Source organism: Talpa occidentalis, unplaced genomic scaffold (genome assembly GCF_014898055.3).
Source record: "Talpa occidentalis isolate TD23 unplaced genomic scaffold, MPIMG_talOcc4v2.1 talOcc4.9, whole genome shotgun sequence".
Lineage (NCBI taxonomy): Eukaryota > Metazoa > Chordata > Mammalia > Eulipotyphla > Talpidae > Talpa > Talpa occidentalis.
The window spans coordinates 117,588,977-117,657,819 of record NW_023605305.1 but is presented as its reverse complement, the minus strand read 5'-3'; the positions used below and the strand labels follow the sequence as shown (position 1 = coordinate 117,657,819).

Sequence of the window (68,843 nt, the reverse complement as noted above, 5' to 3'; positions counted from 1 at the left end):
GGGGAGCAGCGCGAGGACTCTGGGTCTGCGCCGCCCGGAGGGGCCCCCGGGGCCGGGCCCGGCCCTCGCGGCGCTGTCTGCTGCGGGCGTCGCCCACCTGCTCGCCAGGCCCTGCGGACGCCGGGTGCCTCTGGCCCTGTCCCCGCGGGCCGGGGACCCTCCCTGCTGGCCAGCGCAGTCCGAGTGGCCCGACGGCTGTTGACCAGAGGGGCCCGCCCCTGAGGCCCCGGGGGAGGCGGCCGCCACGGGGGCCACGGTGAGTCTTGTCTCCCCTGCGGGCGGCCAGCCCTGTGGCGGCCGTCGAGGCCCGCCGTGGCCGTCCCCGGCGCTGTGCTTCGCGAGGCTGCGGGCGTCGTGTCGCGGTCGCCTTTGGCTTTGGCTTTTGCCCTGTTAGGCTTTTCACTGCCGGGGCTGTCCCTTCCCCCGGCCCCGCCTCGTTGCCGTTCTCGGGTCCTCGGGCCCTGGCTGCGCTCAGCAGTGTTTCAGGGGTCTGGAGGGGCAGGTTTTTCTTCTCTGGTACGATTTAGTCCAAGTTTTTTTTTTTTTTTTATTGTGGAGGTCAAGGGCCGTGTCCCTGATCTGCGTGGGTGACCTCAGCACAGAAGCACGACGGGGACTTGAGCGTGACTTCCGCGCGGGGGTCAGGCCATCTGCCCACGTGGCGCTCGTCTTTCCCTCTGGTTTGGGGGTCAGTGTCCTTTTCCCGTCCGGCCGCCGTGCTGGTGACCGGGCCCCGCCGAAGGCAGCGTCAGGCTCACCCTGGTGTGCGTCGACACGGAGCCCACGGCCAGTCCAGGGCGCACACCGTCGCCCGCGACACTGGCCGGCCTGTCTGTCCCGGGGAGCAGCCCCCACCTCAGGCCGTCCCCTCTGCGTGCACCCCCCCATGTGCTCCTTCCCCACTTTATCATTTAATTATTTTCTAACTGTGGACCCAGCACCGCAGAGGAGGATCAGCCTCTGCCCCCTGTGGGGTCTGCCCCGTGTCCGCTGGGGCCCGGCAGCACAGCCACGCTGCGTGGCCTCTTGTCCTCTATGCAGTGAGCCACGGGGACGTGGCATCCAGTGGGCTGGCAGGGCGCTGGACACCACGCCTTCCTCTGGTCTCGCCCTGCGGGGGCTGGAGCTGGCCCTCAGTGGGCTGCTGTCTCACCGAGGAAGGTGAACGGGAGCAGGGGCAGCGGCCACTCCACAGGCCAGGCCACCCACCCAGGGCAGTGGAAACGCAGCTGCCCTCCCTGGGCCGGGGCAGCAGTGACTGGAGTGGTGGGGTGTCGGCCCCTGGCTTAGTTGAAAGCTCTTACAAATGTGAGAGTGGGCGCTGCCAACATCTTGGGCAAGAGTTTCATGGAATCTACAGAACTGACCCTGCCCTGGTGTGCCAGTCACGCCCCCGAGGCTGTGTGCTCACGTGTGCAGTGTGAGGGGCCCGTCGCAAGGACAGTCACGGGGACAGGCTCAAGGTCAGAATCTGGCACGAGCGTGAGTGACCGCAGGTCCAGAGGGCGGAAGCCGTGAGGGGCTCTGCCAAGTGCGGCCAGTCGCAGCCCCCCCACCCACGCACCGCCTGGGGTAGCGTGGACGCAGGGCCGTGAGGCCAGGCCTCGGGTGTGTTTCTGCACTTGCTGGCGTTTCCCGTGGGGGAGTCCCGCAGGCAGGGGTGCTAGCCTGGACCATAGGCGAATGAAGGGAGAGGAAACCGGCGCGCGTGGCTCAGGCGTGCGCCTGAATTTAAGTGTCAATGCTTGAACTCAAATGTCTGCCCCTGGCCTCCGGGTGTGGCCCCAGGGGAGGAGCAGCGGGCTGTGAGTTACCCTCCGGGGCTCCAGGCCGGCTTTTCCATCCCCTCGCCCCTCGGGAGTGCTCTCCGGAATGTTCTCTCTTCTCCTGGGGATCCCCAGCCCCATGGCACGGTGGTGACCCCACATGAGCCTGCTATTAACCTCCCGTGCAGCTGGAGCCCGGCAGGGAGGCCCCCGCAGCTCACAGGCTGGAGCGGGTTCTGGGCAGCTTCGGAGGTGCACCCGCAGATGCTCCTGGACCAAGGCCCCTGCAGAGGTCCAGGCGGGGGAGGGTGGAGCGGGCGCCCCTGTCTGGCAGACCTGGGGTGGGAGGAGCCCCTGGACCTGCTGTCCCTATGTGCGCTGACGCCAGAGCTGCCTGCTGCGTCCTCGGGAGGGAGTTACGACGTTTCCATCTGTGCCCACGGAAGAAACTTGTCTTAACTGGTGAGAAGATTACCCAGCCGGTTCACTGCAGGGGCCGAGAGGACCAGAGTGTTGAGACGTAGCAGCTGCTGTTAGGAGGGAAGTGAGGGTCGGGGGCTCCTTCCGGGCCACAGGAGCCCTGCCGGGCAGCGGGCATCGGGCATCAGCTCCATGCAGGGCTGGCCGGCGCAGGGCGTCACCCCAGCAAGGGGGGTACCCACAGCTCTCTCCTTGCCCCTGACCGCTCAGTGTCGTCTTTGATCTCACTTGACAACCCCACGCATCTTGTCCTGCTTTATGCAGTTCATTTTCCTCAAGGGCCGGAGCAGTGCTTGTTAAACATCCACGTGACCTTAGAGACTAATGAGATGTACTTCTCCTCTAGCTGTGGTTATGTGGCGTGTCCCAGGCCTGAGTCCTGGCTGCCGACCCCTGAAGCCTGCGGGCCCAGCTCCCCAGAGGCTCAGAGGCTTCTCCGTGTGCCCAGGGCGAGGGTCCTGCACCTTGACTGCAGGGGAGCAGGGGTGAGTGGGGCGTGAGATGGATTTTCAGGAGGGTGGGGAGGGCCTGGAGGTTGAGCAGAGCTCTGTCCTCCCCTGAGTCCTTTGTCCCTTCCCTAACTGTGGAAGCTTCACTGCTCCCCCTTTCAGGACCTAGAGGAGTGTGGTTTTGGGGGTTTTCATGCGGGGCCCTCATGTCCAAACTCAGGTTCACACTCCGTGTGAAGAGGTCACCCATGTGTGCCAGGTGAAGTGTCCCTGCTCACCTGCTCACCCAGGCCGTGAACGCGCCCTGGTCTGCTCTGCTCTTCATGCTGCGTGGCGGGGGCGGCCCAGCCCTTCCTCCCTGCACTCACAGGTGCAGTCCTGTTTGCTTGTTCGTCAGGCCTGAGACGAAGCAGGGGCCGGGGTATTCCCTGACAACACGAGAAATGATAAGAGGTGTGCAGTCTGTGCAAAAGCCAAAGGACAGCGCTCCTCCCCCATTCTCTGCCCTTTCTAGACCCTTCTCTGCGCAGACCATCAGTAGGCAAAGCTGACTTTGAGCTGCGCACCGATGTGGCAGCTGGGTGCAGGGTGCGTTTCTCAGCGAGGCCCTGAGGTGCTGCATCTTCCCCAGGGTTATTGGAGATGAATATGGCCATGGGAATGGGCTGCCTACCAGCACTACCTCTGTCTCTGCAGGTAAGACTCAGTACCCCTGAGAAATTAGCCACCATAACCAACATAACAGAGTTCCTGCTGCTGGGGCTCCCCGAGGACCAGGCGCTGCAGAGGCTCTGCGCCAGCGTCTTCCTCCTGACGTACCTGGCCGCCGTCGCGGGCAACCTGCTCATCGTGGCCCTCACTTCCGCGGACCAGCGCCTGCAGACCCCCATGTACTTCTTCCTCAAGAACCTGTCGCTGGTTGACATCTGCTTCATCTCCACCACCGTGCCCAAGTCCGTGGCCAACACGCTGACCAGCGGCCCGGCCATCTCCTTCCGGGGCTGCGCCGCGCAGGTCTTCCTGGTGATCGCCTTCGCGGGCTCGGAGTTCGCGCTGCTGCTGGCGATGTCCTACGACCGCTACGCCGCCATCTGCCGCCCGCTGCACTACGGGGTCCTCATGAGCAGGGCCGCCTGCGTGCGGATGGCGGCGGCCTCCTGGCTCAGTGGTTGCGTCTATGGCTCCCTGCACGCGGCGGGGACCCTGTCCATGCGCTTCTGCGAGTCCAACATCGTGCACCAGTTCTTCTGCGACGTCCCCTCGTTGCTCGCGCTCGCCTGTCCCGGGGAGCAGAGACTGGAACTCGCCTTCATCGTGTGCAGTTGTGGGTTTGGTTTCTTATGCTTTGTTTTAATGGTTGTGTCCTACGCTCACATTTTCTCTGCTGTCCTGAGGATTCCGTCCACCCAGGGCAGGTTCAAGACCTTCTCCACCTGCCTGCCCCACCTCTCGGTGGTGACCCTGTTCCTCACCTCCGGAATCATCACCTATTTAGCTAAAAATTTTAAATCTTTGTCACTGAAACTGGTGGTGTCTGTGCTTTACACAGTGTTGCCCCCCAGCCTGAACCCCGTCATCTACAGTCTGAGGAACCGGGACATGCGGGCAGCCCTGGGAAAGCTGATCAGCGGGGAAATGTCCAGAACCTATTTTTGACATAAATGTGTAAAAGCTCATTCAGGGGACGGTTTGGTGGTCACAGTCCATTCCGGCAGCACTGTCTGCGTGTCCTGGCACCCCAGTCCTCTTCCAGGTCTGCACGTTGGTCCTTTCAGGGCGGTGTGGCCTGCCCCTTGCCGGCCCGATGGTGCCACAGCAGGAAGGTGCTGAGCTGTGGCTGTATGTCCTGCCTCAGTGGACAGCGACGCTGGCGTTCATACTCTCGGGCTGCGGGGATTTTATTTTTATAAAGATGGTCTCACGCTGGTTGGTCATCTGACAGGTTGGAAACAGTGCTCTTCACATAAAACCAGCTGGTCACCTGATGCCGGCCCGGTCAGCTTGTCCTTGATGGCCGTGAACTGGGGAGGGATCTCAGCTTCTCTGGGTGAGAGCGCAACTGGACACACTTGTCGGTTTCTGCGAGGGCTTGTATTTTTCAACTCTGCTTCTGAGAGAGACAAAGAAGAATCTTTCCGTCCACTGTGGGGTGGACTCCCGACACACTCCTCTCGCTCCCTGGGCAGCCTCATTCAGGGCTTCTCCCTGGCGAGCTCCAGCGCGGTGGGGCTGCGTTCCTTTGTGCTCTCTCTTGAATTTACAAAGACAATATTATGACGCTCTGGAAAATAATATTCAGGCAGAGGTGAAAATACACACCCACCGCAACTGGGAGCCTCGATCTGTGTGGGGGGCCAGGCAGCATTGGGGGACCATTGTCCAGGTTGAGCCCCTCCCACCACATCCCCAGGCGAGGCAGGGCAGGGCTTGGGATCCCTGGCGCAGCCCCTGGCCAGCCAGAACCCCTTGACTTGTCTCCTGTCCACGGGGCCGGAGCAGGGAGGCCGCGGGAACCTTTCTCTTCAGGCTGGTCTGGGCTGAGGCCGCAGCGGCCAGAGGCTGGCCTGGCTCAGGGCGGACAGGCGCTCCCTGGCCTTGCAGAGGAGCCCAAGCCCACGGCGCCGACAGTGCCGACAAGCTCTGTCCCTGCGCTCCCTCCTGCCCTGTCCAAACCTTCCTGCTTCATTCCCTGTGTCCCTTTGAGTATTTCTTTCCTTTGGGGTGTTTTCTTTCTCGTGTGCGTCCAGTTCGGGCCTCTCCACTGCTGACCACAGATCTCCCCCAGCCCTGCATGAACCTCTGCTGAGCTGTGCACAGATGTGGGCATGTCCTGCTGTGTGGCCGAGGGGCTGAGGCTGCCCTGGGGCAGCAGCTTGGCTGAGACGGAAGGTCTCAGCCATGGATCCCCCCTGGTGAAAGGCCTGGAGCAGGTGCATCCTGCAGCCCGGGGTCACGGTGTGGGAACAGGAGCCCCGGGAAGCGATCGCCCCTCACCAGTGACACTGCCGAAGGCCATCTGGGCAGCTGAGGTGCCTCCTTGGACCTCGGGGGCTGAGGCCACGGCTGCCCCCCTGGGGTCAGCTCCTCTCCCCAGGGTCTTCCCTGAGGTGGTGCGGGTTCAGAGGGGCGCTGTCCTGCCCGCTCCTCGCCAGCTCAGGCCCCGTTGATTTCTCTTTTCTGTTCTCTCGGTTATTTCCACTCGGGCTTCCTGGCGCTTCCTCCGCCCCATGAGGCAGGAAGTCGGGCCGTTTATGTGAAACCCTCTGGTCCCAGCGCAGAGCCCGTTGCCACGGACACGCACGTCCAGGCTGCTCGCTGAGCTCTCAGGGTGGGAAACGTGTCTCCGTTGTCATTTACTTCAATACATTTAAAATTCCATGTTTTCATTACCTGTTTTTAAAATTTATTTTTAAAAATAGCATTCCGCTCATGACGTGCTTTTCTGTCTCTGTTCCGTGTTGCGTCGCCGCTGGCGCCCCTGTCCGGCTGGTTGACCACGTGTGTTTGATGATTTTCCCAGATTGGTCAATTTTCCACAGAAGATGTTAAGTGTTTGGAACCCGGAAATAGCGCTGGCATCGCCGGAATTCCCTGGACGCACCGTTTGACTTTCAAAGGCCAGTCGCAGCCTTTCCCGCAGGGCGGCGCCGCAGGAGCGGGGCTTGGGGCGCGACCGAGCCTCTCGGGGCGCTGGGCCGCTGTGGGCACACATGCCCCGCCAGGCAGCCCCTTCCGTCCCAGGAGCCGGCGAGACTCGCGCAAGGAAAGGCCCCGCCCGGCACGCGCTTCCCCGGCGCGCAGATGGCCGAGAAGGCGTCCGGGTGTGCCCGGCCCCCCCCTCCCCTCCCCCCCTCCCCTCCCCTCCCCCCCTCTCCGGGTCTGGGGCGAGGAACACGCGGGCGGTTTGCCGAGGGAGCGGGCGCGCGGGAATGGAGGGTGGGGATTTGCCGTGTTCGTCCTTTTATAGACTTTTGCTTTTGAGGCGCAGGACACTTTGTTCTTAGAACTGACGTAAAATGACCTGGAGTGACGCGCTGAAGCTCGCGTCACATGGGGAGGGGGGCTGCCGCCCACACGCTGGGGGGAGGCGTGACTTTTGCCTGAGCTCAGGGGCTGGGCCCTGGGAAGGTGGCAGTTGCGGGGGGCCCCTCCCGGGCCAGGGAGCCCTGGGGCCGCTGCTGGGGCCCGAGCCGGTGGCACCGGGACGCCTGGCGCAGCCTTCACTGGGGCAGGAGGGGCGGACCTGGGCAGCCGCCCGTGTCCGGGGGAGCAGCCGCTCCAGCCATCCCTGGCGCTGGACGCTACGTGGGGCGGGATGGCCATCCCCGCACGACACCCCATCGGAAGGTGTCCCCAGAGGGGGTGCCAGGGTCCAGCCCAGGCTGCCCCGCGCGGGCCCGGACGCGTCGGGAGGAATCCGCAGCCCCTCGGAGCCGGGCGGGGGAGCGAGCGCGAGGACGGCGGCTGCCCCACGGGTCAGGGTCCCGGGAGTCGCGAGAAGCCGCGTCAGCTGCCGCTCGGAGAGTCGCGGGGAGCACGTCTGTTCGCACAGGGGGCGGCCGGCACGGCCGCAGCGCGGACGTCGGAGCACGAGTCAGAGCTCAGGGCTGACGCTCGCAGCGAGCCCGCCCGCCGCAGCAGCCCTCGGCGGTGCCCAAAGAAGACGTTTACAGACAACGTTCCCAGTCGGGGCGCTGCTTCCATTCTTGTGAAATGTGTCGCCAAGGGGGAGGAGCCAGCGAATAAATGTCCTAGGTGTAAAAGCCTGCTTTACACGCCGCGACACTTCTTCAAATCCTCCTCTGCTTTGAGACGGGGCTGAGCCTGCGGCACCCCCGCCTGCTCCCGGGCCCGGCGGGCTCACGCCCCGGCTGGCCGCTCTGCTTCGGCCCTGGCGCGTCTGCCTGGAGGGGCGGGCGCCGGTCCCCGAGGCAGGTCGCCCTGCTGCAGGGCCTGCCCTGGCTGCGGTTTTCCACTTACAATAAACTAAGCACAAGCCAAGAATGGACAAAACGAACAGGTTGGTCGTGAAGGGGCAAATGGAGCCCCTTTTGCAGGCCCGTGTGTGTTGTGTGCCTGGGTGTGTGTACACGTGTGTAACTGTGCATACATGTGTGCGTGCCCCCTTTACCTGCAGATAGGTGGTGTGAGTGCATGCCGCGCTGCTGTGTGCATTGTTGGGGTGCCCTGGGCTCCGACCCCGTGATTCAGAGGTCAGGCTACCCTCGGGTGCTGCCCGCCCCAGCAGCAGGGCCAGGCGGCCGGCTGGGCCCCGGGACCGGCTCCCCATACCGCAGCCCGGGGTTACCGTGGGAAAGTCACGCAGCCGCGGAACTCGGCGAGGGCAGAGGGAGCAAGGAGGCGACTCCGCCGACACTCTCGGGGCAGGGATTTTGGACGGCGGCGCACGGGTGCCCATAAGATGAACATCAAAGGGGTCTCCCTGGCCGCAGTCCCACGGCGGTTTAATCCTCGGGCGGGGCTCCCGGGAGTGGACGGCGGTGCCGGCCCCTGTTCCCGCGGCTCTGCGACTCTGCAGTTTCTAGACGCAGCAGGAAAGGAAGGGGTAGGACATCCCCCCACGGGGTCCCCCATTTACCTGCGAATGGGACTAAGTAGCTTTGAAAATGAAAACAGCCAAGTGCTCAGAAAAACCTGTCTTACCAGAAAGCGGGGTGCCGAGGCTGATCTAAGGGGAGCCTCAAGCACTGGCCCCTGGGGTGGACTCGGGCTCCCCGCTGTCTCCCGGGAATGCATGGTTTAAGGCTTGACCAGCAGCTCAGGAGCCTGTGCTGGGGGGCTGGTCCGAGAGTCCAGCCCGGCGGCCCTCCCAGGCCCGACCCCAGGGCTGCTGACCGCGTGAGGCTGGCGGACATGGAGCTCCTGGGCGGAGGACGCACCTGGAGGTGCCGGGTGCGTGGGGAGGGACGAGCTGGCCCCACCCTGGGGTCTGGGCACAGAGTGGGGCCCAGGGTGGTGGGGTGTGGGCGGGCGCTGCGGGCCCCCGAGTGGGGCGGGGTGCGATGGCGTTGAGGGGCGAGAGCCTGCGCCCCTAAATCACATGCAGTGTTGTCGACCAACGTCATCTCAATAAAGACAATACAAAGACACTGAATTGAGTCTTTTTGGTTAAGTTCTGCAGCATTTGAGCGCGGCTTACCCTGCGGCAGACGCCCTTGGACAGCAGCTGCCGCCCGGATGGAACAGGGCAGAAGACAAGCCGGCGGCCCGCAGGTGCCCGCGCCAACGTGATGAGAAACACACTTGCGTTTGCACGCGAAAACTCAATGCCATGGGCTATTTGTCAGGTGTCAGAGAGGCAGGACCCCCCATACCTGCCACTGACCACGTGTCCAGCCAGAACACCTGAAAGCTCCCGGATGCGAACCCGCGCGTGTACTTGTATTTGCAACTATGTGACTAGAGACTTAGAAAAACCAAAAGAATCAAAAGGCAACATCAAAACTAATGTCAGAGAAATAAATTCATTCCTTTTTGATTTTCAGTCACACCCCACAGAACAGACGGGGCGGGCGGGCCTGTGCTGGCCCGGAGCCCTCGTCCCGCGGCAGCCCCGGCCCGGCAGCGGGCGGCGGTCCCAGGCCACGGCTCCCACAAGGCGCAGATGAAGCGTGATCTGGTGAGGGAACGAAGGTCGCGTCTCGGGACAAAGTGAAGGTGTGAGCGGGGAAGGCGCCCTCAAAGCTCTACTCGCCACAGCTCGCCTGAGCCGCCCTGGTCTGGAGACAGTCAGACGCCGTCCGGGCGGCCGTGCCGAGACCCGCTCCACACAGATAGAAGGGCCAGACAAGGCCGTCGTGTGCGCGGCAGCTGCGCTGCGTCTCTGCCCTCCGGAGACCGAGGGCCAAAGACAAGCAGCGGTCACAGTGCCGCAGGCCGCGAGGCCCACGCGACGGGACGCAGGGAGGCTCTGTGCTCGGCGTCGGGCCGTCCCCAAAGCCGCGTATTTGTTTCGCGCGTCAGGTGAGTGTGCCAGGAGATGAAGCGTTTTCACTGATTCTGTTACTTTTGAAAAACATGTTTCCTGACCAGATTTAGGTTTTGTTGAGTCAGTGCGTGTTTGCTTCCTCGGCGAGGCGTGTGCGAGCATGTGCGAGCGTGCGCGCGCGGCGAGGCTGTGCAGGGCGGAGCTGACACGGAGGGGGACGGCGACCAGCTCCATCTGGGGCGCCCTGCAGGCTGCTCCCTGCGGGCACCACCGCGCTGCGCTGCTTCGCCGCCGCCCTTGGAGACGCCCCTGGAGAGACGCCCAGCGTGACCACCTGTGTCTGCCAGCTGGCGCCGGAGGGTGCTGGGCTGCGGTGCAGACACGGTGACAGGGGCTCTTCTGCAAGGTGGGGCACACCTCGCGGGGGGTCCGCTTCTGCACACAAGGAACAAGGGAGGCCCCAGGAAGAGCCCCGCCCGAGGACACGGTCCGGTGTCCCCAGCAAAGGCTGTGGCGGCGCCTGCAGCGAGAGGGACCCACAGGAGCCTGACCCACTATTTGGGGATTTGTAATGCCGGCGCCTGGCCGCGCCCGTCTCTGAGAGCTGGCGCTTGAGTTCTCACCACTGGGTTGGGATCAGAACCGGGAACGTCTGGCACGAGACTGACCTCTGTCGCCAGGCGCCGGGCTGGAGGCCAGGGGACATGGCGTGGGCACAGCCTGCTGGCCCGAGTCCACACATTGGCCCGGGGCTGATGAGGAGGCCCGGGGAGACCCAGGACGCGTGGCCTGAGCCCTGCCCGAGGGCGGTCAGCGCTCCTGGGGGCGGGGGCCGCCCACCGCCCGGGCCCCGCACAGCAGCCCACGCAGCGCCCCCTTCATGTCCCTGTTGCGGAGGCTGTAGATGAAGGGGTTCAGCATGGGGGTCACCACGGTGTACATGACAGCCGACAGGGTGTCCCTCTGGGGGCTGTGGGAGGAGGACGGGCCGAAGTAGACGGCGATGGCCGTGCCGTAGAACAGCGCCACCACGGCCAGGTGCGCGCCGCAGGTGGAGAAGGCCTTCCCGCGGCCCTGCGCGGACGCAAGCCTCAGGACGGCGGCCGCGATGGCGCCGTAGGACACCAGGATGAGCACGAAGGGCGTGAGGGCCAGCAGGCCGCCCACAGTGAAGATGACCAGCACGTTGGTGGAGACATCGGAGCAGGACAGCTGCAGCAGCGGGTGCAGGTCGCAGAAGAAGTGGTGGACGACATTGGAGGCGCAGAAGGACAGGCGGGCCATGAGCGCCGTGTGCAGCAGCGCGTGCAGCCCGGCGAGCACCCAGAGCCCGGCCACCAGCCCCGCGCACAGCTGCGGGCGCATCAGGGCCGCGTAGCGCAGGGGCTGGCAGATGGCCACGTACCTGTCGTAGGCCATCACGCCCAGCAGCAGGCTGTCCATGTTCACGAAGGTGATGAAGAAGAAGAGCTGCGCCAGGCAGCGGGCAAAGGGGATGGTGCGAGTGTGAGACAGCGCCAGGGCCGCCATCTGCGGGACGGTGGTGGAGCTGAAGCAGACGTCCACCATGGCCAGGTTGCTGAGGAAAAAGTACATGGGCGAGTGCAGGCGCGCGTCCACCCCGATGGCCAGCATGATGAGCGTGTTGCCCGCCACGGTGAGCAGGTACATGCAGAGGAAGAGCGCAGACAGCCGGCGCTGCTGCCCCTGGGGCCCGGCCAGGCCCAGGAGGACGAACTCCCTGACCACCGTCGCGTTGCCGCCAAGCATCGCCCTGCAGACCTGGGGGGTGAGGAGTGGTCGTGAGCCCCGAGGCCCAGCCTCATGCCCCAGGGGCGCGTGGCTGCTGGTGTGCGCGTGGCTGCGGCATGTGTGCAGGTGTGTGCAGGGGCGAGTGTGGGCAGGTGTGTGCAGGGGGGAGTGTGCGCACGTGTGTGCTAAGAACCTCAGTCCCGCCTGCCCACCTGGGCAGCCTGGACACAGCCTGTCTACGTGGCCACGCGCCGTGCCGGCCACAACCACCTCAGCCGCTCTGAAGAGTCGCTCCTCGCCCCAAACCAGACGCGCATCCAGGACGGGACGCCCTGTCCAGAGGGGACCTTGGCGCCGGCTCTGCCTCAGTCCTGGCCACTGGCTTCTCCCTACACCCAGGTGCTCGCCCGGGCCGCCTACCCGCGTCCTGCCCAGGAGCAACAAGCCTCCGTCCCCTGCTGTCCGTGTCACAGCGGCTGTGGCCGCTCTCCCCGCTCACCCCGAGTCCCTCGCTGCCCAGAAGGCCTCTGCCCAGTGGGGAGCACCGAGGCTGTGGCTCCGTTTCCACGCGCTCCGGCCGCTCTCTCCAGACAGGCGGGCCTCCCTCCCCCCCACTCCACAGGTGACCCCGGGCCCGGCCCCGGGTGCTTGTTTCTGTGCCTGCTCTCAGTGCCCGCGTCCTCGTGCCCCCATGACCCGCCCTAACGGTCCTTCCCCTGCAGCTCCTGCGCTGGCCTGAGCGCCAGGACACGGTGGTCCGTGGTGTCCTGGGGACCCCATCTGTGCTTTCTCCAGGAAGGGGGTCCTCGCACACCAGCTCGCCCCAGTGCTGCGTCCCTGGGTGCTGGCCCTGGCCCCGGGCAACCGCTGCCCTGTACCCCTGGGGTCTGACGTGCACCCTTATCCTGCAGGACACCCCACTCACCCCACTTTGCTGGAGTCGTGACTGGCCTCAGGGCGGGGGTTCTAGTCTCTGCCCCAGCCCCAGCACGTCATGTTATTAACTCCACGTCAACTACATTCCCCTGCCGCCGAGATAGTACCAGGTTTGGGCCTCGCGCCGCAGATATTTCTCCCTAAGATGACAGTGGAACGCGGCAGGACGCACCTCTTCTCCGAGACCCTGGGCCTGGCCTTCCTGCTCTGGACGGCAGATACTGGCCTGAGGGCGGCCAGGGGAGGGCGAGGAGGAGCCGGCTTCACCGCTGTGTCTCCTGTTTACTTGAGGGCGAGATCCCGGAGGCGGGCCCACCCCTGCCCCAGACCTCCCCCGCCCTCCCCTGTGTCCTCCCCCAGCCCTCCCCTGCACCCCCGGCCCTCCCCTGTGTCCTCCCCTGCACCGCCCCTGGCCCTCCCTGTGCCCTCCCCTGTGCCCTCCCCTGCACCTCCCCAGCCCTCCCCTGTGTCCTCCCCTGTGCCCTCCCCTGCACCGCCCCTGGCCCTCCCCTGTGTCCTCCCCTGTGCCCTCCCCTGCACCCCCCCAGCCCTCCCCTGTGTCCTCCCCTGTGCCCTCCCCTGTGTCTGCGTGGCCCTCCCCTGCGCCCTCCCTGGCCCTCCCTGCCTGCTCCCCGCGCCCTCCCCGGCCCTCCCCTGCACGGAGCCCAGGGTGCGGCTCTGCGGTCTCATCCCCGTCTCCGTGGACTGCCTGCGCCTCTCAGGAGCAGCAGCGGAGCCCTGGGAGAAGGCGCCAACCCTGGGGCCTGCGGCCTCCCTCACTGGGCAGCGAGCCAAGGGTGGGGCGGGCGGGGCCAGGCGAGCACATGGCTCAGGGCTGCCCAGAGCTGCCCACCCTGCGGGAACCCGTGCAGGGGGCGCGCCTGGCTTAGGGCTCCCGGGCAGGCCCTTTTCTGGGGTTTGCAGACGGTGACCTGAGAAGCTGGGCGCTCTGCCCTGGTCCCCCCGCGTGGGCCGTCGCATGACCCTGAGCTGGCGCAGCCCTGGCCGGGCCTCTGGGACCAGTGTCCAGGCGGCCGCGGCGGGCGCCAGGAAGCAGCCCCGGGGCAGGGCCCTCCGTGAGGTGAGCCCAGTGGGCCGCTCTCTCCGTGGGGCGCGGGTGCCCGGTGTGTCGGCTCCCAACACCTGCCCCGCGCGGCTCAGACGTCCTGGCATCGGCTGCGGGTCACGCCCGCCCATGACCCCCAGACTGAGGTTCCGAACCACTGGCGTTGGCCCGCCTGGTGCTGCCCTCCGTGGGCTCCTGCCGGTGCCAGGCCGGGCCCACCCCCGTCTCTCCCCTCCCCCTCCCTGACTCCCGGGCTCCGGCTCTGCCCTCTCTGGGCCCTCCGGCCCAGGCTCTGACCACTGGGCCTGGCTTCCTGCGGGACCGTCCGGGGGTCAGGGAGGCTGCCCCCACCCTGGGCCGCGAGGTCCCAGCTCAAGCCAGGAGTCTGCGGCTGCCCTGGCCTCCACCGGTGCCCCCCAGGGCCGTCCTGGTGCCCGTCCAGTCGCTGCCCTGTCTGGCCACGGGGCTTCTCCGTGCAGGAGGGACCCCCACGCGGACGCCGACCTCCAGCCGAGGGAAGGTGGCGCGTTTGGGGGGGTGGTCAGCGCCTTGGGCCACCGGGCCCTCCAGAAGGCCCTCTGGGGTGGGGGGCGGGATGCCCGGGAACCCCTGGAGCCCCAGTCACCACGGCAGGACCTTGTCCCCGCCAGCCCGGGGGTCCCCGAGTGGGTGCAGAGAAAGCGCTAGAACATCCCCTGGAGCGCAGCGCCTTGGGCCTGAGGCCGCTGCCTGGGCCGGAGCTTCTGTCTCCACCTCCCCAGCCAGGTCTGTGGGGACGGTCCGCGCCCGCGGGCCGGGGCACGTCTGAGTCTGAGCGTGGGCTGGGGACAGTGCGCTGCCCCCGCACCCCTGGCCCCCCGCGCGTGTCCAGCCGCGTCCTGGCGGCCCCCGCCCGCCCCCGCGCAGACGCCCCCGCCCGAGCCGAGCCGCCCCTGCGCGGCCACCAGGCCCCTGCGCGGACGCGGCGCACCCAGTGGGGGCTCCTGGCTGTGCGGCCCCCGCCCCCGCCGCCGCCCCCGGCCCCGACCCCGGCCCTGCCCTGCCGCCCCCGCGCCCCCCGCGCCCCCCGCGCCCCCCGCGCCGCGCCCCCCGCCCCCGCGCGCGCCGCGGAGCACCCGCCGACCTCGAGTCTGCGCCCCAGGGGCCCCAGGGGCCGCGGTCTCGGCTGGGGCGGGCGCTTTGGCCGCGGGGCGCCTGCGTCGGAGGAGCAGGGCCTGCACCCCTCGACCCTGCCCGCGTCGCAGCCAGTGTGGCCGCGGGAGGCGACCCGGGGAGCCGCCCCACGCTCACCCCCAGCGGGGCCGGGCCCGCAGCCTTCGGGCGCTCAAGGGAGCCTGAACCGGCTCGACCCGCTTGGCGCGGCTACCGGCGGGTGGCGGCCCACCAGAACCCCGCGGCCCCCAAACCCGCCCTCGCTAGGGCGACCGCCACCCTCGGGCCGGCGTCTGCGGGGGCCGCTCTGTGGGTGGGTCGTTCGCCCCCCAGAGACCCCCAGGGCAGAGCCTCCCCAGAGACCCCCCCAGGGCAGAGGCCCCCCAGGGCAGAGGCCCCCCAGGGCAGCCTGTCCTGGGCGAGCGGCTCCTGCTGCCGCGGACCTGAGCCTGGTAAAGGCCGAGGCCGCGCTGTCCCGGGGCTGGTCACTCAGTCACTCAAAGTCGTCGTCCGCCTCCGCTCCCCTGGTCATCACTCTGAGGGCCTTGGGGTAACCCAAGGACTCGCATCCGTCGCGTCACCTCACTGGGATGGGGCTGCCTTGGCCCTGAGCCTGGGCAGGCGGCGTCTATGCGGACCCGACTCACGGTTGACCCTGTGGACACGTCCGGCCTGGGGGCTCCTCCCTTCTGGGGTCGAATCTGCGCCCCGGGCCCCTGCACCGCGCGGCCCCCCAAACGGCAGGGGTGTGGGGGACCCTGCTGCGCGTCCTCCCTCCTCGGGCTCCTGCCCGGCTGTTGGCTCCCCGAGGGCGGGTGGGGGTCCGGGGAGCCCTGGAGGGGCCGAGAGCGCGGCGGGCCCAGCGCCCAGGGATGGCCGGTCCGGCCCGCGGGCGCCGCATCTGCCGGACGCAGGGCGGGGCGCTCTGGGGCCTGGGCCCGGGGTTGGGGCGGCGCAGAGGGCCCGGGGTGCGGCCTTTCCTAAACGGGGTGCGGCAGGGCCAGCCCAGGACGCTGCCCTCGCGGAGCTGCCCCTCCCGCCGGCCGGGACGGGCCGGAGCCCTGGGGGCTGCTTGGCTCAGGCTCCGGCCGGCCCTTGCGGGGTTGCGGGGCGGGGCCGGGAACCCCCCTTTCGGGCCGCGGTGGGGCCGGCGGGGCGGAGCTGGTGGGCGGGTGTCGGGCGCTGGTGGGGGGAGCGGGTCAGGGTGACGCGGCCTGTCCTTCCAGCTCGAGTCCAGCCTCGTCTCCGCAGTGACCCCCGGGCGAGGACGCAGGAGGGTCAGGCGGCTGCCCGCGCCCCGGCTTCTCCTGGGCAATAGTTGTCGTCCTTCCCTTTCGGCCTTTGCCGCTTTCTGGTGAATTTAAGTTGATAAAGCTCTTGACCTCCTGGATCAGCAGCTGGAACCACGACTTCTGGCACGCTGAGGATTTGTGAAACTGTTGCTCTTGACTCCCCGCCCCTGTGCCGGCAGCGGGTGACCACGGCGAAAAGACACAGTGACATAAACCATTCAGCAACGCCCGGTAAGAAAAAAAATCAGAAATCACCGGTTTTACTTGTGATTAAATGTTTGAACTCATACAGCTTAGAGCAGTTCATGTTTTATTAACGTACATATTCCAATCATGTTGCACAAGGTTGTTCATGCTGGTGTCCAGGTGCTGGACACGGTCCAGATTCCAGCCCTCAGGGACCTTCCTCCCGAGGGACAAGTACTTTTTTTTTTTTAACTGTCTTAATTGGTGTCGTCCTGGAGCCCATTCATCATCATTAGTGACCGAGTGTGTCGGGGGCAGGTCTGTCTTTACACCTGCGAGGACAGGCTGTGGTTCCTCCTCCTCAGACTCCATCACCTCCCCTGACCGCCACGGGGACCCGGCATGGCCCCGTCAGAGCCTGGATGAGCCCAGTCCCTGTGCGCCCTCCTGGGCCTGGCAGGTGGGGCCGGGCACGTGGAGGCGGGACGGGGGAGGGAAACCAAGTAGTCCCCCAGGAGCGAGACGGGGAAGCGCCTGGGTCTTCTGACACGGGAATTTGTTCGAGTCTCTCAGAATTATTTTATTCAAAAAGGCCGTTTACTCTCAGCGCCGGTGACTCTGTCATCACATGTGAGCTGTTGTCGTGTGTGAGGGAAGCTTGTGTTGATCTTCCAGTGCGGGGCCGTCCCGAGGCGGCGCTGTCTGGTGAGTCCGAGGAGTGGTTTGTGTCTCAGCTCTGACACAGCAGAGTGGGGGGACCCTCTCCGGCTGTGGGTCTCCCCCCAAGTCCTCACAGGCCCCACAGGTCAGGGTCACAGACAACAGGGGGTACTGGCAGTGGACATGGGGGTTGGACAGTCCCAGGCCCCCTTGCTGTCCTGCCCGTGTACGCAGCATCCACCAGGCCAAGCCCACAGCTGCCCAGCCAGATGGCATCGCCCAGGGGGAAACAGAGTGGAGGCCTGGGGTGGGCAGGGTTGGGGACCCATCCTGGCTTGGGGGTGCGCGTGGTCACAGCTCCTGAGGCCCCACGGCAGCCCTGGCTCCTGGACCCCCCGATGGCCTATCATCCCCTTCCGGGCCTGCCTGCTTGAGGCCACGTGCCAACCAGCGGTTCCCGAGGGGCGTGCACCCGCACCTGGGGTTCGTGGAGTCGGCCTGGCCCGCCCACCCGCATCCCAGACGTGCCTGGGCCTTTCTCTCCTTTCCCTGAAACCCCAACCATTGGCGCCAGAGTCCCCAGGACCAGCTCCCCGGGGGACCAGCCAGGCTGCTCAGCTGCGCCTTGGGCTGTCGGGGAAGCCAGAGCCCAAGTCATGGTCACTCGTCCAGGTCTGATGCTGTCCCCTGAGATTTGGGCAAAGGACAGTTAGTGCTTGTCCTGCAGAGGACACCCAGGACACCTGCCCCCGGGCCTGGGTGTACCTGGCTTCCTGTGGGAGGGTCAGCTCCCCCCTGCAGGACCCTCAATTTAAGGTAACAAGGTCAGTGTCCTCGGCCCAGCAGAGAGTTCCCAACAGACCAGGGAACTGAGGGGTCCCATGGAAGGGCCCTAACACCTGGCAGATGGGGATCCTGTGATAGTCACTAGCAGGGCCCAGCCCACCTACGGCTGCAAGGGTTGATGGGAATTCTGAGGATACAGGGTGTTCCCGATACCCGCATGGGCTCCAGGCTGCAAAGACCTGGGGTCCCATCTCAGGAAGCTCCAAGATCAGAGACTAAACCTGCCTCAACTTCCTCCTCCTCAGACACCAGCCTCTGCCCCCGACTCCTGCAGGAAGATAATAAGTAAATCCACTTTTTCTACTTACACCACCATCCCCGGTGAGGCCTCCTCCAGCCTCCCTGGTTCCCCTCACAGTTCTGTCAACCGTGTTATGAGATAATTTAAAATAAGAGTGTCGTGATGGAGCCACGACCTCAACTTTCCCGTTACTCCTTGGTGAGGCTCCCCTTCATTAGTCTCCCCACAGCCGACTTCATGGCTTGGTTCCTCAGACTGTATATGACGGGATTAAAGGTGGGGGGCACCACCGTGTAGAACATAGAAATGACCAGGTCAGACAGGGACGGAGTCTCTGAGGTCGACTTCAGATAAGCAAAGAATCCAGTGAAGAGATACAGCACCACAACCAGCAGGTGGGGAAGGCAGGTGGAGTAGGCCTTGGCCTTCCCTTCTGTGGATGGGATCTTCCTGACAGCAGAGAAGATGTGGACATAGGAAATGACGATGAAAATGAAACAGCAGGTTATTAACACCATGTCAATGAGCATGGGCACAAGTTCATTCATTAAATTTCCTGAGCAGGAAATAGCCAATAACTGGGGGATGTCACAGAAGAACTGGTGGACCACGTTGGACCCACAGTAGGACAAGGAGAAGGTTCCAGCTGTGTTCAATGCAGCATTGAGACCCCCACCCAGCCAGGACACAGCTGTCAGCTGCACACACCTGTCCCTGCTCATGAGGACCTCATAGTGCAGGGGGTGGCAGATGGCAGCATAGCGGTCAAGGCTCATCACCACAAGGATGTAAAACTCTGCAGCACCTGAAAGAATCAGCACAAAGACCTGGAGGACACAGCCCGGGAAGGAGATGGAGCTGCTGTGCCTCAGAGAGTTGGCAATGGACTTGGGGACCGTGGCTGAGATGAGGCAGAGGTCCGAGAAGGACAGACTCCTCAGGAAGAAGTACATGGGGGTGTGGAGGTGCCGGTCCAGGGTGGTGATGAGGACGATGAGCCCGTTCCCCAGCAGGGCGCACAGGTAGACCAGGGAGAAGAGCAGCGGGTGCAGGAAGCCCATGGTCCCCTGGGTGGGGAAACCCAGGAGCACGAATTCTGTCACGGCCGTGAGATTCGTCACCCCTGGAGCCATCATCTGTATGAGTGTTGAGAGGAAGAAATCACCACCGCCCCGTCTCCCCAGGTGAACATAACTGGGGCCTTAAGTCAATCTCAGCAGCTCCTCAGCGCCCACACGCCTGGTCCTCCCGAGTCTCATCCCCAGTCACCCTCCGAGCAGCGCCGTCCTGTCAAACCACTGCATTTTCTGCTCTTCTGAAGCAAACCGTCACATTGTCCAAAAATTCATCTGAGGGACACTGAGGATGGCCACTTCCCCTCCCCTCAGAACCCCCCAACTGTCCTCCCCTGTCTGTCACTGACCCGCCCAGCACAGCGGACTGAGCCGTCCCGCTGCCCCCACACCCCAGCCCCTCGGGGTCCCGGGTCAGGCCCATCAGAGCCGCGGCCACTTCTGAGCAGGAGACTCACTGATCCTCCCCCTCCACCTAGAACCTGTCACCCACGCTCTGCCCTCGAGACACTCCCTGTGGAAACCGCTAATGCCACGCGTGTCGAGGCTCAGTGGGCTCTCAGCAGCCGCGTTCCCAGCACAGGCCCCACACGCTCCTGCCAGAGCTGCTCAGGCCCACGTCCTGCGCTGCTTCTCCGCTCACTGTCCCCACGTTCCGCCTCCGTGCGCCCAGGCTGGGGCGCCGGCCACCTGCTCGTCACGTCGTGATGTCCCATTAAAGGACCTTCCTCCACCTCTAGTGTCTCCCGCAGAGTCTCCTCCCGGGTCACCCCCACACGTCCCTCCTGCAGGAGGGGCTCGTCCACCCCGGGTCCCTCCCGGCCCCTCTGTCCCCCTCAGACTCAGGCACGTCTGTGCAGGGAGGAGGCCGCTCCGGGGCTGAGCCGGACGGTCTGTGCGTGTGGCTGTCCCTGCCGGTCCCAGGGCCCCGGGGTCCCCCGGGTGCGGGTTTGTTCCTCCCCCAGGCCCGTGCGTGAGTGGGGACGCCTGGACACGGGGCTTCCCTGCCCTCTCTCTCCTCCTCCCCAATCTCCCCCTCTCCCTCTCTGTGGGGTGGCGGAGGGGCAGGCCCTGGGGAGGCAGGACTTTGAGGAGAATGTGCTGATATGAAATAACTGTGACAGGTTCGTGGAAAAGACCCAGATGTTTTAATGGAAAAGGGAATCACTGAGCACAGGCTGCGGTCCAGGGCCTGGGATTCTTCCGAGTGACGTGAAACTCAAATGTCTCACGACAGCTACACAAGCCGCGTCTCTGCCCGGGCCCTGATCAGCTGCGGGGACCCCTTCCCGTCACAGCGTGAGACGGTGTCCTGCGCGGAGGGTGATGGGTCAGATCCCCCCGAAGCGCGTGTCCAGTGACGGACACAGTCGCGGCCGCGCCACGTGTTGAGAGAAAGATCCGTCTCCCCAGACGCTGCCTCGAGCCCCTTGACTGTCGCTCCCCTGACGCCGCGGCCTGCTGGCCATGGACATGCCCAGCACCCCGTCCTCAGAGCAGCCCCGCCCCAGGGAGGGGGGGTGCTCCCCGTGAGAGGGGCCCTGTGTCTGCTCCAGGTCTCCACTCCCTGCCCCCCCACACCCCAGCCTTCCCGTCCCCCCGGGCAGGACAGGACATTTGGGTCTGGAGGGAACCGGCTCCTTGGAGCGCGGGACCCCTGCGGCCCGGAGCCAGGCTGGGCTCTTCGTGGCCCCGTCCCCGCCAGCAGCGTCCCTGGACTCTCCCGCGAGTCCCCCCGTGGCTGCGCGTCCCTGACTGTCGTGGCTCTTTCCTTTCTGGCTCCTCCCTGTGCTCCGCGCCCACGGCACAGGCGTGAGCCGCGATGGTCACATAGGCCACAGGGAAAATTCTAATATAAGTGTGTTCAAAGAAACATCTCTTGAACACCTTCAATTACGGAAGAAATTATTTTCCCTCATTGAGACTCAACCCCCGATGATATGGCTGTGGACACTGAGCAACTTGTGCTTGTTTAGAATTCATTAGTTTTCATTATTTATAAAATGAATATTTTTACCACCATGCTTGCTCAATCTTGAAATCTGAAATCTTTCAAATCTGAATGGATTCTCCCCTGCAAACGGCTGGGGGCAGATACCTGCAGTCTGAGGGGGGAAGTTCCCGCTGCCGTGTCGAGTCTCTGTCCTGAGGGTGTCCCCATGGCGGGACAGAGGGCGTCCCGGCCTCTCACTCCGTGGTCGGGGCTCGTGGGGAGCCTCTGAGCATCACAGGATGTTCCCCCCCATCCTGCGCCGCCTCCTGGACAGAGCAGGGCCTCAGGGCTGGGCTATTTGAGCTCTGGAGCTGGCGTCCGCGGGTTGGACACGGTCCAGATTCCAGCCCTTGGGGACCCTCCTCCCGAGGGAAAGTGTGTGTTTACTTGACTGTGTTAATTGGAGCGTCCTGCAGCACATCCCTGTGATAATTAGTGCGCTGAGTGTGCCAGAGGCAATTTTGTTAATTTTCAACACCTGTGTGGACAGGACACTTTTTATTCCTCTCCAGGGTCCATCGTTTGCACTGACCAGCCGCGTGTGGGCCCGTCGTCGTCGTCGTCAAAGCCACATGATGAGTCACGTCCAACGGGAGCGGAAAATCACTGTCACCCACTGTGGGCCCTTCCCAGGGGACCTGGGAGGTGGGTGGGGAATGGGGAAGAGGTGGAGACAGGAATTCAAAGAAAGGAAGGACTGGAAGGAGGGAAGGAGAAAGGGCGCAGTGGGAGGAAAGATAAGGGGAAACTCACAAGGGATGACCTTGGGGAAGAAAATCAAATCTTTTGATGAACACAATTTTTTTTGGTGTCTTAAAAATTGTTTATTGATTGAGTTCTGTTCTATTTTCTCCTCTCGACACTACTGCACTGACACCTCGGTTGTCCCTCTGCTGGAATAACTTTGCCTTTAGTCTCAACACAGCAGCCTGCAGCTGTGGGTGTCTGCACGGGGGTCACGTCACTTGGGTTTCTCTCATGATTCTGGTGACTTCGTGTATTTGCAAAGTCAGTTATTCCATTTTGAGTTTATTATTTATTTATTTTTTAAAAATGTTTTTTTTTTTTTTTTTAATTTACACAAGCACTGGGAACAGTCAGAAGCGCGGGAGGGTGAGAGAATCCACCAGAGCCAGAGCGGGGAGCAGCGCAGGCAGAAGGACCGAAGGACACTGCTGAGGGGAGCAGCGGGCGACAGGAGAGGTCTGCGCGCCATGTGGGACCCTTGCTGGGGGCCAGGGATCGAACCTGCGCTGCAGAGACTGCGGGCAGCTTCGCAACCCAGCACTCAACCCAGCGCCACCGGGGAGGCCCTTGAGTTTATTTTTGCGTGGGGTGTGAGGCCGTGGCCGAGGTTCACTCCCGCCCGTGTCCGGGTGTCCCAGCGCCCCTGGCTGCGGGGGGTTCCTCACTCCAGCTCCGGCTCTTGTCACAATCACCGTCCACAGAGATGTGGGTTCATTTCCGGTCCTTCCAGTCCCGTGGTCTGTGTGTCTGTGTGTTCCGGCACGTGCGGTCTCAGGGGGACAGCTCTGGGGTGTAGGGTGAGTCTGGAGGTGCGATTCCTCCCGTCCTCCTCATCTTCGTCAGCAGAGCTTTGCCTTCCCACATGAATTTTGGGAAGGTTTGTCCCATGTCTGCGTAGAAGGCCAGTCATTTTGCTGGGGCCGCATTAGATCCCTGCATCCCCTCGTGAGGACACCATGGGGACCAGCTGACTCTCCACCCGCGAGCAGGGACTCTCTCTCCACGTCCTTGTGTTTCCATTCCTTTTGACGATGTCTTCCTCTTTTCTTTGTCTTTTCCCTCCTTCATGGAGTTTACTCCCGGGGCTTCTTCTTTTGAGATGTCATCGTGAAGGCAATTGTTCTTCTTCCCCTCCTTCCACTTTGGGTTCACTGGGTGCCTTTCTCTTGCCTAGAGGCTGCCCCTGGCCTGCGAGACGCTGTCGTCCACAGTGGCTGTGAGGGTGGACGTGCCAGCCTAGGCCCAGATCTTATTGGAAAAGCTTCGGGTCTCACACCGGGGATGCTGTGACCTGGGGCTGCATCACACGCGGCTTTCATCCTGTGTAGACTCTGCGTCCACCCGGCTGCTCAAGGGTCTCACCGTCAGTGGATCTGGAGTCTCTTTAAATGCTTTCTCTGCGTCTGCTGAGAAGATCCCGTGGGCTGTGTCTTTCTGATGCTTCATGTGCGGAGCCACCCTCGCGTCTGTACTATGGACTCCAGTTGGGGCGCCCCTGCCTGCCTGCGACTCCGCAGTCTTTTCTCTTCACAAACCTTTTCTCTCAGCACAACTGGCCCCGCAGCTCTCCCGCCACCCGCGACTCTGCAGCTGCGCCTTCCTCTCTCTCCCTTGCCTCATGGGCCGATGGTTTAAATGCAACACAACATAAATTTCGTTCCCTCTCATGGCACATATTCGTGTCAGTGCGCTGTTGTTGTGGTTGCTCTCATTTATTGCATAGTTTTGCATCCTTTTTCACCAGAGAAAGTGGCCTTTTGTGTGTGTCTTTGTCATCGATGTGGATATTTAGAGTAATGGAGGCTCCATAAACCGTGCTTGGAAGTGTTCCCTGTCTCGGTGTCAGTCAGAGGAGTTTTAACTGCAAATGGAGGCTGCACCTTGCCGACTATTCCCTCTGACCTCTGAAGTGGTTGCACGATTCCCGCCTCCACCTTGTGCTGTGGTAGATCTCACTGTGGGTTCTGACCTCGCAGCGTACCCAAGATACAACTCTGGATGGATCAGGAGCGGATATTAGACACTAGCGCATAAATCCTAGATGTTCCCGGAGGAAGTCTACGTAACCTCTCCCTGCTGACCCTCGTGGACATGCGCCAGAGACAGGAGGCGTGAAAGGAAAGATTGAAAGCCTGGAATCAGGAACATGGAAAACTCCCCTGAAAGGAAATACCTAGAAAATCAGGAGTAAAGCCGCAAAATGGGAGATAGTATTTATATAAGACACAAATGACTAAAAGCCCTTACCAGATACAGAAAGCTTTTATAAAATTCAGCAATAAAACAGCAATCCCAGTAAATGAGCCAATGATCTGAACAGACCCTTCGCCAGAGCAGACGGGCCGTGTGCACTGAACAGGTGAGAACGAGTCACATCCCTTGTCACGAGACCCGCACACCGAGCCGACTCGCCGGCACCTGCTACCTGCTGGCTCCCCAGGAGCACTAGGGCCAAACGCCGTTCAGGAAAAGAGTGTCAGGAACTGTACGTACTGCTTGGGGGGTGCAAACGTGAGGGACACTTGTGGAGGGAGCTGGGGTCAAACACCCACTGAATGTGCATTTACCACGTGATCCGGCCTTCCCAGAGTCTGTGTCATCGTCACAGGCTACACGGAAATATTCACATCAAACTGCACAGGGACATTCACAGCAGCTTTATTTTTTTTTTTAAGATTTTATTTATTTATACAAGACCTGGAGACCAGGCCAGAGTTGCAGCGGGTGAGAGGATCCACCAGAGACAGAGCGGGGAACAAAACAGGCAGACTGAGTGAAACACACTGCTGAGGGGAGCAGAGGGGAGATAGGAGAATCTGCCGCACCATGTAGGTAGCTCCCTGATCGGCCTGGATCGAACCCTCGCTGCAGAGGCTGCGGACAGCTTCACAGCACTGCGCTCAACCCACTGCAGCACTGGGGAGGCCCAAGGCAGCTTTACTCTTATTACAACATTTGGAAGCGATCCTGCCATGCCTCAATATGAAGGGAACAGTGGCGGGTCATACCATTGTCGCTGTCAGAGAAGGAAATGAGCTTCCCCAAGAAGAGACACGCAGGAAAGCAGTGCGTCCTCAATAACGAGCCAGTGTCCACAGGTGAGCAACTGCGATGACGCCTGCGGCACATGCCAGGAAACCAGAATTTGAGAGAACAGAAAGATGAATGGTCCCATGGTGAAGGGGCGACAGAACTTGTAAGACACTCAGGGGAGTAACAATGGTCTCCGTGATGTCATGTGACACACACTTGGCCACACCACAGCCTGCAGAATGCCGAGAGAAACCAAGACGAAACTTGTGAAGTTGAGATAATTAAGAGGCGCCAACATAGGCGCTTCTCTGGTGAAGACTATCGCTTGGCTAGACCCTGTGCTTTGTGGCACAGGCGTTCCATGGAAAATCTCTCTACCCTGTTGCAAAGATTAAGTCATAAGGGGAAGCTTTCATTTAACAGATGAGAACTCATGGGTGGAGACTTTTGCAAAATATGGATTAGTCAAAGAAAGTGGAGATTGATTCTACTTGTTGGTGAGTCTTCCCTTCATCAGTCTCCCCACAGCCGACTTCATGGCTTGGTTCCTCAGACTGTAGATGACGGGATTAAAGGTGGGGGGCACCATCGTGTAGAACATAGAAATGACCAGGTCAGACATGGACGGGGTCTCTGAGGTCGGCTTCAGATAAGCAAAGAATCCAGTGGAGAGAAACAGCACCACAACCAGCAGGTGGGGAAGGCAGGTGGAGTAGGCCTTGGCCTTCCCTTCTGTGGATGGGATCTTCCTGACAGCAGAGAAGATGTGGACATAGGAAATGACGATGAACGTAAAGCAGCACAAATCCAACAGCACATTAATGAGCATGGGGACAAGTTCGCTCATTATATTTCCTCCGCAGGAAATAGCCAATAACTGGGGGATGTCGCAGAAGAACTGGTGGACCACACTGGACCCGCAGTAGGACAAGGAGAAGGTTCCAGCTGTGTTCATCACACCATAAACACTACCACCCAGCCAGGACACAGCTGTCAGCTGCACACACCTGTCCCTGCTCATGAGGACCTCATAGTGCAGGGGGTGGCAGATGGCAGCATAGCGGTCAAGGCTCATTGAAGTGAGTATGTGCAGCTCTGTTGTTGTTGTAAAAACCATCATGAAGATCTGGAGGACACAGCCTGGGAAGGAGATGGAGCTGCTGTGCCTCAGAGAGTTGGCGATGGACTTGGGGACTATGGCTGAGATGAGGCAGAGATCGGCGAAGGAGAGATTCCTCAGGAAGAAGTACATGGGGGTGTGGAGGTGCCGGTCCAGGGTGGTGATGAGGATGATGAGCCCGTTCCCCAGCAGGGCGCACAGGTAGACCAGGCAGAAGAGCAGCGGGTGCAAGAAGCCCATGGTCCCCTGGGTGGGGAACCCCAGGAGCACGAATTCTGTCACGGCCGTGAGATTTGTCACCCCTGGAGCCATCACTGCATGAACGTCTAGAGGAATAAAATACCAGGACCATCCATCAGTGTTGGACCCACCAAGTCTCTCTGCAGGTGACCAGCATTGTCCATTCTCACTGACCTCTCTCTGCTCTGTCCATTGACCACCCCCTCCCCCCTGCAGGGATCTCTGCTTGTGCTCCTCTTGGACTCTCCACTGTCCACGCCGCCTGTGGGAGATGCCGAAGGGCAGAGAGTTCAAGTGACCTCGGCTCCCTGAGCAGTCTCCTCCCGTCTCACCACGTCCCATGCGTGGGCACCCCTGAAACCCTGACCCCGGCCCCTCCTCTGCCGTCCCCAGGCCCCAGGTCAGTGCACCTCCCTGTAGCAGGACGCCCAAGATACCTCAGGAAGAGAACAGAAAGGACACCCCAAAGCCAGCCTGTGTGGTTCTCAGACCCCAGTAACCAGAAAACACTGGCCAGTTTCAGCTCCAGGAGATCATTTTGAGTCCAAGTGGACACTGATGGCCCTGAGTCTCTTCCTGGTCGGCGCCCACGTCCTTTATCACAGCATGGGTGGGGTGTCCCCGACCGGCATCACCACCTGACGACCTTCTGGCCCTCGCCCCTGCTCGTATGCACTGAGAGGGTGACCTCCTGTCCTGCCCTCCCGGTCATTGTCCTGCCCCTCTCCCACCGGAGAAGCTGAGGTGGATTCTCCTGCAGCTGCTTCCCATGGTCACAGCCGCTGTCCCTGCTGCAGGGGAGCTCATCCACCCTGGGTCCCTCCCGGCCCCTCTGTCCCCTTCAGACTCGTGCACATCCCTGCAGGCAGGAGGACTCTCGGGGCTGAGCCAGAGGGTGTGAGCGTGAGCCTGTCCCTCTGGCCACGGGCCCCGGGGTCTCTCCCTGTGCAGATCTGCTCCCGCAGACTTGTAAGTTGGGAACAGCGGAGCTGCAGCCACGTGCCCCCCATGTTGTTTTCACTTTGACCCTAATCTGTGTTATGCGCAAACCCTTTCCATGGTGACGGATAACGGAAGGAGCAGATGAAATTTTGGCTTTTGGCCGAGCGAAAGTAGTAAAATGCTGCACCTCCCCCTGCAGTGACCTTCAGGGCTAATGGCTGTTGCCATGGTCCCTGAGGTCCGGCGTGGGCAAGGAACCAGCGCGCAGGGGGAGAACAGCAAACTCCCTAAGGCACAGATAAGCTGGACGCCTGTTCAGAGACCAGAAGCCGCCACAGAGATTGTTAAAAGAAATGCTGACCACACGGAACCTTACCTCGCTTTCTCAAGACCCACAAACTTTATTCTGCTACAACTGTCTTTCTAAAATCTTTCCTTTTTCTGGTCATTGGTTACTCATTAAAAAAACATACGTAATTTAATAATTAGGCTAATTCAAACAAAACATTACTAAACACTGTGTAATAATAGAATTGTTGGTTTAGTAATCTTTCTATTCTGTGCTTGACTTTAGTACCTTCAATATTCACTGCATTATAAAATAAGTTCACCCATGACAATTAATTATGAGTAAAAATGAGTAAGTAGGAGTAGTAGTAAGTGCAACAAAAATTATATAGAACAAAAAAAAATTAATAGCCTGTCTACTTAAAAACGAGGCTGGGTCCAGAGGTAACTTCGGACATAAATCACCTCCCTGTCAATGATAAGCTAAACCTATGAGCCCACTGGCTTAGTTCACTGATAACTGATCCTATGCCTTTAAAAAAAACATGTATGTACTGGCCACTAACTTCACTAAACTTACACTCAGATTTTCACTCTCTTAAAGTGTGTCTCTGTGTCATTTATTCGCCAAATCCCTGACCCCTCCGCACAATCTCTCAACCCTAAGACGGCCTCATCGCCCATCGCTGTGCTGGTCCGCGGCAGCAAAATAAAGCTCTGTGACCCCAAGTGACTCCACCTGTCCCGGGATGGAGCCGAGTCACCTGCCCGGGGCTCCCTCCCAGGTCCTGGCTCTGCGGTCATCACACCCCGTTCAGTCTCACACAGACCCGTGCGTGTCCCGCGGCCCAGGCCAGACCCTGCGGCTCTCAGGTCCCGACACCGCGTCCCCCTGGCCGGTGTGGACGCTCCGAGGTGGTGCTTCTCCCCATCTGGGTCGCCCCCGGCCCCTGTCTGGGACGCTCTGGCCGAGATGCTAAAGGTCAGAGAGTTGAACTCACCTCAGTCCCCTGAGTGGTCTCCTCCTGTCTCACCGCGTGCCATGCATGGGCACCCCTGAAACCCTGACCTGGCCCCTGCTCTGCAGTCCCTGAGCCCCAGTCAGCAGCTCCCAGCAGCGTGACCCCACAAGCTCCAAGACGTGAACTGTGAAGGACACCCCAAATGTAGCCCGTGGGGTTCTCACCCCCCAGTCCCTGTAAAACACTGGGTCGTTGCCGCTCCAGGTGCACATTTTGGGACCAAGTGGACACTGAGGCCCCGTGTCTGTTCCTGGTCCGCACCCACGTCCCTCATCACAGCAATGGGTGGGGTGTCCCCGCCCCAAGTCGCCATCTGATGACCCTCTGGCCCTCGCCCCTGCTCGTAGGCGCTGAGAGGGTGACCTCCCGCTGCTGCCCTCCCGGTCATTGTCCTGCCCCTCCCTCACCCGAGGAGCTGAGGTGGTTTCTCCTGCAGGTGCTTCCCATGGTCACAGCCGCTGTCCCTGCTGTAGGGGAGCTCGTCCACCCCCGCCCCTGTAAGGCTGCTCCCTCTCTGGGGCGCCCCTGCCCGGGCCCTGGGCCACCCCACTGTGCGGTCACTCACCTCGGGTCCGCGGCGGCCTCACCCCGCACAGCGCTGCCCCCGTCCCGGCCCATGAGCCTCGGACCCGCAGTAGCCGAGACTTCGGGCCCTCTCTGCACCCAGGCGGCCGTGGCCAGCAGGGTGCCCGAGGGCGGGCTGGTCAGTGTCCGCGGTCAGGGCAGGAGGGACGGTCCATGGCCCGCGACGGACAAGGGCTCAGGTCTCCCAAACCTGGGATTCTGGCCTGTGCCCCGACACCACAGACAGACCTGCAGCGGGTCGGGACTTCTACCCCCGCCTGCCTGCGCCCAGGGGCCTCCCTGAGCTGTCCTGTCCCAGGGCTCCGGCGCCCCGGTAATGAGCCCCCAGGGTCAGTGCTCAGGGCCCGGGAGGCCCCGCGGGCAGGACCTGGTCCCCCAGGCCATCACCCCCCACCCTGGGGGGATGGGGTGGACCCGGTGTCAGAGCCAGGACGAGCCCGTCCACTGGGAGTGGGAAGTCACCGCCGCCCAGGGGCCCCCCTGGGCCTGGGGGGGACGGGGGTGTGGAGCAGACTGTAAAGCAAAGACACCAAGGACAGAAGCGGGGGGGGGGTGTGGGGGGAGGAGCGGGAACTGGGCAGAACCGATGACCCCGGGGCAGGAACTGAGTGTTCCCGGGAACGCAGTTTCCTTGTCTCGAAACAGTGCCCACTCGTCTCCGTGTGTCTGTGTCTCCCCCGCGCCCCGCTGACCCTCCGTGGCCCCTCGGCTGGAGGAACGTTGCCTTTAGTGTCAACAAGCAGCCTGCGGCTGTGGGTGTCTGCACGTGGGTCACGTCACGTGGGTTTCTCTCATGAATCTGGTGACTTCGTGTGTGTGGAAATCAGTTACTCCATCTCGAGTTTATTGTTGTGTGGGGTGTGAGGCCGTGGCCGAGGTTCACTCCCGCCCGTGTCCGGGTGTCCCAGCGCCCCTGGCTGCGGGGGGTTCCTCATTCCAGCTCCGGCTCTTGTCACAATCACCGTCCACAGAGATGTGGGTTCATTTCCGGTCCTTCCAGTCCCGTGGTCTGTGTGTCTGTGTGTTCCGGCACGTGCGGTCTCAGGGGGACAGCTCTGGGGTGTAGGGTGAGTCTGGAGGTGCGATTCCTCCCGTCCTCCTCATCTTCGTCAGGAGTGTTCTGGCCGTTAGGGGCTTTTGTGTTCCCACATGAATTTTGGGAAGGTTTGTCCCATGTCTGCGTAGAAGGCCACTCATTCTGTAGGGGCCGCATTAGATCCGAGCATCCCCTGGGGAGGTGCCGTGTGGACCAGCTGACTCTCCACCCGCGAGCAGGGACTCTCTCTCCACGTCCTGTGTTTCCATTCCTTTTGACGATGTCTTCCTCTGTTCTCTGTCTTTTCCCTCCTTCATGGAGTTTACTCCCGGGGCTTCTTCTTTTGAGATGTCATCGAGAAGGCAATTGTTCTTCTTCTCCTCCTTCCACTTTGGGTTCACTGGGTGCCTTTCTCTTGCCTAGAGGCTGCCCCTGGCCTGCGAGACGCTGTCGTCCACAGTGGCTGTGAGGGTGGACGTGCCAGCCTAGGCCCAGATCTTATTGGAAAAGCTTCGGGTCTCACACCGGGGATGCTGTGAGCTGGGGCTGCATCACACGCAGCTTTCATCCTGTGTAGACTCTGCGTCCACCCGGCTGCTCAAGGGTCTCACCGTCAGTGGATCTGGAGTCTCTTTAAATGCTTTCTCTGCGTCTGCTGAGAAGATCCCGTGGGCTGTGTCTTTCTGACGCTTCATGTGCGGAGCCACCCTGGCGTCTGTGCTGTAGACTCCAGTTGGGGCGCCCCTGCCTGCCTGCGATCCGCAGCCTTTTCTCTTCACAAACCTTTTCTCTCAGCACAACTGGCCCCGCAGCTCTCCCGCCACCCGCGACTCTGCAGCTGCGCCTTCCTCTCTCTCCCTTGCCTCATGGGCCGATGGTTTAAATGCAACACAACATAAATTTCGTTCCCTCTCATGGCACATATTCGTGTCAGTGCGCTGTTGTTGTGGTTGCTCTCATTTATTGCATAGTTTTGCATCCTTTTTCACCAGAGAAAGTGGCCTTTTGTGTGTGTCTTTGTCATCGATGTGGATATTTAGAGTAATGGAGGCTCCATAAACCGTGCTTGGAAGTGTTCCCTGTCTCGGTGTCAGTCAGAGGAGTTTTAACTGCAAATGGAGGCTGCACCTTGCCGACTATTCCCTCTGACCTCTGAAGTGGTTGCACGATTCCCGCCTCCACCTTGTGCTGTGGTAGATCTCACTGTGGGTTCTGACCTCGCAGCGTACCCAAGATACAACTCTGGATGGATCAGGAGCGGATATTAGACTCTAGCGCATAAATCCTAGATGTTCCCGGAGGAAGTCTACGTAACCTCTCCCTGCTGACCCTCGTGGACATGCGCCAGAGACAGGAGGCGTGAAAGGAAAGATTGAAAGCCTGGAATCAGGAACATGGAAAACTCCCCTGAAAGGAAATACCAAGAGAATCAGGAGTAAAGCCACAAAATGGGAGGCAGTATTTATATAAGACACAATTGACTAAAAGCCCTTACCAGATACAGAAAGCTTTTATAAAATTCAGCAATAAAACAGCAATCCCAGTAAATGAGCCAATGATCTGAACAGACCCTTCGCCAGAGCAGACGGGCCGTGTGCTCTGAACAGGTGAGAACGAGTCACATCCCTTGTCACGAGACCCGCACACCGAGCCGACTCGCCGGCACCTGCTACCTGCTGGCTCCCCAGGAGCACTAGGGCCAAACGCCGTTCAGGAAAAGAGTGTCAGGAACTGGACGTACTGCTTGGGGTGTGCAAACGTGAGGGGCCCTTGTGGAAGGTAGTTAGAGTCAAACTCCAACTGAATGTGCTTTTACCACGTGATCCGGCCTTCCCAGAGTCTGTGTCATCGTCACAGGCTACACGGAAATATTCACATCAAACTGCACAGGGACATTCACAGCAGCTTTATTCTTTTTTTTTTTTTTTTTTAGGATTTCATTTATTTACACATGAACCAGAGACCAGGCCAGAGGTGCAGGAGGGTGAGAGGATCCACCAGAGACAGAGCGGGGAACAGAACAGGCCGACTGACAAAATACAGTGCTGGGGGAGCCGCGGGCGAGACAGGAGGGGTCTGCAGCGCCATGTGGGAATCTCTCTGGTCGACCTGGATTGAACCCATGCTGCAGAGGCTGCGGACAGCTTCACAGCACTGTGCTCAACCCACTGCAGCACTGGGGAGGCCCAAGGCAGCTTTACTCTTATTACAGTATTTGGAGGCCTCAATATGATTTTGCTGTGCCTCAGTATGAAGAGAACAGTGGCGGGTCATACCGATTTCGCTGTCAGAGAAGGAAATGAGCTTCCCCAAGAAGAGACACACAGGAAAGTGGCGTGTCCACAATGAAGAGCCAATGTCCACAGGTGAGCATCCGCGATGACGCCTACGGGACATGCCAGGAAACCAGAATTTGAGAGAACAGAAAGATGAATGGTCCCATGGTGAAGGGGCGACAGAACTTGTAAGACACTCAGGGGAGTAACAATGGTCCGCGTGATGTCATGTGACACACACTTGGCCACACCACATGCCGAGAGAAACCAAGATGAAACTTGTGAAGTTGAGATAATTAAGAGGCGCCAACGTAGGCACTTCTCTGGTGAAGACTATCGCTTGGCGAGACCCTGTGCTTTGTGGCACAGGCGTTCCATGGAAAATCTCTCTACCCTGTTGCAAAGATTAAGTCCTAAGGGGAAGATTTTATTTAAAAGATGAGAACTCATGGGTGGAGACTTTTGCAAAATATGGATTAGTCAAAGAAAGTGGAGATTGATTCTACTTGTTGGTGAGTCTCCCCTTCATCAGTCTCCCCACAGCCGACTTCATGGCTTGGTTCCTCAGACTGTATATGACGGGATTAAAGGTCGGGGGCACCACCGTGTAGAACATAGAAATGACCAGGTCAGACATGAACGGGGTCTCTGAGGTTGGCTTTAGATAAGCAAAGCATGCAGTGGAGACAAATAGCACCACAACCAGCAGGTGGGGAAGGCAGGTGGAGTAGGCCTTGGCCTTCCCTTCTGTGGATGGGATCTTCCTGACAGCAGAGAAGATGTGGACGTAGGAAATGATGATGAAAATGAAACAGCAGGAATCAAACACCACACTAATGAGCATGGGGCCTAGTTCCTTGAGTAAATTTCCTGAGCAGGAAATAGCCAATAACTGGGGGATGTCACAGAAGAACTGGTGGACCACGTTGGACCCGCAGTAGGACAAGGAGAAGGTTCCAGCTGTGTTCATCGCAGCATCGAGACCCCCACCCAGCCAGGACACAGCTGTCAGCTGCACACACCTGTCCCTGCTCATGAGGACCTCATAGTGCAGGGGGTGGCAGATGGCAGCATAGCGGTCAAGGCTCATCAACGTGAGCAGGTGCATCTCTGTGGTTGCTGTAAAAACCATCATGAATAACTGGAGGACACAGCCCGGGAAGGAGATGGAGCTGCTGTGCCTCAGGGAGTTGGCTATGGACTTGGGGACTATGGCTGAGATGAGGCAGAGATCGGCGAAGGACAGACTCCTCAGGAAGAAGTACATGGGGGTGTGGAGGTGCCGGTCCAGGGTGGTGATGAGGACGATGAGCCCGTTCCCCAGCAGGGCGCACAGGTAGACCAGGGAGAAGAGCAGCGGGTGCAGGAAGCCCATGGTTCCCTGGGTGGGGAACCCCAGGAGCACAAATTCTGTCACGGCCGTGAGATTGGTCACTACCTGAGCCATCAGTGCATGAACGTCTAGAGGAATAAAGTGCCAGGACCATCCATCAGTTCTGGGCCCTCCATGTCTCTCTGCAGGTGACCAGCGCTGTCCTTCCCCACTGACCTCTCTCTGAGCTCTGTCCAGCGTCCCCCTGCAGGGATCTCAGCTCCTGCTCTGCTCGGGCTCTCCAGCTTCAGTGACCCGCAGGTGCCGCCACTGTCCACGCTGCCTGTGGGAGATGCCGAAGGGCAGAGAGTTCAACTGACCTCAGCTCCCTGAGCAGTCTCCTCCCGTCTCACCACGTCCTGTGCATGGAAACCCCTGAAACCCTGAGCCCGGCCCCTCTTCTGCCGTCCCTAGGCCCCAGGTCAGCTCACCTCCCTGGAGTGGACGCCCAAGATACATCAGGAAGAGGAACAGTAAAGGACACCCCAAAGCCAGCCTGTGTGGTTCTCAGACCCCAGTAACCAGAAAACACTGGCCAGTCGCAGCTCCAGGAGCCCATTTTGGGACCAAGTGGACACTGATGGCCCCAAGTCTCTTCCTGGTGAGCGCCAACCTCCCTCATCACGGCAGTGGGTGGGGTGTCCCCGCCCTTAATCGCTGTCTGACAACCATTTGGCCCACGCCCCTGCTCGTAAGCTCTGAGAGGGTGACCTCCCGCTGCTGCCCTCCAGGTCATTGTCCTACCCCTTCCCTAACCCGAGGAGCTGAGGTGGTTTCTCCTGCAGCTACTTCCCATGGTCACAGCCACTGTCCCTGCTGCAGGGGAGCTCGTCCAACCCCAGCCCTGCGAGGCTGCTCCCGTCTGGGGCGCCCCCCGCCTGGGACCTGTGGCCACCCCACTGTGCGGTCACTCACCTTGGGGCCTTGGTGGTGTCCCCCTCACACAGCGCTGCCCCCCCCCCGGCCTGGGCGCCTTGCAACCGCAGCAGCCGAGACTTCGTGACCCTCCCTGCGCCCAGGCGGCTGCGCCCAGCAGGGTGCCTGAGGGTGGGCTGGTCAGTGTCCGTGGTCAGGGCGGGAGGGTCGGTCCATGGCTGGCGACGGCCATGCCTTCAGGGCTCCCAAGCCCGGACTGTCTCCTGTGCCCCCGACGCCGACAGACAGACGCGCTGCGGGCCAGGTCTTCACCCTCCGCCCGCCCGTGCCCCCCCCAGGGGCCTCCCTGCGCTGTCCTGTCCCAGGGCTCCCAGCGCCCCGGTAATGAGCCCCCGGGGTCAGCGAGCCAGGGTCCAGGAGGCCCCGCGGGCAAGACCTGGTCCCCCAGGCCCATCAACCCCTGACCCCATGGGGACGGGTGGCTCTGGCGTCAGTGCCAGGATGAGCCCGTCCACAGGGAGCGGGAAAGTCGCTGCACCCCGGGGGACCCCTCGGCCTGGTGGGGGGGACGGGGCGTGGAGGCGGGCGGGGCACAGTATGAAAGGAAATAAGGAAGGAAAGAGGGGGGGCGAGGAGGAGAAATTGCGCAGAAGGGAGTGAGAAAGCCGGGGCTGGTCTCCTGGGATGTGAACTTGTTTATGTGTCTTAAAAAAGTTATTTATTTTTTATGCCTTTCCTTTTTAGAACCTACTAGACCATTTAAATGTTCTTTTTTTTTTTTTTTAAATTTCTAAACATTGAACTACAAGATGGTATAGTTTTAGGGGTCCAGATTCACCGTCCTCAGTACAGGTCACCCCCCCAGCCTCTGTCCTGCACAGTCCCTGGGGTGCCCCCCCCCCCGACCCTGCTTGAAACACAAATCTCCGCCTGTGGACTGAGGCTCCCAGGGGAGGGGGAGGGAGAGTCCCGCGTGGAGGCTTTGCCGTGTCTGGAAGATCCACTCTGCGTTTTCTGTTTTGCTCATCAATACTAAAATAACATTTCCAATAAAATTGGAAATAATGGCTTTACACCTCTGTCACTGAGAGGCTTATTTACATACCTTTATTTTTTAAAGATTTATTTTATTTATTTATGCACAGAAGAACTGGGGTGCAGGCCAGAGGTGTGGGGGTGAGAGGACTCCCCAGAGACAGAGCGGGGAGCAGAACAGGCAGAGCTACTGAGATCCACTGCTGAGGGGAGCAGGGGGATTCAGGAGGGGTCTGCTGGGTGTGTGGGTCCCCCCTGGCCGGAGATGGACTCAGGTCCCAGCGGTGACAACATGAGACTCGGCCCTGGCCCCGGGGGTCTCTCCATGCCCTTAAACACAGAATCAGGGAATTTTTTTTTAGTGCTAAAATTTGATTTGTATTGAAGCTTCAGCAGAAAAGTAAAAATACCTGGATGTGAGAAATGGCCCTCAGGGATCCCCACCCCCGAGGGGGAGCTGGGGTCCCTGCTGCACCCCTGGTCTTGGCGGGGGGGTCCTACATGTGTGTCTCAATGAGGACTCATAGTTGCTTTTAATTTGAGAGGAAGAAAGGTGAAGAGACGCGAGCACCCTGAAAGCATCACACGAAAAGAAGGGTTTCACGCCTGTGACCCTCCCCCGAGTCTGGCCCTGAGCAGAGAAGGGCCCGGCGAGACCAGGTACGTCTGCTCCAGTGACCTCGGGCCATTCTGGTCCATCTGAAGGGACAGCCTGGACTCGGCCAGGGTCACAGACTCTGGGGAACTAGTGGACTAGATATTAAAGGAAAGAGACACAGACTGAGAGTAGCCAAGTGTCGTGACAGTCGCCTCTGACCTGTGATGGGAACATGGTCGCGTTTGTGCCCAAAGGGCTCTGCCAGGTGGCCCTGGATGGGGGTTAGGGGCGTCTGCAGGGCCGAGGGGCTGGGCCGAGGCTGGGTTGAGGGACACGCACTGCCCAGTGGGGACAGGCTATGGCTGCAGACGGGAAGGCGCCTGGCGCCTCACCCAACTCTGGGGTTCCCTGCGGCTGCTGTTTAGGGGGACAGACGCCGCGGCCCATCTGCCCGCCTGGGAGCCCCTATGTCCCCCATCCTTGGCCTGGAGGACGACCCCTTCCCTGTCCCTGGGGGACCCTGCCGGTGGGCACTGTGACCCCTGATGCTCGGACACCTAGACCTCCCGGGAGATGACACCCCCTTTCCTCCCACTCTGCATGGGGGGCAGGGGCAGGTGGGGGTCAGTGCCCCAGGCGGGGTGTCCTTTAGGGGCTCAGGGAGCAGGCTGTGGGGGCCTGGGTTGCTGCTTGCTTGGCTGAGGTCATGGACCAGCGCCAGCGCATGTGGATGCGCAGACAGTGACGCCTGCGCCCAGGTGAGTGGATGTGGGAGCGCGAGTGCCCAGCGTGCCCCGAGCTGGAGCCACAGCTGCGGGCTGGGAGCCGGCCTGAGCTCCGTGATGGCCGCAGTTTTGCTGACTCCAGTGGCCTCTCCCGCAGGCGCTGAGCATGAAGCAGGGGTCTGGGCGCCCATCCAGTCCACGGGTGTCATCGCAGGACAGCACGTGGGCAGCAGGGGGCAGAGGGGTGCAGAGACGGGGATGCCCTGGCACGGCCACACGCCGCCCTGTGCCTGCGTCTTCACTACAGTCTGGGCACAGCCCGTGCAGGCCGCGCTGCTGTGGAGTGACTCGACGGCCCGAACATGTGCCCAGGTGGTGGCTTGGAGACCAGGACCCGCCCCGAACTGTTGCATGCACCCAGCAGACAGGAGCCCCAGGGCAGGCGGAGGAGCACGACAAGGGCCCGGGCCGACCCCTGGTCCCCCTCCTGGTGCCGCCTCCCCACCTCTGGACTGGGCCCCCTCTGCAAGGACAGGTCAGCACAGGGGAGGGGCGAGGGGGAGGGAGTCGGGGAGTGGGACGTGAGAGGGAGCACAGGGGATCCCTCGCATGTGCCTCAGCTGGCATCCCGAAGAAAAGTTTCTGTTGTTTTTTTTTGCCTTTTCACTGCAGAGCCAGAGCTCTGGGCTCAACCCGCGACCCAGACAAGGACAAAGACACTTGACAAAGGACAGTCAATGTGCAGGAGCAGCCCGCTCTCCCCACTCTGCCCCCCCCACCCCGCCCAGCTGCCCCTGCCCTTCCTCCCCACCCTCACGCCCTGCCCCAGGCCCAGCCGCCCCCGCCTCACGCAGCGGCCCGCGGGGAGTTCAGTCGCTGCAGTCAGATCCTCGTCTGCGCGGCCTTTGGGTCAGGAACACAGGCTGGACACCGCGGGGTCACTCGGACGGTTCCTGTTCCTTCACCTGGAGCCGCGTCTGGGCCGCGCCGCACGTGGACACAACGCATGCCTGGCCCAGCCCGGAGAAACGGACTCGAGGTAGCATGGAGGCGCCTCCAAGTCGGGCTCCCAATGGCCCGGGTGACGCTGCCCAGGGAGAGGCAACAAGAGTCCAGGGGCAGCATGAGGCGGGGGAGCAGTGGGCGCCCCCGCGGCCCCGACGCCCTCGGGGGCCACACTAGGCTGGCCGCCTCTTGCCGGGTGGAGCTTCATCTCCAGGGGACACTCTCCCCGGGCTGTGCTGTGTCTGCCTGCGGGGCCTCCTGTTGGGGTGCAGAGGGGGGCCCTGTGCATCTGAGCGCACCTGCGCGACCTCGCGCGCCCGGGGCTCCAGCCACAGTGTCCACCAGGCGCAGGGCCCTGCGAGCCTCACTGGGCCTCACGGAGCAGCCCAGGCTGCCACCTCGACACAGACAGAAGGCGGAGCATGTCTGAGCCACTGCCAGCGCCAGGATGGTTCTCCCCGCTGCTCCCATGGACAGCCCTGGGGGTACACCGCGTGGCTGCAGGCGCACCGGCCAGGAATGTGTCTGTACCCTGGGATCTGCAAGACAGTTGCCCTGCGGTGGGCCTGTGCGGGCTCCGGGTGTCCAGTGCTGACAGGCGAGTGGGGCGGGGGCGGGAGGGCGTCAAGGACCAAGGGGCACGGGCACATCTCCCTGGACAGCTGTGCCCACGAGGGCCCATTTCAGCCTCCGCCCTGCTCTAGCATGAGGTGCTGTCTCAAGCTAGGTCAGCGGTGAATGTCCAGGGAGGAAGGCCAGCTCAGCAGTGGCTGCACAGGAGCCGACTTGGGGCTTTGTAGCTGTGCTATGGTCACACCGCACAGCTGGATGAGCCACCGGGTGGACCGGCACATCAAACAGCAGCCAACGACAGAGCGGCCACAGCAGGCCCCGGGCTCCTTATCTGAGGAGAAAAGGAACCAAGAAGTTGAGCTTTCTCTAGATGCTCACTCGGTGATACTGAAAGTTTTTACGCTTCTCTGTTGCAGTGGCCTAAATCCATTATGGCATTTTCATTTCACAGGAAGGTGGTTTTAGGACCACAGTGCGTCTCCACACGTGGAACAGGAGGTGCCCGGCACGGATGGCGTGTCTGCGTCTCAGCAGGGGACAGGTCCCGCGTGCCCGCGTTTCTTGCAGACACGCAGCCCGGCCCGGTGGCCGCAGGAACACGAGGGAGAGCAGCTCGCTGCACCGGCTGCCCTGGCTTCCCGCCGGGCCGCGATTGGTATGTGAGGAAATGTGCGCTGAGCAGACGCTCACCTTGTCCCCTGTGCCTGGTGAAACGCCTTCTTAAGAGCCACTTTCATGTCCTTCTTCCGCAGGCAGTAGATGATGGGATTCAGGGTTGGGGTGACAACGCAGTAGCAGGTGGACGCCAGGCAGTTGGCGAGGGGTGAGTAGCTGAAGCTGGGCCGCAGGTATGTGGAGCTGCCAGTGCTGCAGAACAGCAGGACGGTGGCGAGGTGGGCTGAGCAGGTGGAGAAGGCCTGCCGACAGCCCTGTGCACGCGGGATCCTGGCCACTGTGGACACGATGCACAGGTAGGAGAGGAGGGTCAGGGCGAAGGCCCCCAGGATGACACAGCTGCTGTCGATGAAGCTCCAGGCCTCGTGCAGGCCAGCCTCATGATGGGGGGCATGTGGCTGAAGAACTGGTGGATGACACTGAGGCCACAGAAGGGCAGGGAGAAGGTGTTGATGGCCTGGAAGGCGGTGTAGAGGGCCCCGCCTGCCCAGGCCCCGGACACCGCCCCCAGCAGCGGCCCCGGCTCATGGTGGCCCCGTAGAGCAGGGGCCTGTGGATGGCCAGGCAGCGATCACAGGCCATGGCCGTGAGCAGGAAGCACTCGGTGGCCGCAAGCGAGGAACAGGTAGAGCCTGGCCACGCACGCCGGGAAGGAGATCTCCTCAGATCCGCTGACCACGGCCCTGGGCACGGTGACCGAGGTGCAGCAGGCGTCCAGGAGGGACAGGTTCTTGAGGAAGAGGTACATGGGGTGTGCAGGCGGCCGTCCCTGGTGATCACCACGACCACAGACAGATTCCCCGGGAGGCCCAACGCATAGATGGCGAAGGAGACGCCCGCACACGCCGCGTCCACGGTGGGGGCGTCGGAGAAGCCCTTCGGGAGGAAGCGGCCGCCGCGCTCGGGGTGGCCGTCTGCAGGGCGGGGTGCTGGCCGCACGGCCCGGGGAGGGGTCTCCCCTGCGGATCACCCCGCGGCCGCGCGTCTAGATTCCACGCACGTCTCTGAAGAAAATCCTCTTTCACAAAAAGAGAAACGAGTTTAGCCCCGAAGCTCGATAACCGCGGTTTGGGGTGAGGGGTGCGGGTCCTGCTGCGGGAGGCGCGCCTGCCCTCCCCGTCCCACGAAGCGGGGTGGCTCTGCCCGGACCACGGCTCCCCGCGTCTGGAGGAGCGCGGGGTGGGCTCGGGTCCGTCCGGACGCGGCAGCGCCCGCAGGGCTCGGCGGGCCCGGCTGGAGAAGCCACAGGCGGGGACGAGCCCGCGCCCGGCGGGGCTGCTCGGAGCGGCTGCTCGGCCCGGACGGCCCCGGCGCGGGTGGACCGTGTGCTGAGAGCAGGGGCGGCCGGCCCGACCCACTCCTCGCGCCGCGGCCGGCAGGGGCTCCGAGGCCGGCGTTTCCCCTTCACGGAGACGGGTCACCCTCGCGGCCGCGGAGGGCAGGACGCGGCCCCTCCCCGCTGCCCACCCGCCCGCGCGCGGGGCAGCCTGAGGGGCGCGTTGCCCCTGCGGGGCGAGTCCTCTGGGCCCGGCGGGCGGTCCGGGAAGGGCTCGCAGTCGGAGGAGCCGCCCCTGGGGGTCCAGGAGAGCCCAGGGCGGAGCCGCCAGCGCCCGCCTCGGCCGCGGGTTGAAGGGCGGGCGGGGAGGGGCTCCGCCTGGCCCCACCAACTGGCCGTGCCCCGAGGCCGCGGGCTCTCCTGTCAGCGCGGCCCGGCTGGGGGGCTGGCGCGTCCCCGAGGCCTGCCAAACGGGCTCCCCTGGGCCCGGCGCCTGCGAGGCCCCTCGGCCCCAGGGGTGCTGACGCTGCCTGGGGGGCACCCCACGTAACAGGGCCCCAGGCCCCTGCTGCCTGCTGGGCAGGGGCGTCCTGATTGAAGCCAGCGGCCGGGCCGCAAGGGGAGAAGCAGGAGGCGCCGCAGGGCGGGCTGACCCCGCAGACCCCCGCCTGTGCGCAGAGAAACGGGGGGCTGAAGAGCAGAGCCTCAGCTGCGAGCCCTTCTGCGCCCCAGGAGGGCCAGGGCAGACTGGGGCGCAGGGACGGTGGTGGCCCGTGGGGACGCGGCGCCCTCTGGGGGAGCAGCCTGGATGCGGGGCCGCGACGGGGCGCTGCTGCGGAGACCTTGTCAGGCGCCCGTCCCCGAGGCGCGGCCCCCTGGGGACAGTCCCGCCTGGCGCCCCGAGAGGCCACCCGCTGGCACTCTGCAGGCGCGGGCGGCTCCGGGCAGCTCGGGGCTGGGGCGCGGCTCCCCCATGGCCCTCGGTCATCCCCTCAGGACAGGCGGGGAGATGAGACCGGGCCCAGCGCGCCCCGGGGGCTGGGCGTGAGGCGAGGGCGCAGGGGCCCGTGCCCCAGCCCCCGTGGCCGCCTTTGCAGGGCTGGGAGCCGGCGCGGTGCCCGGCGGGCTGGACCCGGGGCAGGTTGGCGCTCGCGGGCCCCTGCAGTCCTGGCCCCGGACTGGAAGCGGCGCCGGCGCCCGCCGCTCCTTCCGTGTCGTGTTTAAAGTCTTTCCTGGCGAAGACTCTGGTGCCGTCCTGGCTGGCGGCCCGGCGGGGGCCACGGCTTGGCGGGTGAGTGTGCGCAGTGTGTGCACGTGTGGTGCGTGCGTGAGTCTGTGTGGTTGTACATGTGTGTGCACGTGTGTGCATGTGTGCGCACGCCTGCGTGCCCAAGTGGAAGTGTGGGTGTGTGCACACACGTGTGAGTGCGCGGCTCGTGGGGTGCAAGCGGCAGCCTTGTCTGACCTCTCAAGTGGCTGGATGACCCCTCGGCTGGAGGCCCGGGCGGCGGCGTGGCCTGCTGGTGGCGCAGGAGTCACCGCGTGTACGTGACACTCCGGCGCTCCGGCCCGGCTCTGGGTGGCCAGAGGCAGTGACCTCGGCGCCGCCCTGGGGCCCGGCCTCCTCCGCATCGGGCCGACTGCTGGACCTGTTGTCCTCACCCGCCTGCTTCTTGGCGGGGGTGCGTGGGGTCCCACTCAAAGGTCATTTGAACAAAACCTTTTGGAGGGAAACTGAGCGCAAGTGCTGGATCCCTGCGGGAAGCAGGACGCCCCTCGAGTTCCTCCCCCGCTTTGACACAGCCGGTCCCAGGGCTCGCGCGCCCCCGCTCCCCCCATAAGCAGCCAACGTTCTTTCTGAGGTGCTCGTTGGGGACCCCCGCCGCCCTACTTTCCGCTCTGGACGACTTGGGGTTAATCCAACCAACCACACTCCCTTAGTCTCGGCAGCTGCGCTGAGGAGAGACCTTTCCAAGGGCGCCTGAAGCCCCGCGTGCCCCTCGCAGCCCCACCCCACCCGCTGCCCACCGGGCCGCCTGCCGAGGGGGAGCCAGGCGGGGGAGGAGGTGCCCTGCCTGGGGACCTCCGCTGCTGGCCCCCGCGGGAGGGAGGCCGCTCAAGGGGGTCTTTCCAGCAGCAGAACAGAGTGCCACACTGTTCTGCAGAAGGGGGGTGCCACACCCTGCCGGGCGCCACACCAGCGCCCGGGGAGCCGCAGGAGACGGCCGAGGACAGCCCCTGCGGCCGGCCGTCTGGGTCACAGCCGGATACACGGACACTCGCGGTGTGAGGTCACCGAGCCCGACTCTGTCTGGCCTCCAGACGGCTGCTCCACACTCCGGAGCACTGGTGTGAAGGGTCGTCAGGTTAGAAGAATCAATCAAATGTAACATACACAGCCTGTGCGCCACACGTAACACACGTGTGCACAGACACGCCCACATCACACACACCCACATCACAGAGCGCACATCTGCGCATGCACACCCACACCACAGGGCACACAGGTGTGCCTGCGCCCCCTCACACCCCCGTCCCACGCGCACTGGGCCCCCCTGCACCTCCACGGCTCTCACGCGGGCCCCACCCAACTACCTGGCTTGTCGCCTTGGGCCCTGGGGATTAATTTCATTTTCCTGCGGTAATTGGCAGCTCGCCTCCCCGCGGGGCTGCTCCCAAGTTCCCTCTAATCAGGGGTGCCCGCGGCCCTGGAAGCCCAGCACAGGCACAGCCCCCCAGCGGGGACAGGCCCCGGAGCCCGGGCAGGCTCCCGGGAAGGCGGAGCACGGCCCCTCCCCCCCCAGTGTGGAATGAGGCCAGGGGGCTGCTATTTAGCGGCTGGGAGGCCCGGGCTGTTCCAGAAGGCTCCGCACCCTCCCTGCTGGATGCCCGGACCCTGGGGGCGTGAGGCTGAAGCCAGGGGCGCCAGGTGAGTCCTGACTCTAGCAAGACATGCCCTTCCTGCGGGGGGGGGGAGGGGGGGCGCCCAGCGGGGTCTGCTCTGGGGAAGCTTGTGGGCTGGACCAGAGCCTTTGAGGGAATGGTGGGGAGACCCCCGCCCCGCCCCGCCCGGTCACCTCCTGTGGTGTGCAAGGGAGGGACGGCCCACCCGCCACACGCCCCTGCAGATGCCCTGAACTCGGGAAGCGGAGACATAAAAAGTGTGAGGTGGTTTTGCCCCCAGATCCGTCTTTATTTCCAGAGGGGGCAAATGAGGAACGAGGCTCCGCGTCCTTCCTGCGCACTCACCGGGAGCTGCTCTCCGTTCCCGCTCGGGCTGGCTCCAGGGCCGGGGTCTCCGTGCAGTCCTGGCCGCGCGGCTCTGGCGGCGGGGCTGGCATAGACAGGGCCTGGCTTCAGGGCACCCAGCATGGACACAGGAGTCAGCAGAGCAGGGGCGAAGCTGCCAAGGGAGAGCTGCCCCCGGGGCCCCTCGGCGGGAACGTAAGCGCTTCCCCGGGGCACAGGGCCGCTCGGCCCTGGCTGCCGCCTGCCTGGCAGGGAGGGGTGAGGCTGCGGGCGGGTCCCTGGGGTGGAGGGGGGCAGGAGGGCAGCCTGTCGGCACAGGGGCACAGGAGGTGTGGCCAGGGTCATCCAGAGTGCCCAGCGGAGGCCGTGAAGGCGGCCCGGGGGCCCCGTGGAGAGAAGAGTGTGGGAGCCTCGGTGTTTCAGACCGGACGGCAGGGGGTGTTTCCAGGGGCCTTAGGAAGCTGCGCCCGGGGCACGGAGGCTGCGTGGGGCCCTCGCGGTGTGCGTCCTGTGGAAAGCCGGCTGTGTGGGGGCGTGGGACGCCGATGGCCGAGGCTCGGGCCAGGAGAAGAGGCTCTCACCCCATGGGCCTCAGGCCGGGCCTCACTCTCTTGAGAAAACCTCTCTGGTCTCAGATTAACCCATGAGCCCTGTCCTGTCCAGGCGGCATCTTGTGCTGTTCCTCTCTCAAATCTACCGAATTAAGTAGTTTTCTGGTCTTCAGTGACGGCTGGGCAAGCGACACAGGGACACCCAGAAGGCCCAGCCACGGAGTCTTTGGCACCGAGGCCCCGACACAGGGCCAGGCACATGGGGACAGGTAGGCAGACCCCAACATGGCCCTGTGGCCGCCACCAGCACGGACACTGGCCCAGGGCCAGCTCTGTGGGCCGAGGCGCCGCTCCCTGAGCTCCAGGCTGGCCTCATGGTCCTGGGCACACGCTGACTGTGCGCTGTCCACTCTGCCACCGGCCGTGTCCCTGTGCACGTCCAGGGTTCCAGCCAGTGACCCATCTCAGGGGACACAGCGGGACACGTGTCCCCGCAGCTCACACAATTACAGTTGGGGTCCAGGTTCTGGGGAGGGGCCGGTGGGGAGAGAAACTGACTGACTTCCGAGGGGGAGGACAGTGGGCCACGCCTGGGCGAGGGCTGGCCTCGCAGTAGAGCTGTGACTCGTGCGTATTCATTTTGTTCGGGATGTAAGGCCAGGCCCCGTCCCGTCTCCAGGCGCTGGACCACGCGCAATGAAAATGAAATATCCAGTCAAGAGCCGCCTTTTAAAAAAATCCTCTGGGAATTCAGATAATAACCCCCCACCCCCAGCTGAGAGCAGTGAAGTGGCCAAAGGGGGGTCCCGGGAGCGGGTCCCCTCCGACGGCACAGACCGGAGCATGACGTCAGCTGTCAGAGAAGAGAAATCAGCTTGGCGGGCCAGGAGGCCGCCTCCTCGAGCTGCCCGAGTCGCCCTCTCTGAGGAGGAAGGGGAGTGGGGAGCTGCTGGGGGCTGAGGACAAGGAGCGTTCCCGGCTGAGGAGCTGGGGACCCGGCCTGGCTCGGTGGCCACTCAGAGGGCCAGCTTGGGCTTTGAACTGGGGGCCTGCGTCCTCAGGCTTCAGGACCTTGTTGCTGCGCCCCAGCTGCAAACTTCTGTCTGCCGCGTCCCAAAAGCAGCTTCGGAGGAAAGGCTGGAGGTGTTTCTGCCCTGCTGTTTGGGGCCTTCACCGCCCACCCTGGCTTCACACCCAGGATGCTCCGGGCTGGTGCCTCCGCGGGGTCTGAGGGAAGAGGGGCAGGGGCCCGCATCTCTGTCTCGGGCCTGCTCTGCCCGGCCCCCTCCCCTCATCCTCCCCCGGCTCCCGCGACACCCTGGCCTGTCAGCTTCAGCTCGCAGAGCCTGCCGCCCGGGTCGTCTGCCCGCTCGGGGCCACCAAGGAACCGGGCTACATGGTTTTGATTGATCTGCGTGAGTCTGAACTATTTTCCTTACGCCGCCTGCTTGCTAATCTTAGTAACTTTCATTCAGTGATAACTCCGTAATCGCACTGGACACACACTCGCATCCGCTGTGGAGGTCACTGCGTTGAGCACTGGGGGTCCTGAACGTGTGCTTGTTAAACGTCGGTCCTCATGACATTTTCCGCTTTTGAGAAAGTTAGTTTTTCCATGAGTGACTGATTTTAGTCATTCGGGATGGCGGCTGATAGTTCAAATCCATTTAGGTATTTACACACTTTCATGAACTGAAATTCCATGGCGTCCGCTGCCGGATTAATTAAATATCTAAGATGACTTAATTTATTTTATCCAATGGCTTCATCCGCGAAACGCCTTTTGTCCAGGCGGCAGAGCCTCGCTCGGCTCTTTACACAACCAGGGCGTCGGGTTCTGACGGGGGTCCCTGGGGGTCAGGAGCTGGCCACATGTGCCCCAGGTCTTGAGGCCCATCTTCACGATTGACTCGGCACCTCGAGTCAGGAGGGCTCGTCCTGACCCACAGGCCGTTTGACGCCCCTGGCCTCAGAGCTGCCCGGTCTCCTCCTCAGTGGCAGGAGACTCGGCGCATGTGTCCTCAGAGGGCCCTTGGCCCTCCTCGCGCCTCCCACGGAGACCGGTCCTGGCGTCCTGGTGCTGCTGCGCCTGCGGCCAGTACATTCCGACGTTAGAGCTGGGCACCTCAATATTGGGGGCGGCTATTAAGTTTTGTGCTAAACACCTTCAGTGTCCTCACCACGTGATCTGATCTTTAAGCTGCAGAAGGGCGGGTGTGACCTGCTCGCGTGCAGAAGCCAACTTGCTTTCCTTTGGCTTTCATTGCATTTCCAGGTTGTGTCCAGGGCGGAGCTGAACGACAGCAGTGGACGCCCCGGAGCCCCAACTATAGCGGAGCCTCCAGTAGGTGTTTAGGGGTGGGAGTGGGCCCTGCCCTTGCCACACACAATGTCAACAAGCGCCTTGGGCGCAGCCCTCCTGACGAGACACGCCTGCCCGAGTCGCTCGCGGTGAGCTTGGGAAGGGCAGTGCTGGGGCTCTGTCCTGCTCGGCCCACGGCCAGATGGGTGGGCACTGCCAGGGTGCGGACTGGCTCCTGCCCTTCCCGAGGCCTTCACGCCCACCCTGTGGCCCCGTGTCTACTTGGAACTCAACCAAAGGGGCTCCTCCTTGGCTCTACTTCCCTGCCCGAGGTTCCAGGAGCGTGTCGGTGGCACCCTGTGGTGCTGGGCGGCAGGAGGTTCAGCTCCCCACAGCGCCCGTGTCCACTTACCTGTCTCCCTGCCTCTCCCTCACAGGTGTTTGCGCAGGCCCCAGGAGCTCCAGGCGGGGAAGGCCTCGGCAGCTGCACAGGAGCATCATGAGGTGAGCTGGCCACAGCCGTCCATTTCCCACACATGGACGTGTCTGGCCCCGGGAAGCTCCAGCAGACACCCTGCAGCTGCCCAGGGCCCACCAGGCATTCTAACTACCTCCAGATTGGCCCCAGCCTGTGGCGTCCTCTCCCCCTCAATTCTGGGACGATAGCGACTTGCCAGCAAGCACACCCGTGCTGAGAGATCAGGGCACGTCCAGGCCGTCAGCTCCCTGCAGAGCCGGCCATGGGGCTGGGCTACTCATCCCTTTGCTCGTGATGGGCCCATCGCAACCATGTGCACAGAAACCACCCTGTCCAAAGGGACACACTGAGAAAGAAAGAAAAGCTGAGGGGCCAGGCAGCCCCTTGGAGCGGACATGTCCATCCCCAGGGAGACGCCCCCGGTGTCTCCGCAGTGCTGTTTTTAAGTTGATCCAAGAAGACCCTGGGTAAGTCAGTATGTTAGGGACGGTCGGAGGAGGGGGCAGCAGGGAAGAAGAGGCCAAGAGAAGGTGACCGGGAGTAGACTCCTCACCGCCTGTCTCCCCAGCACCCCCTCATCAGCAAGCAAACCTACCAACCCAGGCCCCGGGGTAAAGGCAGGCTGGCCTGACCAGGACCTCCCATTTGCAGAGATGTCACCCCTTGACAGGGGCCGTGCGGACCAGGCCCAGCCGCTCTCCTCTTGCAGCTCCAGGCACCCAGCCCAGCCGAGTGGACCTTCAAGGATGGCGGAGACGTCCAACCACACCCGAGTGACCTGGTTCATCCTCAGGGGCTTTGTGGATGGCCCGGAGCTGAGGGTGGCGGCTGTCCTGTTCTTCTCCTTCGTCTACCTGTTCGGCCTCCTGGGGAACGTCTCCATCATGGTGGCAGTGACCAGGGACAGCCGCCTGCACACGCCCATGTATTTCTTCCTCAAGAACCTGTCCTTCCTGGACGCCTGCTGCACCTCGGTCACCGTGCCCAGGGCCGTGGTCAGCGGCATGGCCGGCTCTGAGGAGATCTCCTTCCCGGAGTGTGTGGCCCAGCTCTGCCTGTTCTTGGTGCTGGTGTCCACTGAGTGCTTCCTGCTCACGGCCATGGCCTATGACCGCTGCCTGGCCATCCAGAGGCCCCTGCTCTACGGGGCCACCATGAGCCAGAGGCTTTGCTCCAAGCTGGTCGTCACAGCCTGGGCGAGCGGGGCCGTGTACTCAGCCTTCCACACGGCCAACACCTTCTCCCTGCCCTTCTGCGGCCCCAACGTGGTGGAGCACTTCTTCTGCGACATCCCCGCGGTCATGAGGCTCGCCTGCGCCGACTTCCGCCTCCACGAGCTGGTGCACTTCACGGTCAGCAGCTGCGTCATGATGAGTGCCTTTGCGCTCACGGTCCTCTCCTACGTGGGCATCGTCTCCACCGTCGCCCGCATGACCTCGGTGGCTGGCCGGTGGAAGGCTTTCTCCACCTGCTCCTCCCACCTGACCACAGTCGTCCTGTTCTACGGGACGGGCAGCTCCGTGTACCTGCGGCCTGCCTCCCAGTACCGCCCGGCCCAGGCCCGCTTGGCGTCCGTCTTCTACTCCATCTGCACGCCCACGCTGAACCCCCTGATCTACTGTCTGAGGAACCGGGACATGAAGGTGGCCCTGCAGAGGCTGTACCGGCCCGGGCAGCGCTGAGCTGAGCGCGAGGCCGCGGCAGGCCCTGCAGGTCCGCCTCGGCCGTGAACGGGCAGCGCTGGCCTGGCGCCTCGACCTGCTCTTCCTCCCTCTGGTTTTCCTGCTGTCGACCTTGCCCGCGGCGGCGGCCGCCCCCTCGCTGGGAGCTGGGCCGAGTCTCTCTGGAACTGACTCGCAGCCAGTGTCTGCCGGCTCTCGCGACTTAGTACCACGCGTGGTTTTCTTTCACCCGTGTGACCTTGCTGCCGGGTGCCTCTGGAAGAATTCTCGTGTCCTGGCCTGAGCTCCCACCCAGGAGCGAGCCCTGCGCGGGGCCTTCTTCCGGTCCATCTACCATCCCCTTTAAGGTTCCAAAACCTTCCCTGTTCCCCCTCCAGCTGTGAGGTCCTCTTGCTGCTTCTCTTCACCCTCCTGCCACCTTCTGCTCAGTTCCCTCGGCCTAATTTTTTAAGTGACTCTCATTTCATCTGTGATCCATTTCATCTAGAGACCCCTGATCTCCAAATCCTGCTTTCGCCCCGTGGGTGCCATGAAGCCCTCGCCTGCCATGTGTACTTAGTTCTGGATTTTTGGCCTGAGCTCCGTGGTTCGCCAAGCTTATTTCTGGAAGGAAGAACTGTGCATTTAGACCTGCACTGGGTAGCCCTGGGGACCCTCCACCCCCACACATGGTGGCTGAGGGGTGTGGGTGACGGGGACGTGCGCCTCCTCCTGCTGGCGCCCACATCCTCCCGCTGACAGCTGCTGCCTGGTGCGCAGACTGGCTCCCGTCCTGCCTGCCTCCCTGAGGTCCTGGCACTGCTTCCTCCACGTTTTCTGTGCCTCTGACATTGGATGGATGCCCTTCTTTATAATCAGCGTCTTCTCAAGCTGAAGCTTTGTCAGTGTCTAATTTCATTCTTTGTGTTGTGACGTTTTGCCTTAGTCTCTCTCGTCTGGTATTCACGCAGCAGGCCTGGACTACCCCTGGTTAATACTCGCAGGACCACGCGTGTCCGCACACAGCACGTGGCCGGAGCCTCTTCAGGGCCCGCCAGCCTCTGGCTTCCAGCGCGTAGTTCAGCCACATAGAGACAGGCTGACGTTGCCATTTGTAACTGATGTCCCGCGGTGCTCTCGTGCCCTCGTTTCTCTCTCCGTGCTCAGGCGAGCACTGCAGCTTCTGCCCTCACCTGCTCCGTGTGAGACGCCACAGCCCGCGTCAGGACGGCCTGTCTTGGTGGCTGTCGCCGCACAGCGGCGTCGGAGCCGTCTGGCCCCGTCCCAGCGCGGCTCGGCGATGACCGCGGCAGAGGCCCCTGCAGGGCGGGTGCCCGTCCGCAGATGCCAGCTGGCCTCTTTCTCGTGGTGAGACTGGACGGGGGTATATTTGCTGGGTCGACCTTGCTGCCCCCACGGGCGGGTTAACGAGATGCCAGAAACTAGGGCTGCAGGCGGGACGCCCACCGCTGCGCACGCCCGTGGCTCGTTGCTCCGTTTGTCCTGTTTCGTTTTCTCAGTCCCAGCCCAGGCGCCCCGAGTCCGCTCTCCACCGCCCGCCCGGCCGGCGGCTCTGGGGAAGGAGGGGGGAAAGACGCAGAAGAGCCCCCGATGCCAAGCGCCGAGCGGGTCCCCCTGGGCCGCGGGCGCCGGGGCTGAGATGCTCCCTGGGCCGGGCGCCCGCACCGCCGCCGACGCCGGGCACCCGGGTGAGCGCGCCCCGGGCGTGGGCCAGTCCGCTCTCCTCGCTTCATGCAAGGCCTTTCCTCGCGGGCCCGGGCGCCAGCGCCTCGGCGGGGGCCTCACCCCGCGCTCCGCACAGACCGGCCGCGGCAGCTGCTCCGCAGAGCCCGCTCACACCGCGGGGCGCCGCCCGGCTGCGGAATCAGGCGGGAGCCGAGCTGACGGGTGCGAAAGGGTCCATCAGCCGCAGGACGGAAAAACGGCCAATCAGACTTGGGGGGCCCCGGGGGGGATACAGGCCGGGAGGGCGCGCGCCGGGGGACACCTGAACCCGCACACGCTGGGCCCGTGGGAGGCAGAAGCCGAGGCGAGCGCGTCTGCCGTCTCTTGGGGGCCCCGCTGGCGTGCGGGGCCAGAGCGTTCCTCCGAGCGCCCCGGGAGGAGCCCGAGACCAGCAGCCCCCCCTGCCCTGCTCACCGGCGCCCCCCGGGAACTGAAGAGGAGGCGGCCCCGCCCCAGAGCAGCTGCCTCACAAAGCCGGGCGCCCGTGGGTGCCTCGCCCAGGGGGAGCGGGTCCCGCCGCCGGGGCGGGGCACTGGGGAGCTCCGCGGCCTCAGGAGGGGCGCTGGCTGCCGGGGCCTGCGGGCGGTTCCCGGCCCCCTTCCCCTTCCTCCCGCCCCCGTCCCCTGGCCCGTCGGGTGGGCTCCCCCCGCCCCCAACCCCGCGTCTGGGCACAGCCGCGCCCGCCCTCGCGGCGTCCGACCCTGCGTCTCCGCGGGCGCCCCGCCTCCCGCGCCGCCGGCACCTGCCCCGCCGCGCCTGAAAGGGGCCCCAGCAACGAAACCCCCAAATCTGCACTTGCCCCCGGGCCCCAGCCCTGACGTCAGCGTGTCGCCCCCAGCCCCGACCCCCCTGGCGCGCCCGGCCCCGCGGCAGGAGCAGCAGAACCGGAGCCCGGGGCGGAGCCGTAGCGCCTCGGCCCGCCTGGCCCGCACCCCGGGGCGCCCGAGCCCGCGCAGCCGCCGCCCGCGCGCCGCGGCACAGGCGGGAGCCTGAGCCCCCGGCCCAGGCCGCCGGGCAGCCCCGCGCGCCAAGGCCCCGGCTCCGCAGCCGCCCCCCGCCCCCCAGGCAGCGGGGCCCCGCGGGCCCTGGCAGGGGCAGCGCCGAGGGACGGCCACTGCCCGGGGCCCCCACACCGCCAGGGGCCGCGGGCTCCAGGGCACCGGGGCGGCGTCGCGAGCGGGCAGCGAGGCGCTCCCTGGGGCGCCGGGGCGACCCCCCCACCCCGCGGAGGAACAGCGGCGGCCCCCAGGGGCCTGGACGGCCCGGCCCGGCCCCTCAGGAGCGGCGGCTCAGACGCCGGCGGCCCCGGCCGGGCCGCAGCGGCTCCCCGAGAGCCAGCCCGGGCCTGCGGGCGCCCCCAGGCAGCCCCCGAGCCGGCCCAGGCCACCGCCCGCTGCGCTCGGGCTCCTCCTCCGGCCGCCCCGCCCTCCAAGGGGCCGGGGGCCGGCCCTCCGGGGGCGGAGGTTGTCGTCTCCCCTCAGGGCCCCCAACGCCGGCTTTTATCCTCGCTCGATGCCCCGCCCACAAGTCTGATTGGGCCACTTTTTAACCCTGTGGCTGATTGGGCCGTTTACCCATCAGCCCATAGCACCTGATTGGCCCATCCCAGGAAGCGCACTTTACGTAAGGGCTGCCCTTTTTTGCCACGGCTGCCTTGTGGTGAGAGGCGGGGTCTGGTAACAAGGCGGGACCACGATTGGTCCATTTAGCACCAGTCAGCTGATAGCTTGCACCTGATTGGTTCCTGCCATGATCCAGGAAGTCCACTGTTACATAAAAGGGCTCCGAAGCGCCACTGCCACGAAGGGCTTCCGGCTCTGCTGCCGCCGGCTCCCCGCCAGGGCCCGGGCTCTGGGAACAGCCCCCGTTCCCGATGACGCGGGTCCTGGCCCGCCCTGCAGGGTCCCCAGGCTCCCCGCTCGCTCTCAGAGTCGTGAACACCGGGTCCTCGCTGCGCCGACCCCGACCCGGCACCGCCGCCCCGCGCTGACCGGGCTCCTCCCCGGGACCCTGCGCCCTCCCCCGGCAGCGCCGCCCGCCCCGCCCCGGCCCTGCGCGCCGGCTGTCCCGGGCTCCCTGCCGGCACCGGCCCTGCCCGTGCAGGCCCTGGAGGCGGCGCCGTCCCCCGTCAGCCCCCACCCCGTGGGCTCCCGCCGTGGGTGGCCGCAGGACGCAGCTCGGGTCATGACGGGCGCGACGGGTCATGACGGCGCGACGGGTCATGATGGGCAGGACGGGGCAGGACGGGTCATGACGGGCGGGGCGGGACGGGCTTGAAGCGGCCGAGCGCGGGGCGAGGCGGGGCTCCCAGCGGACGAGCGGGCGTGGGCCAGTCCTGGGGGCCGGCGGGCCCAGCGCGGGCTCCCGGGAACCGCCCGCCCGCCCGGGGGCGCAGCCCGGGCCGGTGGGGGGCGCAGGTGGTGGTCCGTTGGGGCGCGGAGGCGTCCTGCGCAGAGGCTGTCCTCCGGGCTGCGGGGCGCAGGGCGGGGCCGGGCTGGGGGCCCGGCGGGGGCGCGGCCAGCCCCGGGCAGCCCCAGACCCCCGCGGGACGCCCCTGCGCAGGCCGCGGCGGGAGAGGCGGCGAGAGCGGGGCGGCCCCCACAGGGCGGGGCGTGGGGACCCCAGGAAGGGCCGCGCCCGCGCTCACACCGGTCCTCCCGCGCCTGCCCCGGCTCTGGGCCCCAGCGCTGCACGCAGGTCCGTCCCCCGCCCCCCCCAGGGCGCCCCGCTCTGCGCGACCCGCGCCGCCTGGGGGCGCCCAGTGGGAGCCGTCGTGGGGCGCCGCCGACCCCACGCTGGGATGGGAGGGGCGTCGCGGGCGGGCGGCGGGGGGGGTGGGTGGGGGGGGTGGGGGGGGAGGGCTGGGGGGCGGCCCAGCCGCCGGGGGAGGGAAGCGGCCTTCGGGCTGCACCGCGGGCTGCGGGGACACTCGAGGGGCCCGCGCTCCCGCTGCCCCCCACAGAGCCGGCCCGTCCACCCCCGGCTTCCCGCAAAACCCATGTCCAGCCCCAAGGCGGGGGGCGGGGGGGGCGCGGTGGGTGGGGGGGCGCGGCCTGGGAGGCTCCGCAGCCGCCGCGCGGGTTCGGACCCGCCAGGGACCCGCCCGCCGCTGGGTGTCCAGTCCGCGCCTGTCCTGCTCCCCGCGCCGTCTCTGGGGGACTCGCCCCCGCACCTCTGGCTGCACCCCGGCTCGTGCAGCATAAATAAGTAGATGGATGTGTCCGCGCGGGGCGGGCGCGAGTCCTCCACGTCCACGCTCAGGACCCGACGCGCCCCTCCCGACCGGGCCAGGCCCAGCTTTCCCGTCGTCGCTGAGACCCGCGGGCTGAGGCCGGCAAAGCTATCTGCTGTTTTATTTTCATGGTCATTTCCTACGTCCACATCTTCTCAGTTCTTCTGTGACGTCCCCCAGTTATTGGCTATTTCCTGCTCAGGAAATCTGATGAACAAACTTGTCCCCATTCTCATCACTGCGGTGTTGAGCACCTGCTATTTTATTTTCATCGTCATTTCCTATGTGCACATCTTCTCTGCTGTCAGGAAGATCCCATCCACAGAAGGGAAGGCCAAGGCCTACTCCACCTGCCTTCCCCACCTGCTGGTTGTGGTGCTGTATCTCTTCACTGGATTCTTTGCTTATCTGAAGTCGACCTCAGAGACTCCGTCCCTGTCTGACCTGGTCATTTCTATGTTCTACACGGTGGTGCCCCCCGCCTTTAATCCCGTCATCTACAGTCTGAGGAACCGAGCCATGAAGTCGGCTGTGGGAAACTGACGAATGCCCAGTACGCCAACAAGTGAGATGCCACAATCTACAACTACAACCGCTCATTTATTCCTTCTCCCCTCTAACTCTCCCTCATCATCATTTATAAAGCCCAGACTTCTTGCATTAGGAGTTCGTTGCCAGAAATTGCTACCCTCATGTTCTCCACACGCTGTAGCACCCCAAGTTGTCACCCTCTGCCAACCCTGCACCAGCGTGATGTTCACAGACTGAATCCAGCTCTGGTTGCACACAACGGATGTGGCACAGCGGGAATGTTCTAGAACTCACTCATCACCACATTTATGCGCCAGCAAGCAGTGGGCTGTGAGGGGTCAGCTTCGGGTCATACAGTCAGGGACCCGTCCTGGGTGCTGGGACCTGCGGCCCACGTGTTCCCACAGCCCCGGCCTGACAGGCGGGGCGCGGCAGCCTGGTCAGCGGGCCCGGTGTGGAGGCCGAGGGTGCTGCTGTGGACACTCACCGGGGAGGGAGGCCGGGCCGCGGACACTCACCGGGGAGAGGAGGGCAGGGCCGTGGACACTCACCGGGGAGGGAGGCCGGGCCGCGGACACTCACCGAGGAGGGAGGCCGGGCCGCGGACACTCACCGAGGAGGGAGGCCGTCCGGGCAGCGGACCCCGGAGGCGCGTCCAGGCGCCGAGCCGGGTGCGGACATGTCCGGCCGAGGCGCCGCAGAGCCCAGGACGCCCTTTATGCACTTCCTGATCCTGGACGGACCAATCAGGTGTGAGCTATGAGCCGTGATGGGAGCTGAATGGACCAATCAGACGCAGGATTGAACATGGGCCAATCAGACTCGTGGGCGGGGCCGCCCCGGGGGATATAAGGCGGGGTCGGGGCTCAAGAGCCGACCCGCCCAGCGTTGGAAGGGGGGTGTCCCTGCCTCGGGGTGACGCTCCGGAAGCCGGCGGAGAAGAGGCGCCGCGGGCGCCGCGGGGCGGGCGTAGAAGCCGACTCCATCCAGGCGCGGGCTCGGGTCCGTCCTGCGCCGCGGGCCGAGGCGCCCGAGGCCAGGCCCGCGCCTCAGAGCGGGGCGCTGTCCGGACCCCGGAGCGGGGGACACTCCGGCTCTGCTGCCGCCCCCGGGGGGCCAGGAGGGACCCCGCACGCGCCCCTGACCCGTGCGCCCGGCCGCGCGGTGCCCGGGGGTGACCACGACCGCTGGCCGGAGCTGCCCGCGCGCCCGGTGCGGCTCCCGCTTCTGGGCCCCGTCGGGCGAGACGCCGGCGCCTGCACGGAGCCGCTGGCCGCGGGGCGGGTGGACGCGGGCGGGCAGGCGCCGAAGCCCGAGCGGCCTGTGGACGGGCCGGGCTGACCCCCCGCCACGCACACGGGGCCGAGTGTGGCCCTCGTCTCTACAGGCTACTGATGCCTTCAGTTTGCCTTAGGGCTGGCACGGCTGGGGTTCCTGAAGGTTGGAGAGAGGCTTTCAGGGGGCCGAGAGATGGGGCTGAGGTGGGGTTTGGGAGCAGCGCCCTCGAGCACTGACAGCTCCGGAGCTGGGTCCCCCCCCACCGTGGTAGGGCTCTGAGCACACGGGGGAGAACCTGCCCCCGGGAGGGGGTCCCCCACTTCCCTGGTTCAGGCCCCAAGCCACAGACCAGCGTGTGGACAGGTCAAGACGGAGCCCAGCCTGGGGACTGACCTGAACTGTAAGATGAAAACTCAATTCAGTCAAATACGACAATTCAGGTTTTGTGACATCCATCAGTGCTGAGAATAACATGGTATTTAAATAAAAATAATTGGGAGTAACATGAACAAATTCATATATTTCTTGGTTTTCCTCCTCTCCTGCCCCCTCCTGCCTCCACATTTCCCCAACCCCCACACACCCATTCCCCAGGTCCCCATGAGGGGCGCACAGTGGGTGACGGTGACCTTCCTGCTCCCGTTGGACGTGGCTCTTCCGTGGCTTTGACGACGGGGCCACACCGGGTCCCCGTGGCAGGGTCAGTGGAGGGTGATGGAGCCTGGAGGACAATTACTTTCATTTCCATGGATGTGTTAACCGCTAACGGAATTTCTTCTGGCACACTCAGTGCAGTAACGGTCACTGAAAGTGCTACAGGACGACGCCAATTAAGACCGTCAACAACAACACAATGCACTTGTCCCTTGGGAGGAAGGTCCCTGGGGGCTGGAATCTGGACCGTGCCCAACCCGCGGACGCCAGCTCCAGAGCTCAAATAGCCCAGCCCTGAGGCCCTGCTCTGTCCAGGAGGCGGTACAGGACGGGGTGCGACATCCTGTGAGTGCTCAGAGGCTCCCCACGAGCCCCGACCATGGAGTGAGAGGCCGGGACGCCCTCTGTCCCGCCATGGGGACAACCTCAGGAGAGAGACAGGACAAGGCTGCTGGACCTTTCCCCCCAGACTGCAGGTATCTGCAACCAGCCGTTTGCAGGGGAGAATCCACCCACACTTGAGGGTTTTTAGATTTCAAGCTTCATTTTACATTGGAGAGAGCATAGCAGTTAAAATCTTATTTTACAAATAATGAAACTAATAAATTCTTAAGGTGCACAAGTTGCTGGATTTCACAATTCCATATTCTCCTGGGATGAATTTCAATGGGAGAAAATAAGTTTTTTTTTATTTTAACTGTTCCAAGTACTATGACTTTAACAGCATCATCATAAAGTAGATCAGGACTTACGATACATCTAACATCACTTCACTGTGGTTCCGCACTCAGCACAGTGTCTGCTTGTGTTCAGTGTCAGTATAATCAAAACACTTGATGTGATTAACGTGATGGATACTAAACTCAACATGAAATTAAAAACAATATTGTTAAAAATCAAGATATTATGCCTTTTTGTCCCTAAATATTATAGCATATAGGAGTCTAGTAGAAATTTAATAACTTTTTTTTAAGGATTTATTTATGCATACAAGAGCTGGGGTGCAGGCCAGAGTGTGGGGGGTGAGAGGATTCACCAGAGACAGAGTGGGGAGCAGAACAGGCAGACTGACTGAAACATGCTGAGGGGAGCAGCGGGCAAGGCAGGAGAGGTCAGCTGCACCATGTAGGTTGCTCACTGGCTGGCCGGGGATCGAACTTGTGCTACAGAGGCTGTGGATTGCTTCACAATGTGGTGCCTAATCCCTTGCATCACCAGGGAGGCCCTGAAATGGAATAACTTTTTACAGCAACTTTGGGGAGAGTTTCATGGCTCTGACAATGAAGAGAGGGTGGCAGGGACATCTGACAATTTGTGGACATGAACTTGGGGTTTTTCTCCAACTCCGTCACTCAAGGATTGTTAGTGATATTGTAAAAAGAAGAAGTAACAGTTTTTTTAAAAAGTCAGGAAGAGATTTAAGCAAAATATATTTCATCATTACGTTTAAAGTAATCAAAAGATTTCTACAACTAGACCAAATTTTGTCCTAATTTATTGTACTGTTATTAAACAATTTGAATTGTTTACACTAATGTATATCCACAAAATTATTTCCCGTATTCTCCTGAAAATCCTGCCCTCCCCAGGGCCTGCTCCTCCATCATTCCCACAGAGGGGGGAGAGGATGAGGTTGGGGAGGGGGAGAGAGGGCAGGGCTGCCCGTGTCCAGACGTCCCCACTCACCCACGGGCCTGGGGGGAGGAACAAACCCGCACCCGGGGGACCCGGGGCCTGGGACCGGCAGGGACAGCCACACGCACAGACCGTCCGGCTCAGCCCCGGAGCGGCCTCCTCCCTGCACAGACGTGCCTGAGTCTGAGGGGGACAGAGGGGCCGGGAGGGACCCGGGGTGGACGAGCCCATCCTGCAGGAGGGACGTGTGGGGGTGTCCCAGGAGGAGACGCTGCGGGAAATGTGGTCTCTGGGTCCTCAGATGTGGGGAGTCGCGGAAGGGAGATGAACGAGGAGACGGACCAGGAGTCAGCAGTGAGGCCACAGGGGCAGGAATCTGACAGAGGAAGCGTCAGGACACGCCGCACGGGGACGCCGAGCTCAGATCATTCAGTTCCAGGACAGTGTCGGGTCCTGGGGAGCAGGAAAACGGGGACCCACACACCCCAGCTCCCTGCACACCCGTCCCTGTGGGGCCTCCGCAGACCAGGGCTGTGCTGGAGGAGCAGGGACAGGCTCTCCAGGGTGGGGAGGGGCTGGGCATGGTCACGTGTCCTCTGGGGCTGTGCCCTGGACAACCTCTGGGAGGTGTGCTGGGCGGAGACGCTGGGGCCTGGGCAGGAGGGGGAGCCGCGGGCCTGGGGTGGGGGGTGTGTGTGGGAGTGTTGTCTGTTGAGATTTTTGACAGATATAAGATTCTAATTTGTTCAAGCTTTGTAGGGTACAGTTGAAATTTCAGTCTTTCACCAATCTGGCGGACATATTTGGAGAATATAATAATGCCACATTCACATTAGAAGGAAATAAATGGGTTGAATAAAACAGTATACACAGATAGTAGAATCCCCAAGACCTAGAAGGAATAATTAAGTAGAAAATACATTGAATTACTGACTTATATCAATAACTCCTTATATTTTCAATATAGGAAGATTGAGGCTTTTCCCACTTTCTTCTTCAATGCAGATGATGGCTCCAGGGGCGATGAATCTTACGGCCGTGACAGAATTCGTGCTCCTGGGGTTCCCCACCCAGGGGGCCATGGGCTTCCTGCACCCGCTGCTCTTCTCCCTGGTCTACCTGTGCGCCCTGCTGGGGAACGGGCTCATCGTCCTCATCACCACCCTGGACCGGCACCTCCACACCCCCATGTACTTCTTCCTGAGGAGTCTGTCCCTCACGGACCTCTGTCTCATCTCAGCCACGGTCCCCAAGTCCATCGCCAACTCTCTGAAGCACAGCAGCTCCATCTCCTTCCCGGGCTGTGTTGTCCAGGTCTTCATGATGGTTATGTCAGCAGGTACAGAGATGCACCTGCTCACGGTGATGAGCCTTGACCGCTATGCTGCCATCTGCCACCCCCTGCACTATGAGGTCCTCATGAGCAGGGACAGGTGTGTGCAGCTGACAGCTGTGTCCTGGCTGGGTGGGGGCATCATCTCTGTGATGAACACAGCTGGAACCTTCTCCTTGTCCTACTGCGGGTCCAACGTGGTCCATCAGTTCTTCTGTGACGTCCCCCAGTTATTGGCTATTTCCTGCTCAGGAAATCTGATGAACAAACTTGTCCCCATTCTCATCACTGCGGTGTTGAGCACCTGCTATTTTATTTTCATCGTCATTTCCTATGTGCACATCTTCTCTGCTGTCAGGAAGATCCCATCCACAGAAGGGAAGGCCAAAGTCTACTCCACCTGCCTTCCCCACCTGCTGGTTGTGGTGCTGTTTCTCTCCACTGGATTCTTTGCTTATCTGAAGCCGACCTCAGGGACCCCGTCCATGTCTGACCTGGTCATTTCTATGTTCTACACGGTGGTGCCCCCCACTTTTAATCCCGTCATCTACAGTCTGAGGAACCAAGCTTTGAAGACAGCTGTGGGGAGACTGATAAAAGGCCAACACTACAAATAGTAAGATACCAGAATCTACAATCATAATCCCTCATTTATTCAATTTCTCCCTTCTAACTCTTACATGTCATCACTTATGAAGTCCGGACATCTTGCATTAGAATTTTTACTTTTCCAGAAATTTGTATTCTCATATTCTTCTTAACTCCTTTTTCCTAAAATAGTATAATCATTGCCAACCACTTCCTGTGTGATATTAATAAAATGAATCTAGCTCATGGTTAAAAATATGTATTTGGTATAGAAATATTGTTCTAGAACTCACATTGCAACATTTACATGACATGAAGCAGTGGTAACAGGGGGTCTGTCCTCGAAAGCACACAGTCAAAGGACCCCAGCCTGGGCACTCAGTCCTGACAGCCTGTGTGTCTCCACTGAGGGCCCTGTCCTCGTGGAGGGGAGGGGAGACATTGAGTGGGGCCCCTCACCCCTCCCAATAATAATGGGGCATCTTCCTATAAGAGAAACAGATGTTTCTGTTCAAAAGACAAGGAGATCTACTCCTGAATCTGCCGGGGATGTCAGGATGGAAGCATCCTTGGGGGCGTGACATCCAGCCAGGAATCGCACACCACGCACAACCATCCACAGACCACGGCCACTGCCATGGCCTTCCCAGCATGAAGACCACAGAGTCTACGGCTTAATCCTACAACTGATGTGAATATTAATTTCTATGATCTCTGATTTGATTCTTACAGAACTACACTAATGTCCTATAACAGAGGTATAAAGTATATACATTTTATGGAGAAACTACATTCCTACTTTTAAAATGTATGTTTTTTATATATTTGTCTATGTGTTTACTTTCAGGTATCCTTAATTTCCCCAGTTGTACTTTGTGTCTCACACCTGGACTTCTTGTCAGCTCTCGGTAGATCACATTTAGTTCCCTGTCCTTCTACGTTGGGACCTGCTATTTATTACGTCAGGTAGAGAACGCCAAGTGAAGGTCAGCCTGACGCTCTATGTCCATTGTTATTCTCCAGCAGCTTCTGTGCTGTAAACCCGTGGCTCACGGCTGCTCACCCACCCTGAGAACATGAGCTGGGGGTGACGTTCCTCCCTCAAGTGTTTTTCTCCGGGAGCAGGTCACTGTGTCCCCTGCACTTCCTACTGTTCATAACATGCTAAGCCCATGAGAACTTTTCTTAAAACGTTTGTTAACCACGGACTTGAGTCCATTGAGATTTCTCTTAAATTATTGCCGTTTCAACGAATGTCTTTGAGCAAAGATTTCTATTCCCCGAGACACTTACATCAGGCCCTGGTCAGATCTCTTTAAATTTTCTATTTTCCTTTGGACCAAACTTCTACATCTCTGTTGAGCCGGAGAGTTGATGTCACCAGTGACGTCACGTGAGGTTATGGGAGTTTACAACTTGCCACCATCCAAGAAATGCTTTATTCACGGGGTTTGTTGCTTTAGTTTTGGGGGTTAATTTCCCACTCTGCAGGCACAGTGCCCCCCGCAGTCCACACAACACCCCGTTAGTGCCTCCTCTTCTTCCATGCCCGTCCCCTTGCTTCTCTCTGTTCCCTCAAGGAACAGCACATTTTTTCACCAAGCCCGACATCTGCTTTTGCTGCATTTGGTGAGGGAGCTTCTCTGTATTTCGGTTCCACAGAAGAGTGAGACCCTCCGCCTCTGTCTCTCACTCTCTGGCTCATTTCACTTCAGAAACCACCTGAGGATCCAGCCACGCTGCCGAAAATGACACGATTTCATCCTCTCACAGCTGGGTGGTCCCCACTGAGCGTGGACCCACATTCTGTACTCACTGCCCTGTGGCCGGCACTTGGGGGGGGGGCCAGGACCGGCCACGGTGGACGGTGGGGCTGTGACCACAGGAGCACGTGGTCTGCCACGACTCCCCCCCCAGAGTGCTGTGAGGACACACTCCAAGGAGAAGGGCGCCAAGGGCGCATGGACAAGTGGCCCCACACCCCAGGGAGTGTTTGAGCCTCAGAGACACCATCCCCAAAACAGGCCCCCAGTCTGGGTCTTGCACCTGTGTCTGTGATGTGGCTCCGGGGCCAGAACACGGGCAGGTGCCTGTGTGACGGGAACCGTGTGCCAAGGGACCCGGGGATGAGGGCAGCGTCGTCTGAGACCCAGAGGGCGGGAGAGGCCAGAGGGAAGCTGCGGGAGAGCCGGTCAGCCCCGGGGCAGCGTGACAGGCCTGGAAACTCTTCCAAGGCCACAAAAGCATCTTCATGCGTGAGAACCGACCGCGACCCGCACGGCCTGCGACGGCCGCACCGCGGGGCCCGAACCCGCTCCCGGAGCCCGCGCGGGAAGGTGAATCCGCCCTTCAGGACGGTGGCGACGCGGGCGTTTCTCACCTCCCGGAGCAGCCGGTTCCGTGTCGGGCCCGGCCACAGGAAGGAGCCGGGTGGCTCCTCCCCCGCCGCGCCGCCGAGTGACGTGAACGGCTGGAGACGGCGAGGACGGCGCGCGGGAAGCGTCTCCGCCCCGCCTCTCCCCGCGGCCACGCGCCCCGCGTGGGACGGTCGCGTGAGGCGGCGACGCGGCTCCGGGCGCGGCGGGACGCGGGGACCGTCCCCCGCCCGCGCCCCCCGCAGCCGCCCGGTCGGCGCGAGGCTGATCTGCTCGCTGAGGCGCGGCCGCCCCGGCCCCTCGCGTCAGGCCACGCGCTCAGGCCTCTTCCCGCGGGCGGGGGACACGGCGGGCGCGACCCCGCCAGGAGCCCCCGACCCGGCCCCGCCACGGCCCCTCCCGCGCGGAGACACGGAGCCCCCGCGAGCAGCAGCCGCAGACGGGCAGGCGGGAGGCGGAGCAGCCGCGCGCGCGCGCGCGACCGAACACACGCGCCGCAGCGCGCGAGGACACGAACCTGCCCTCGGAGGGTCCAGTCCGCGTCGCTCTGCCGTTCCTTCTGCTGCGTTTCCCCGACCTCCCTTCCCCTCCCCGCCCCTCCCGGCCTGGCTTTTCCCTCCAACCTGCCTTTCCCTTCCTCTCCCTCCTCCCACCCACCTCCCAGGGCCCCCATGAAGGGCGCACGTGGGTGACGGTGACTTTCCAGCGCCCCTTGGACGTGGCTCATCGTGGATGTGACGACGGGGCCACACCCGGGTCCCCCGAGGCCGGACAGTGATGACGAAAGAGACCTTGGAGGAAGATTAATTACAAGCCTTTCCTACAGGGTCACAACACACACAAAATAGCCTCTGACACACTCAGGGCACTAATGATCACTGGGATGTGTGACAGGATGACACCAATTAACACAGTGAACTAAAAGAGGGCACTTGTCCCTCGGGAGGAGGGTCCCGAGGGCTGGAATCTGGACCGTGTCCAACCCGCGGACGCCAGCTCCAGAGCTCAAATAGCCCAGCCCCGAGGCCCTGCTCTGTCCAGGAGGCGGCGCAGGACGGGGTGCGACATCCTGTGATGCTCAGAGGCTCCCCACGAGCCCCGACCATGGAGTGAGAGGCCGGGACGCCCTCTGTCCCGCCATGGGGACACCCTCAGGACAGAGACTCGACACGGCAGCGGGAACTTCCCCCACACTGCAGGTATCTGCCCCCAGCCGCTTGCAGGGGAGAATCCACTCACACTTGAGGGTTTGCAGATCAAGCTCCATGTTAGACTGGAGAACGCGCCACAGTTACACTATTCACTTTGTAAATCACGACAACTGATGCTGACGGGGCCCAAGTCGTCCTGTCCCGCTGCCCTGTCAGCCTGGGTGAGACTCGGTGAGAGAAAACATTGTTATTGGAGGATCTGCCACAAATTATGCCATTTTAATTTATTCCTTACATGGGAAGATTTCTACGATCAGCCTGACAATGTCTCATGACTGACCTTAGCGTTCCGTCAGTGTATGAAGTGTTACATCAAATCACAACAACGATGATCTTGTAACTACGATGAATTTCAAAATCCTTATTGCTAAAGTTCAATTTGTTACTCATTTTTGTTCCTAATATTATGACAGGTATGAAAGTAGAAAATCAATTTTCATTACAATATTTTTGACTCTTTTATGGCTCTGAAACTGAAGTGAGGGTGGCATGGACATCTGACTTTTATGGATATTCAGTTGGGCTTTTCCCCAATTCGGTCACTCAGAGACTGTTAGAGATATTATAAATAAAGTCACAGTACTTCAATATGGAAGGAAGAATATCAAAACTTACATCATTAGTATATACATACTTTAAATCTCTTAAAAGATGTCTACAGATTTGACTGTGGAGTATCCTCATTTATTCTTTTGTTCTTATTAAACTATTTAGAATTATTTCCACTAATGTATTTCCATCAATTTATACTACATTCTCCATTAAAACCCGACCATCACCAGGACCGTCACCCCACAGAGGGGGGAGAGGGTGAGATTGGGGGGAGGAGAGCGGACAGGGCTGCCCCATGTCCAGACGTCCCCACTCACGCATGGGCCTCGGGGGAGGAACAAACCCGCACCCGGGGGACCCGGGGCCCTGGGACCGGCAGGGACAGCCACACGCACAGACCATCCGGCTCAGCCCGGAGCGGCCTCCTCCCTGCACAGACGTGCCTGAGTCTGAGGGGGACAGAGGGGCCAGGAGGGACCCGGGTGGACGAGCCCATCCTGCAGGAGGGACATGTGGGGGAGACCCAGGAGGAGACTCTGCGGGAAACGTGGTCTCTGGGTCCTCAGATGTGGGGAGTCAGGGACAGGGAGATGAGGAGACGAGGGGATGGACCAGGAGGCAGCAGGGAGGCCACAGGGGCAGGAATCTGACAGAGGAGGCGTCAGGACACGCCGCATGGGGACGCCGAGCCCAGATAATTCAGCTCTAGGGCAGTGTTGGGTCCTGGGGAGCAGGAAAACAGGGACCCGCACACCCCATCTCCCTGCACACCCGTCCCTGTGGGGCCTCCCCAGACCAGGGCTGTGCTGGAGGAGCAGGGACAGGCTCTCCAGGGTGGGGAGGGGCTGGGATGGTCACGTGTCCTCTGGGGCTGTGCCCTGGACAACCTCTGGGAGGTGTGCTGGGCGGAGACGCTGGGGCCTGGGCAGGAGGCAGGAGCAGCAGGACTGGGGCGGGGGGAGGGGTGTCAGTTGGGTTTGTTGACACATGTGAGATTCTAATTGTACAATTTTTGTAGAGGACAGTGAAATTTTTCGCCAATTTCAAGAACAAATTCAGAGAACATAATAATGGCGCATTCACAAGTGGAAATATATGGGCTGAATAATAAAGTCTATGCAGATGCTGATATTTGACTCGATAGGAGCTAGAAAGCGTCATTCTGTGGAAAATAGATTGAATTACTATCCTCTCATGATAATCCATGTTCAATGTCTGAAGATTCACAGTTTCTTCCTATTTTCTCTTTTATGCAGATGACGGCTCCAGGGGTGACCAATCGCACCATCGTGACAGAATTCATCCTCTTGGGGTTCCCCACCCAGGGGACCATGGGCTTCCTGCACCCGCTGCTCTTCTCCCTGGTCTACCTGTGCGCCCTGCTGGGGAACGGGCTCATCGTCCTCATCACCACCCTGGACCGGCACCTCCACACCCCCATGTACTTCTTCCTGAGGAGTCTGTCCTTCTCGGACCTCTGCCTCATCTCAGCCATGGTCCCCAAGTCCATTGCCAACTCTCTGAGGCACAGCAGCTCCATATCCTTCCCGGGCTGTGTCCTCCAGGTCTTTGTGCTGATTCTTTCAGGGGCTGCAGAGTTTCACATCCTTGTGGTGATGAGCTATGACCGCTATGCTGCCATCTGCCACCCCCTGCACTATGAGGTCCTCGTGAGCAGGGACAGGTGTGTGCAGCTGACAGCTGTGTCCTGGTTGGGTGGGGGTCTCCTCACTGTGATGAACACAGCTGGAACCTTCTCCTTGTCCTACTGTGAGTCCAGCGTGGTCCACCAGTTCTTCTGTGACATCCCCCAGTTACTGGCTATTTCTTGCTCAGGAAATTTAATGAACGAACTTGTCCCCATACTCATTTGTGTGGTGTTGACTCTCTGCTATTTCATTTTCATCGTCATTTCCTACGTCCACATCTTCTCTGCTGTCAGGAAGATCCCATCCACAGAAGGGAAGGCCAAAGTCTACTCCACCTGCCTTCCCCACCTGCTGGTTGTGGTGCTGTTTCTCTCCACTGCATGCTTTGCTTATCTGAAGCCGACCTCAGGGACCCCGTCCATGTCTGACCTGGTCATTTCTATGTTCTACACGGTGGTGCCCCCCACCTTTAATCCCGTCATCTACAGTCTGAGGAACCAAGCCATGAAGTCGGCTGTGGGGAGACTGATGAAGGGCCAATTGTCCATCAAATGAGTTATCACAATCTCCATTATAACCTTCATTTATTCAGTTTTTCATGTGAACTTTTTCATGTCCTCGTTCACAAATAGACTTTTCTCTTCCGTTTGTTTCTTTGTCAGAAATTCATCTTCTTATATTCTTCCTTAGAATCTAGTGCCGTAAATTAATACAGACTTTTACAAAACCCTTCCCCTTGTGAAGCTCATAAACTGAATTCCAGGTCATGCTAAAAAAAATCATGTGATGTTTGCAAGAAGTCACACATTTCTGACTCAGAAAGAAGCCAGAACTCAGAGGTCACCAACAGTTACTAACAGTGACAAGATGCAAGTTCTTTTCTCCCGGGAGCACCGGTCATGGGACCCTGGTCCTGGGCACTCGGTTCCCACAGCCTGTGTGTATCTCCACGCAGGCCCGTCCTTGAGTACAGGAAAGGAGACATCTGAGGGGCCCCCACCCCTCTCAATTCCTGATGGGGCATCTTCCTTTGAAAGACATTCACGTTTCTGCTTACAGGTCTTGTTGCAACTACACTTGACATGAACCTGCCGAGGTGGGAGTTGGATGGATGACCCGGGAATCGGAGTCTGGGGCTGAATCTGTCACGGTCGTTCGTGACTGTTACTTTCTGTGACATCTGACTTGATCCTGTCACACTGTACTCCTGTGATGCACTTCTTTTTAAAAAGTAGATGATTATTTTTGAGTCAGTGCTTTATTACTTCAAAATTTAATGTTCAGACCTTTGTTGTTGTTGTGTTTATTGTCAGCTTCCCTGAGTTTTCCAAATTGTTTCTTGATTCTTTTACCAGGACTTCTTCTTGACATTCTTTTACATAACACTTAAGTTCACTATTTTCTACTTCAGAAAGTACGTTATCTTTTTACATGATGTAAAACTTTAAATAAAGTAAAGCACAACAATCTTTATGAATTTTTTCTTCTGCAGCAGCTTCTGTGCTGTAAACGCCGGGGCCTCACGGCTGCTCACCCACCCTGAGAACATGAGCTGGGGGTGATGCCCTCCCTCAAGCGTCCCCTCTGCAGCAGGACACGGTGTCTCCAAGCGCTCCTGACGGATCATAACAGACTCAGTCCAGACAATATTTCTCTTACAACATGCATCTTTACTGCCAGACAAGTCCATTGAGATTTCAGAATAAAATCTGTGTGGGGAAGTCCCCCAAGTTGCTCATCTTTCCAATGAAAGACCCTGATGGCAGGTGTCTCCCCCCTTGGCCTCCATCACTCTCGGGCCACGGCCTTTACACACTTTCTATTTTTCCTTTGAACGAAGCCTCTAGACTCTGTTTTGAAGAGGGATTGACCTCACGAGTTGGGTGAGATGGGGTCATGTTAATTAATATTTGCACTTAAAGGATATGCACTTTGTCACTTCTTTGCTGTCTTATACTGGGGCTCCATTTCTGCCCCTCTGTGTGTGCGGTGCCCCCCTTCACACTCCTGGGGAACACCCACGTGAACACCCTCCTGCTTCCACAAGTCCAAGGACAGGGAACCCCAAGGGTAAATAAACAAGTGGCCCCCCCACACTAGAGCGCTCCTGGGCCTCAGAAACCGCTATGAGCACAGGCCCTGCGCGGGGAGAAGCCATGTGCACCCCACACCCCTGACAAGGGCGAGTGTCCATCCACACACGTGTGTTCCCACCACAACAGGGAGCAGCATCCAGTCGGTCGAGACACGGGCCAAAGCCTAGGTGGACAGTCTCTAAGGAGGACGCCCGGTGCCTGCAGAGTCGCGGGCAGGTGGATTCAGGCTCCAGACCCTGCTCCGAGCTCGCTGGCGCGTCCTGACCCCCGCACGGATGTGTTTGTTCCCATCCCAGGATGGGCTCATCCTGCGGGGCCAGCGGAGTCCAGGGCATGATCGTGTCATTATTCAGCGTTAACGTCTAATAAGCGGGGCGGACGCTGTCCTGCTGCTTCCTGGGACCTCCGAGAGCTGCTGGTGACAACGCTTCAGCTCCTCACACTCAGCCCACACTTTCCACCATGTCCCCTTCCCTCAGCGGGTGCTGGACACTGGGGTCCACACGGTGGACAGACTCGAGTCTGTGTCCGGAGAGACTTAAATGTGGGGATGTGCTCCTGGGGCTGAGATGCTTTTCTCAGCCAGGATGAGCAGGAAGGACTAATTATACTTTTTCTCAAGTCATGAACAGAACATTATCAGTGACGACACAGGTTGCCCCACGAAGGGCCAATCCTATAAGAAGTGAGGTATCACAATCTATATTTATAACCCCTCATTTATTCTATTTCTCTCCTCTAAGTCTTAATGTCATCATTTGTAAAGTCCAGACATCTTGCATTAGGATTTTCTTTGCCAGAAATTTATATCCTCATGTTCTCCATAAGCTGTAGTTCCCCAAGAATGTAATCCTCTGCCAACCTTCCACCAGTGTGATGTTCATAAACTGAATCCAGCTCTCGGTTGCAAACAATGCATGTGGCATAGAAAGAATGTTCTAGAACTACATATCACCAACATTTACGCGACATGAAGCTGTGGTAAAGGGGGTCTGTTGTCGGGAGCACATGTCATGGGACCCCAGTCCTGGACACTGAGTTTCCTCAGCCTGTTTGTCTCCACTGAGGGCCCCGACTAGTGGAGGGGAGGGGAAACAGTTGAGTGGGGTCCCCCGTACCTCACGATTCCTCACGGGGCATCTTCCTCTAGGAGAAGTTCCTGTTCCTGCTCAAAGGATAAAGGAAACCCACCTGACTCTGCCAGAGGTGGAAGGATGGACTCCTCCTTGGTTAGTAGGAATCTATGACTGAAAACTGGAATTGAGGGAATGTTAATTTCTATGATGCCTGTTTGGATGCTAACGTGACTGCACCCCTCGATGTGGTGTTTTCAAAAGTAGTTATATGAATTATCTTTGAAGGGCTACATTTCTACTTAAAATTTTTAATTGTTGAATTTATTTTTAGATCCTTAGTTTTCCAGATTGTATCTTAAACCTGTACAAGGTCTTCTTCTC

The 68,843-nt window shown here is 61.5% G+C and overlaps 3 protein-coding genes and 1 pseudogene across 3 annotated transcripts; 2 read left to right on the top strand and 2 right to left on the bottom strand.

The window, feature by feature from the left end:
- The first annotated feature begins 1,641 nt into the window (after nucleotides 1-1,641).
- On the top strand, nucleotides 1,642-6,147 carry LOC119236585 (olfactory receptor 14A16-like). Its single transcript, XM_037500522.2, has 2 exons — nucleotides 1,642-2,731; nucleotides 3,392-6,147. Exons 1-2 carry the CDS (start codon nucleotides 2,576-2,578, stop codon nucleotides 4,349-4,351), a joined length of 1,116 nt encoding a protein of 371 aa, XP_037356419.1. The 5' UTR covers nucleotides 1,642-2,575; the 3' UTR covers nucleotides 4,352-6,147.
- Nucleotides 6,148-10,454: 4,307 nt separating this feature from the next.
- On the bottom strand, nucleotides 10,455-11,414 carry LOC119236956 (olfactory receptor 1C1-like). The gene has a single exon (XM_037500887.1). The coding sequence runs from the start codon at nucleotides 11,412-11,414 to the stop codon at nucleotides 10,455-10,457; it is 960 nt and encodes a 319-aa protein (XP_037356784.1).
- Nucleotides 11,415-37,674: 26,260 nt separating this feature from the next.
- LOC119236955 (olfactory receptor 10G4-like) lies at nucleotides 37,675-43,637 on the bottom strand (annotated as a pseudogene).
- A 3,954-nt stretch (nucleotides 43,638-47,591) lies between these two features.
- LOC119236954 (olfactory receptor 1052-like) lies at nucleotides 47,592-48,527 on the top strand. The gene has a single exon (XM_037500885.1). It carries the CDS (start codon nucleotides 47,592-47,594, stop codon nucleotides 48,525-48,527), a length of 936 nt encoding a protein of 311 aa, XP_037356782.1.
- The last annotated feature ends 20,316 nt before the right edge of the window (nucleotides 48,528-68,843 follow it).

Coding starts and splice junctions, on each gene's coding strand:
- LOC119236585 (XM_037500522.2), top strand. CDS start 2,576: ATGTACTTCTCCTCTAGCTGTGGTTATGTGGCGTGTCCCAGGCCTGAG. Junction 2,732..3,391: donor TTGACTGCAGGGGAGCAGGG/GTGAGTGGGGCG, acceptor CTGTCTCTGCAG/GTAAGACTCAGTACCCCTGA.
- LOC119236956 (XM_037500887.1), bottom strand. CDS start 11,414: ATGCTTGGCGGCAACGCGACGGTGGTCAGGGAGTTCGTCCTCCTGGGC.
- LOC119236954 (XM_037500885.1), top strand. CDS start 47,592: ATGGCGGAGACGTCCAACCACACCCGAGTGACCTGGTTCATCCTCAGG.